At 40.2% G+C, this 71618-nt stretch overlaps 4 protein-coding genes across 6 annotated transcripts; 1 reads left to right on the plus strand and 3 right to left on the minus strand.

Annotated features, from left to right (window-relative positions):
- Positions 1-20293: 20293 nt before the first annotated feature.
- On the minus strand, positions 20294-20752 carry LOC130988316 (probable calcium-binding protein CML36). Its single transcript, XM_057912130.1, has one exon. The coding sequence runs from the start codon at positions 20729-20731 to the stop codon at positions 20309-20311; it is 423 nt and encodes a 140-aa protein (XP_057768113.1). The 5' UTR covers positions 20732-20752; the 3' UTR covers positions 20294-20308.
- A 12371-nt stretch (positions 20753-33123) lies between these two features.
- LOC130988318 (nudix hydrolase 20, chloroplastic-like) lies at positions 33124-37163 on the plus strand. Its single transcript, XM_057912135.1, has 9 exons — positions 33124-33403; positions 33473-33537; positions 34521-34707; positions 34852-34932; positions 35296-35421; positions 35743-35822; positions 35943-36058; positions 36132-36252; positions 36845-37163. Exons 1-9 carry the CDS (start codon positions 33167-33169, stop codon positions 36912-36914), a joined length of 1083 nt encoding a protein of 360 aa, XP_057768118.1. The 5' UTR covers positions 33124-33166; the 3' UTR covers positions 36915-37163.
- A 292-nt stretch (positions 37164-37455) lies between these two features.
- LOC130988317 (3-hydroxyisobutyryl-CoA hydrolase-like protein 3, mitochondrial) lies at positions 37456-42275 on the minus strand. 3 transcript variants are annotated; one of them, XM_057912134.1, is made up of 11 exons: positions 41983-42275; positions 41639-41740; positions 41378-41423; positions 41088-41139; positions 40419-40553; positions 40234-40330; positions 39824-39953; positions 39283-39461; positions 39006-39133; positions 38763-38864; positions 37456-37747 (listed from the first exon to the last, which is right to left on the minus strand). In XM_057912134.1, exons 1-11 carry the CDS (start codon positions 42188-42190, stop codon positions 37646-37648), a joined length of 1281 nt encoding a protein of 426 aa, XP_057768117.1. In that variant the 5' UTR covers positions 42191-42275; the 3' UTR covers positions 37456-37645. The 3 variants fall into 3 exon arrangements, with proteins under 3 accessions (XP_057768117.1, XP_057768115.1, XP_057768116.1); XM_057912132.1 differs by lacking the exon at positions 41088-41139 and having other exon boundaries at positions 41359-41423; XM_057912133.1 differs by lacking the exon at positions 41378-41423 and having other exon boundaries at positions 41088-41140; positions 41983-42238.
- A 5067-nt stretch (positions 42276-47342) lies between these two features.
- Positions 47343-59788, minus strand: LOC130988319 (ABC transporter G family member 32). Its single transcript, XM_057912136.1, has 24 exons — positions 59002-59788; positions 56034-56154; positions 55874-55962; positions 55709-55793; positions 55445-55604; positions 55303-55379; positions 54470-54523; positions 53810-53900; positions 53427-53728; positions 53062-53343; positions 52563-52879; positions 52324-52484; positions 52128-52231; positions 51202-51355; positions 50968-51090; positions 50748-50839; positions 50332-50664; positions 49970-50260; positions 49498-49581; positions 49293-49426; positions 48969-49196; positions 48365-48536; positions 48034-48288; positions 47343-47946 (listed from the first exon to the last, which is right to left on the minus strand). The coding sequence occupies exons 1-24, from the start codon at positions 59274-59276 to the stop codon at positions 47674-47676; spliced, it is 4257 nt and encodes a 1418-aa protein (XP_057768119.1). The 5' UTR covers positions 59277-59788; the 3' UTR covers positions 47343-47673.
- Between the last annotated feature and the right edge of the window lie 11830 nt (positions 59789-71618).

Consider the following 71618-nt stretch of genomic DNA (forward strand, 5'->3'; position numbering starts at 1 on the left):
TCACCAAGAAAAAGTATAATTTTACATGCTTTAAGATGTAGTATAGAAAAAATGACATGAGTAAAATTGGAAGTTTAGCTTACTTTTACTCTTAAAATTTCACATTATGACATTTATAAAGGAACAAGAAAAATTCTATAATACGACACTTATTTTAAAATGGAGGGAATATAAAAAAATAATTATAAATTGGCCCCCACTAAGGTGAAATCCTGGCTACGTCAATATGATATATAGAAAATTAATCAATATTATATTATATTCCACTCAGCATAATAGTTTAAGGTAGGTTGGTGGGCCAGCCTTAATAATTTTTGGACTTATCGATTCAGTTTAAACGTGTGAAAAGAAATGAAGTTAATCCAAAGAATTTTTAATCAATCAATGAGATTAGCGTTGAAGTTGTTGGCCCAAACCTAAGGCCAGTTTCTTGACGATCCATTATCATCCTTCAGTCCACTTGTTGCAGCCTATTTCTTGGCTTGAATAGTAATTTTTGCCATCGTGATTTTTTGAGATAAAATTGAGAATTTTAGCTGTTTTCTTCCTTCTAGTTACATTCTTCATTATCTCTACATTTTTTAGTTAAAAAATGAAAGAGAGAAGCTTTGCTTGTATCTTCACCTCACTTCTTTGTCTTCTCTATGTCTTTAGTCGATCAGTACTTGTACATCTTCTTCGTCCGATCTTTGCTATCATTACGTGGGTTAGTCGGAATGAGGTTGAAGGCGAACTTTAAAATGATTTTGTTTGCTTTCATTATGTTTGAAACCATTGATAATCATATACCTGCTTCTCTTTATGAAGCTAGACAATCGAAAAATTGGAACCATGGATTAAATGCTATGAGAAGTGAAATGAGATCTCTTCGTAGAAACGATACTTGGATTCTTGTGCCTATTGATGATTCTTACTTTGTTATTGATTGCAAGTTTTAAAATTAAAAATGAGAATGAATCTACTAGGTACAAAGTTATATTAGTTGCTAAAGGATTTACTCAAGAAAAAGGGATAGATTATACATAAATCTTTGCTCATGTTCTGAAATTTACCACCTTGCGTATTATGCTTGCTCTTATATTGCCCAATTAGCCAATTAGAATTTTTAAATCATCATTTGATCTGCTAGTCTACTAATCATTATTAAAATAGATTCTTTTCTAATTCAACATCTTAGGAACGTGATTAAGCTTTCAAACATTTTGGTGGTCCTTTTACTTTATTTCGACTTGAACGAGAGTAATATTTTTGTATTATTATTTTGGTGGTTGTTATTTGTTTCATCAAATTTGTCTTCAATTTTTTTTCTTTAAATTTAATTTAATTTATTAATTTTTAGAAGTAAATATATATATATATATATATATATATATAGGGGCGCGCTCCAGTGAGACCCCCTATTTTTCGTGTAACATGAGTACAATGAATAAGACATATAATACTAATGAACAAAACGTATATCTAATGAACAAGATGTATATACTAATGAAAAATAAAATTTAAAAAATTCGTAATGAATAAGACATATATACTGATGAACAGCGCTGTATATACTGGTGAACAATGCAGTATATACTGATGAATAACAAAATTTAAAATATTCTGCTCCTTCCAGGATTCGAACCCTGCGAAAAAAAATCAGCCTCCAAATACAATATCAGCCATATGATTAATAAAATAAACGCACCAGATCGCGCCCTAGATCTCACTAAAATTAGGGGGTCTCATTGGAGCGGCCCCCTATATATATATATATATATATATATATATATATATATATATATATATGGTGAGGAGCAATATATGCAGAGTAGGGAGAGAGTACAAATCAGAGGAACCACTCTCATCAGAGGAGCCGTATGGGTCAGAAGAACCATTTATACCAGAAGGATTTCATCCATCAGAGGAATGACTCTAGCCAGAGGAGTCATCCGCACCAGAGAAGTCATGCTTGACAGAGGAGCCCTCTCCTCCAGAGAAATCATCCGCGCCGGAAAAGTCACCATCGTCAGGGAGGTCATCGTCATCAGAAAAGTCAACTCCATCAGAGAAGCCACTACCGCCAGAGGAGACGCCCTTGCCAGAGAAGACGTGTTTACCAGAGGAGTCCCTCATGCCAGAGATGTCAATATCACCAGAGAAGACGCCTTCGCCAGAGAAGACATTTCCATCAGAGGAGCCAATAAACGCGCGGGAAGGTCTCCCGCGTATTATCGAAATTACCAACGTACCCTTCCACCACGCAGGACGCATGCACTGAAGATGTTTTTACTATTTTACCCCTCCGCTTGTAAATCTATAAATAGGGTCCGAGCTCGTGTATTATTTCTTACGCTATCTCATATTTTCGAATACTGCAGTTGTTTTCTCTCTTGAGCAAGGTTCCCGATCAACTCTTTTTACTCTTTCCAGCCTTCTCGACTAGGTAGAATTTTACGTTTCCTTTCATAGATTTAGGTGTTGGTTCCGTAAACACCAACTGGCGCCGTCTGTGGGAAAAAATGGGCTAAGGCGTGAGAATTCCACCCCCTGCGTATGCAGATCCGGAATCGTCGCCGGATTTGCATGCGTAGGTCCCAATTACGCCATCATTCGGAGGTTTCAAGTTATTGTAGATCAGTTTTTATGTTTTCGTGCAAATTTACTTACAAGTTCGGGAGATCTACGTTCAATTGTGTTTTTGTGCATGGGGAAAAGGTGGCGACGGTTATAAATTATGAATTAGGGAAAATTTACGTTTCTTCACTGTGGATCGGGGTAATTATGGGCAAATGTGAGTTTCCTTTGGAGAATGGAGAGATTATTCGTAGATCTAACGGTTTTATCGGTGAATTATGGAATTTTAGCTCTGTTTTTGCTTAATGATTGGCTCTGTGTTGGGGATTTGTGGGTTTGCAGCGATAGAGTGTTAGTTAGCACTCCATTTTGGTTATGATTGGGCTTGCGTGGTTGATCTGTGAGTGTTTGTCGTTCGCGGATGGTGCTTATCAGTATTTTCCATGTTTTTATGGTTAATCCTCGTGTTGTATCGGTGGATCGGGGAATGGTGTTTTGTTTCCGTTATGATGAGGCTGATACTGTTAATTTACTGGTATTTTTCATTTAAGAGGGATGTTTATCAATGTTTCCATGGTTTCTATGGTTAGTCTTCGTTGTGCTTGGGCTCGTGTGGTTAAATCTGTGGGTCTTCTTCGTTTAAGGTTGATAATTACCGTTACTTCATTTGCCTGAATGACAAATCTTCGTTCTATACCGTTGGATCGGAGTTGCTGCCCTGTTTTTGTTATGTTGGCTTTGTGCTGGGGGTTTATAGATGCTTTTCGTTTAAGGGAGGGGGTTTATGGGCGTTTTCCATGATTTTCGTGGTTAATCTTCGATTTCGGTGATTGAATTGGGAGGTTATGCTTTGATCCTGATGTATTGGAGTTCTTTGTTGTGGATTTATGGGTTTTTGTGGTTAATCGTCGATGTCGAGAGTGTTTATTGTCGTTGACACAAGAGTTTTACCTCAATAATATGATGATTAAACACTTTGTCTTAATTATGGTGAGATCCATATTGTTGTTTTATGAATGATCTTCACTTATGGGAAACGATTATTCATGCTTCTCCATGTTTTCCTTGACTAATCTTCGAAATTATTAGCTTCGTCTCTTACATAATTCCTTTTCTTATTATGTTTAATGCAATCGTGCTAACATATCTTCTGGTGGTAGCTCTGCTTGTATTTATCCCTGGGTATTTTGCGTCTGTGGAAGTTTTATTGAGGGCCCCGTTTCCTCAATCTATACTCTGGGTTTATTTCCCCGAGTGTAGAATTACTTGGAAGGGAATTTTTTTAACGGTCTCTGCACCGGAAGCCGGGATTTCTTATTGGATTTCTTACATTGGGACTCCAATCGGTAAATAGGGGTTTATTCTTTCGTCGTTAGAATGGTTTCTCACTCTGTTTATGTGTAGGTACCATGGGATCATCAGATGCACACCGCAACCTAGAAAGGGAGTTCGACTCCGCTGCTCTCACCACTGAGATGCCACCTTCATTGTTCCCGGGCCTCCAGGGCAATGCTACCTTCACTGCCCCACCAGGGTTTCAGGCTATCCCCGCCACTCCGTTGACTGGGTTGAATGCAAGCCTCCAGAGATCTGCTCTGGTGACTCCAGGATCTGACATGCCATGCTTAACTCCCGCGTCTGGAGCGGGACAAATCACGTTTGGATCGATGGAACAGATGATGGCGCTGCTTCACTACTCCGCTGTGCGTCAGGCACTAGGAACTCCCATGTTGTCCGCTGTTCCCACTGTAGCTCCACTGGGGGGAACGGCTACTCTGCAGGGCGTTGAGGCCCCACCTCCCGCTGCTCAGGAGGTAAACACTTTAGCAATCAACAAACAAGCTGCGATGCCTCTGGAAGTGCAAGGGGACCCTGCTGACAGGGAAGTGGAAAGAAGACCAGAGGGGAGCCGGGTCAGACTTAACAGTGTGGTGAGAAAGGAGAGGGTTGACGAGTCTGATAGTCAATCCGTCTCTTTGGTGTTCGAGGAAGAGAGACCGAGGGAGAAAGCTCGGCTAAAAAACCAAGTGTCTCAGCTAAAACATCAACTCCAGGATCTGGAGGAATCACTGAGGGAGAAATCCCGAAGGGAGGACAGGGAACAAAGGTCAGGAAAATCGCACCGGATGGAGAAGTCCCATCGATCGGAAAAATCGCGCTACACAGAGAGATCAGAGGAAAGAGAGCCGGAGTATTCCTCTGGTAGACCTGAATATAGAGTCCACAAGCGCCACGCTCATGAAGTACCCAGGGACAGAAGGGAACAGGGGAGGCATAAGGGGGACAAGAGAGCTAAGACATCGAGGTTCCACCCGATCCACAACCGCAGTCCTTTCTCGGACGATATTTTGGCAGATGCCTTACCTAGAAGCTACAAGCCCATCTCACTGGATTACGATGGCACTACCGATCCGGAGGTACACCTCAATCGGTTTGAAGGGTTGGTTACGTTGCACATGTACACGGAGGGCATCAAGTGCCGGATCTTCTCCACTACCCTTACTGGACCAGCCCAGTTATGGTTTGGGACGCTGCCCCCAAATTCCATTCACTCTTTCGAAGAATTACAGACTCGTTTTTTGCGTCAGTTCGCGAGCTCACGGAGGGTAGGGAAATCAGCCCTTTCGCTGATGGATATTAAGCAGGAGCAAGGAGAAACGCTTCGGGAGTACACAGCAAGGTTTAATCTTGCTGCTCTGGAGGTGCCAGAGGCAGAATCGCAAATTAAAAACTGCGCCTATGTCAGAGGACTCAGGCCAGGAATCTTTTTTGACGAATTACAAATTCGACCAGCAAGGGATTTTGATGACATCATGGCAAGGCTGCCGGGGTATTTACAGTTGGAGGATGCCAAAATGGCGAGGAAGGTGGAAAATGAGAAACACAGAGTCAAGAAAGCTGAGGAAGCACCCGAACGACAAAGACAGCAGGATAGGGCCCCATTCAGAGGGTTGCCTCCTAGGGTACTCCCACCCCAGGGAGGAATGCCATCTAATCAACAGCGCACAGTGAATGAAGTAACACGGTTTACCGAATACACGCCCCTGATTAAACCACAAGAAGAAATTTTTCATCTAATAAAGGATCAGCCGTTCTTTAGGGCACCGGGGACTTACCGGACTGGGCCGCCGCAGGAAGGGCCTAACAATAAGTTGTGTGAATATCACAACTCCTTCGGGCATTACACGAAATATTGTGGACATCTTAAGCACCAATTGGAGTTATTGGTGCGCCAGGGATGTCTCGACCACTTCATTGACAGGGGAAACGAAGGTCAGAGGAGGACTGATCAGAGGGATCAGCGGGATCAGAGAGATCAGTGAGATCAGAGGGATCAAAGAAATAACCGGGATCAGCGACGAGAGCAAGGGAACAACAACAGAGATCGCAGGCCCGATGATAACCAGGATAATCGCAGAGAAGGGGCAGATAGACAAAATCTTCCTCCCCCCCCATATAGGAGGGAAGTTCACATGATTTGTGGGGAAAACGGGATGCCCACATCAAATAGGGCTAAAAAGCAAGTCGTCAGAGCAGTCAAAGCAGGGTATTATCCTAAAAGGGTCATGGAAGTCACCAGCGCGGCAGAGGAGCCGGCAATCACTTTTGGATCAGAGGATATACGCACATTAATGTATCCACATGATGATGCGTTGGTCATCACGGCAGACATTGCTGGTTGCATTATTCACCGTATTTTCGTGGATTCGGGCAGCGCCGTAAACATCTTGTACAAGGAATGTCTCCAAAATATGGGAATTAACGCTCATGTTGAGCCGACAAATGCTCCTCTGTTTGGGTTTGGAGGAGAGATGGTCATGCCCTTGGGGTATGTAGAGCTGCCGTTGATTCTTGGCAGTACAGCGGCGGGCAACAAAACAAGGATGGTACGTTTCTTAGTGGTGGATATGCCTAAACCTTCGTACAATGTCATACTCGGCCGGCCCGCCTTGACGGCGTTCAAGGCGGTTATCTCTTTGTTTCACCTAAAAATGAAGTTTCCAATCGAGGGTGGAAGAGTGGGAGAAGTTTGTGGCGATCAGACGACATCAAAAGCATGCCACGTGCAAATGCTCACACAGTCAGCGGGGCAGAAAAGGGAAAGATGGACAGAGGGGTCGAACGCCCGGAAGAGGGGGAAAGTGGGCGAGGTGCATGCCCCAGCAGAAGAACGCCAAGAGTTGGCGGATTTATTAAAAGACAGAGACTCCACAGAGAAAACCGCGCTGGTGTCCACTAGCGATGTTTGCAATATGATAGAGTTATTTCCAGGGAAAGAGGGCTTCCAGACTAAGATCGGATCGGCCATGAGTGATCAAGTCAGAGAAGAGCTCATTGGTTGTCTCCGGCGAAATGCGGATGTGTTCGCTTTCAGCACCGCAGATTTGAAGGGAATCGATAGAGGGTTGGCGGAGCATTGCCTCAACGTGGACCCTAAGGTCAAGCCAGTAAAACAACGGACAAGGAATTTTGGGGCTGAAAAGGACGCTGCCATCAGAGAGCAGGTCTATGAACTATTGAAAGCTGGGCATATTGTGGAAGTGCAATACCCAGAGTGGATCTCAAACGCAGTGATGGTACCCAAGAAGACAAACACCTGGAGGATGTGTGTGGACTTCCGAGATTTAAACGCCGCTTGTCCGAAGGACCACTATCCTCTGCCGAGGATTGACCAATTGGTGGACTCCACTTCAGGATGTGCCTTATTATCCATGATGGATGCGTACCAAGGGTATCATCAGGTAAAGATGAACAGGGGAGACATCGCCAAAACGGCCTTTGCCGTCTGTTGTGGCGTATATGGGTGGAAGAGTATGCCGTTCGGTCTGAAGAATGCAGGAGCCACATATCAGCGGATGATGGAGAAAATTTTCAAAGAACAGCTTGCTAAGAATATCTCAGTATACGTAGACGATATGCTCGTACGGAGTAATAGGGCAGAGGACCATGTGGCGGATCTGGAAGAAATTTTCACAGTAGTCAGAGATCACAGACTCATGTTGAACCCAGCCAAGTGCACTTTTGGGGTCACAACAGGGAAATTCTTGGGGTATAAAGTCACACCAGCAGGGATTGAGGTCAACGCCGACAAGGTCAAAGCTATTTTGGAAATGACACCGCCTAGAGGAATCAAGGAGGTGCAGACTCTGAACGGGCATATCACTGCCCTAAGCAGGTTTATATCGAGATCGGCAGAACGGAGCATGCCGTTTTTCAAAGTACTGAGGAAGGGAACAAAGTTTTTGTGGACAGAAGAATGCCGCGCGGCATTTGAGGATCTTAAAGTATACCTAGCGAAACTCCCAACCCTGACCAAGCCGGTTCTGGGAGAAACGTTGTATTTATACATAGCTATGGGGGAGGAGTCAATCAGCTCTGTGCTAATCAGAGAGGAAGGAAGTCATCAGAGACCTATTTATTTTGTCAGCAGAATTATTCAGGGCCCTGAGCTCAACTACACAGAGATCGAGAAGGCGGCTCTGGCGGTCATGATCACGGCAAGAAAGCTGAGGCCTTATTTCCTTTCACATCGAGTGGTGGTACGCACGTCTTTACCTTTTAAACAAGTTTTGGGGCGCGCGGATTTGTCGGGAAGAATGGTCAAATGGGCTGTGGAACTAGGGGAATATGATGTAGAGTACGAGCCACGAACGGCGATCAAGGCGCAGGCATTGGCAGACTTCATACAAGAAACAACTCGTCATCCCATACCAGAGTTCTGGGTGGCTTATGTGGATGGGTCAGTGACAAAAGAGGGGTGCGGAATTGGGGTTTATATTACTTCGCCAGGTTATGGAACATACCAGTTCGCCATCAAATTCACCTGTCGGTTATCTAACAATGAGGCGGAGTATGAGGCCGTGGTCAGAGGGGCTCATATCCTATCAGAGCTTAAAGCTGAGTGCGTTATTATAAAGACAGACTCCCAGCTGGTTGCACAACAGTTTTCGGGAGGTTACAGTGTCAAGGATCAGAGGATGAAGGCGTACCATACCAAAATTAGCGAAATGAAAGAAAAATTCATGGAGTTCAAGCTCGAACAGATTTCTCGGGAAGAAAACACGAAGGCCGACCTACTGGCGCGCATGGCTAGCGCAGTTGAGCAAACTTGGAACGACGAGATCATTCTACTTTGTGACACCAGAGAGATGGAAACTTCGCAGGTATTCTCGGTAGAGATCAGAGATGATTGGCGGGCTCCGATTATACACTTTCTGAAGACAGGGGAACGACTAAGCAGAGAGTCCAACCAGAGGGCTCGCTATGAAAATTACTGCCTAATCAATGATCAACTCTTCAAAAGATCTTTTACTCAACCTCTGCTAAAATGTTTATCGCCAGAGGAAGCTAACTTTGCTCTGAAAGAGATTCATGCAGGTTGCTGCGGCGGGCATACCGGATTTCGAGACCTTGTACGCAAGATAATTCGGGCAGGTTTTTATTGGCCTCACATCAACCAGGAAGCCAGAGAGTTTGTCCGCAAGTGTGAAGCTTGCCAGCGGCATGCCGGGAAAATCAACATACCAGGGGAGCCCATGGGTGTAATGTACGCTGCTTGTCCGTTTGATAAATGGGGCATTGATATAGTCGGGAAGCTACCTACAGCACCTGGAGGGAAATGCTTTCTCATTGTGGCAGTGGACTATTTTTCCAAATGGGTCGAAGCTGAGGCCGTGAACAAGATCGATGAAGTTACAGTGGAACGTTTTATCTGGAGGAATATCTGTTGCAGATTCGGAGTGCCACGCATTATCGTGTCTGATAACGGGACTCAGTTCACGGGGCAAAGGATCGCGGATTTCTGCGACCGAATGGATATCACACAGCGTTTTGTCTCGGTGGCTCATCCACAGGCAAATGGACAAGTAGAATTGGCTAATAGGACCATATGTGAGGGAATCAAGAAGAGGCTAACTCAGAGCAGAGGGAAGTGGGTAGAAGAGCTGGACACCGTCCTCTGGGCTCATCGAACCAGTCCAAAAACGGCGACAGGGGAGGCACCATTCACGCTGGTGTATGGATCCAATGCGGTGATACCAGCAGAGGCACGACTAGAATCATACCGGATTACCACGTATGACACTGAGCACAATGAGGAGCTCCGCCGAGCAGAGCTGGACTTGGTGGAAGCACAGAGGGAGGAAGCCCGTATCAGAGCGGCCAGGTACAAAGGCATCATCAAGGCGGGATATGACAAACGGGTCAGAGTGAGGAAATTGTCGAAGGGAGATTTGGTTCTCAAGCGAGCTGATGCATTAAAGGCGGTGGGTAAGTTCGAAGTCAATTGGGAAGGGCCATACATCGTCACAGAGGTTTTGGGAGGCGGTGCGTACATATTGTCGGATTCAGACGGCAGAGCTCTACCCAGACCATGGAATATAAACACACTCAAAAAGTTCTATGTATAACTGCTTCTTAGCAGGAGTAATCACTTGTAGACCGGATACTCTTTTTCCCCACAGGGGTTTTAACGAGGTCCGGGGCCATAATATCAATAAAACAGATATGTGGTTCTAGGGAATTCCCTGGTGTTGTGTTTGTTTATTTCAATTTTTGTTTTCTTACATTACATATGCTACCTAACATGTTCGTGCAGAGCACTGCACATGTCACCAGAGGGGGGAGTAGGGTGTATACCCATAATCCTCAATTTTTAAATTCAAAATGCAAACTGCTTCTTAGCAGGACAAGGGAGAAATAAATACAAAAACTGCTTCTTAGCAGGCCAAAGGGAAAACAAGCATCAGGGATGGACGTCTCTCTTTCCACGATCCAACACTACGAGTTCTTCTTCGTGGCTGGGACACGCTCACCTTTCAGATCTACTCCAACTCTACCCTGTGTATGCAGAATACCAAGAAAAACAACAAGTCAAAATGCCAAAAAGAAAGAATACGGAGGAGGAACAAACCAAAGGCCAGATCTGAGGAACCAACGCTCAGATCCGGAAACCCAACGCCCAGATCTGGGAAATCAACGTCTAGATCTGAGGAGCCTGGTTACAAAACACTCAAGCAAGGGAACTCCACTCGTTACAACCACAAAGTTAGAGATCTACACCAGAAGCACAGGGGAAAAGGCGGAAGCCCTCAGGGATGTGAGTGTTTAGAGGGGAAATTCCCTTACTTGAGTGCCTTACAACTGATCTAGGGAGGCGAAACATCAGCAGATCCAGGGTTTAAAGGATCGGAAGAGGATATATATAGAGGCGATACCGGGCTTAAGAAATGGGCTAAGGGGTAATGGGCCCGCATGAGCTTATGGGCCGGAGAAGGGAGTAAGAAATAATTGGGCCAACATGTTCATAACAGAGTATTGCACATGTCACCAGAGGGGGGAGTAGGGTGTATACCCGTAGGTCCCAATTTTTAAATTCAAAAATTGCTTCTCAGCAAGACTTGGGCAAACCAGAGGAATTATGCTTCATCAGAGCAGAGGGGTCACGCTCAACCAGAACAGAGGGGTTCCCGACAATCGTAAGCCGCGAAAGTTGGTTGCGCCACCCGGGCCCTCCATGCTCCGCGCAGAGATAGCACTTAATCATAAGCCGCGAAAGTTGGTTGCACCCCCCGGGTTTTCCATGCTCCGCGCAGAGGTTGCTTTAACCGTAAGCCACGAAAGTTGGTCGCACCCCCCGAGTTTTCCATGCTCCGTGCAGGGTGTTCCTGTCAATCGTAAGCCGCGAAAGTTGGTTGTGCCGCCCGGGCCCTCCATGCTCCGCGCAGAGATAGCACTTAATCATAAGCCGCGAAAGTTGGTTGCACCCTCCGGGTTTTCCATGCTCCGCGCAGAGGTTGCTTTAACCGTAAGCCACGAAAGTTGGTGGCACCCCCCGGGTCCTCCATGCTCCGTGCAGGGTGTTCTTTCAATCGTAAGCCGCGAAAGTTGGTCGTGCCAACCGGGCCTTCCATGCTCCGCGCAGAGGTGGCACATAATCGTAAGCCGCGAAAGTTGGTTACACCCCCCGGGTCTTCCATGCTCCGCGCAGAGGTTGTCCTTAACCGTAAGTCACGAGAGGTGGTGTGCACCCCCCGGGTCTGCCAAGCCTCGTGCAGGGTGATCACTTAACCATAAGCCACGGAAAAAGGTGTGCACCCCTCGGGTTTACCAAGCTCCGTGCAGGGTGATCCTTTAACCGTAAGCCACGAAAGTTGGTCGCACCCCCCGGGTCTTCCATGCTCCGTGCAGGGGGTTACTATTCAATCGTAAGCCGCGAAAGTTGGTCGTGCCAACCGGGCCTTCCATGCTCCGCGCAGAGGTGGCACATAATCGTAAGCCGCGAAAGTTGGTTACACCCCCCGGGTCTTCCATGCTCCGCGCAGAGGTTGTCCTTAACCGTAAGTCACGAGAGGTGGTGTGCACCCCCCGGGTCTGCCAAGCCTCGTGCAGGGTGATCACTTAACCATAAGCCACGGAAAAAGGTGTGCACCCCTCGGGTTTACCAAGCTCCGTGCAGGGTGATCCTTTAACCGTAAGCCACGAAAGTTGGTCGCACCCCCCGGGTCTTCCATGCTCCGTGCAGGGGGTTACTATTCAATCGTAAGCCGCAAAAGTTGGTCGCGCCATCCGGGCCTTCCATGCTCCGCGCAGAGGTGGCACATAATCATAAGCCGCGAAAGTTGGTTACACCCCCCGGGTCCTCCATGCTCCGCGCAGAGGTTGTCCTTAACCGTAAGTCACGAGAGATGGTGTGCACCCCCCGGGTCTACCAAGCCTCGTGCAGGGTGTTCATTTAATCGTAAGCCGTGAAAGTTGGTCGTGCCACCCGGGCCTTCCATGCTCCACGCAGAGGGTTACTATTTAATCGTAAGCCGTGAAAGTTGGTCGTGCCACCCGGGCCTTCCATGCTCCACGCAGAGGGTTACTATTTAATCGTAAGCCGTGAAAGTTGGTCGCACCACCCGGGCCTTCCATGCTCCACGCAGAGGGTTACTATTTAATCGTAAGCCGCGAAAGTTGGTTGCACCCTCCGGGTCTTCCATGCTCCGCGCAGAGTGCTCAAGCATGGATGGGAAGCAGCATGGATGGGAAGCACGAAATCGCCAGCAAAGAAATCAACCAAATCCTCGTCAGAGGAGGCGGTGAAATCCTTCCTAGAGGAGTCATCTCAATCCTCGCCAGAGGAGTCGTCACGATCCTCGCCAGAGGAGTCGTCTCAATCCGCAGAAGAGGAGTCATCACAAGAAATTAAAGCAATTCCAAGGGAGGGGATTAGAGAAGCATCAACAACAATCATAATAAACCAATTCAAATCAACAGGGGAAAGACGGAAATATAAACCCCACCTCAACAGGCAGCGAAAACAACACAAATAACAGAGATAAAAGAAGCAAGGAGGTGAACGAAATTTCATTAAAGCACGCTCAAGAAGCAAAGCTGTACATCAAAAACCGGCGGTAAGTGTTTAATTGGTACAAATTAAAGAGTTACAAAATTCTCTTTTGGTAAAGTCAGGAGAGAAAGGGGAAACATCAAGAGGGAGGAACAGGGGCAGCTTGGGCAACAGCAGAGGAGACGGGAGCAGAGGCAGAGGGAGCCCGGGAAGGAACACCACTTGCAGAAGCATGACCCGAAATAGTTTTCTCTGAGAACACGGGCAACAGGCCAGTCTCCTTCGCTTGGGGAAGACGAACTCCCAAATCCAACAACGGTGCAGCCTCCTGCACATACAGATCCTCATTCTGGTACAGATTGAACAGCTGTTCCACCGCGGCAGAGGAAGAGGCAGAGTCGGTGAAGGCAGAAGCCGCTAAGTCAGAGGGCAGGGGAGGCTCCAGGCCGAACTGAGAAAATGTTCGAGAACTCTCGCCAGAGGGATCCCGCAGCCGGTTCACAAAGCGCGCCAGGGTAGCAGAGAACGCAGGCGTATATATGGGAGCAGAAGGTAGCAAGTCAGATCCAATCCCAAGAGAAAAATAGGGAATGGCTTTCTCTAGCACCGGGTACCACCACTCTGGCTTCTCTGGAGAATGCGCAGGGATCCCCATCCGCTTATTTATCTCCTCATCCTGGAGATTATCCATCAGGGCTTTGAAATTCAAAGTGGCAAGTTGCTCCGGGGTGGCCCCCGCCATCTCCAATGCCTTGGAAGCTGTTTGCTCTATCACATAAGCGAAGAGGGGTCCAAAATCCGCCAAATACTCGGGAGTCTTTTTGAAAGCATCCAGAGTACCTTCCAGCATCAACCCCAGGAAATGTTGACCCCGTGGAGACAAGAAATATTCCAGGCGTTGATCTCGAGCCCCCAGAACGAACGCGCGGTTCTGAGCTTCCACAAGTATCCTCTTCCAACCCCGCCTGGCTTCCCTGTAGTCTCTTTCATAACCAGCTTTGAACTTGACTAAGCTTTCGTGGCTCTCCTTTGTGGCTCTCAACAACTCGGAGGCCAAGGATGCTCTCTCCACCTCCACCTGAGCTAATTTATCTTTCAGATCAGCGATCTCCGCTTCAGCTTTACTCAGACGCTCTACTACCCCGGCGACATCATCATCACGCTTGGCGATGTCCGCCTGTTCCTTCTCCCGTTCTTTCTCAGCCATTTCGTAGTCATGGATGCATTTAACAGCCCCCCACATCCCTGACTCCATCTGCAAGAAGATAAAATGGGTTCCAACAAAACCATAAAAAGGTTAGTAATTTAAAAAATTCTTAATAAAGAGCATAACACGCAGGATACCTGAAGAGCCAACCGGCAGAGCTGAGTAGCTAAAGCCGGTCGGGTCAGCTTCCCCATCTTCTCTTGGTCCTTTGAATGGACACGAGCTATCAAGGCGTCAATCAATTCCTGCCCCGATAAGCTCGAAATCGGTCCAGGAACAAGATCCTCTGGTTCGTCAGCCGAGGGCATTGCAGCTTTGCCCTTACCCTTTCCACCGACAGAGGGGAGAACCTTGGAACCACCAGCTGACTTCTTCGCTGGCCCTTTGCCCTTGTCCCCAGCAGGAGTGAGAATCTTCACACCACCAGCAGACCTCCTCGCTGGCTCTGAGGACTTGCCAGTCTTTTTCAGGCTTTCCTGTCTTTCCTTCTCACCCATAGAGATCAGGGAACCTCTCTTCCGCTTCTTCGTAAGATCAGCAAGGGTGGTATCTGGAGCCGAATCAGGCGAAGGAACCTCATCGGTAATATCCACGACTTGGATATCTTCTTCGCGGGAGCCAGCGGCATCACCAGCACTGGAGTGCCCACTTCTGTGAACAAGAGCCCCCACATCAACTTCCTCCGCATCAAAGGAGTGCGAGGCTTCCACATTTCCCTCTGGGATTTCAACTACAGGGGGAATGGGGATCAGTTGGGAACCAGCAGGCTGCTCTGAGGGACTTGTTCTGGAAGCAGAACCGCTTGGGCCATGTGCTCCGCTGCCAGCAAGAGAAGGGGTGTCAGGCAAATTGTCCCCACATTTCGATCTCCAAGACATATCTGCAAACCAAAAGTTCACATCATTAAAAGCAGGGTAACAAAAGCTAATGTGTTTTCTAATGTATATTTTTTACCTATTGATCTCGCTGGATACAGGGGAAACAGACCATTATATGCCAGAGAGGAATTGTTCTCGGCCAGGTACTTACAGTCTAAAGTTTGGGCTTTATTCATAGCATTAAGGTGAGTTATAATACTCTGGTCACGGGTAGAAGGGACTTCGGGAGAGGCTGGCTTATAAGTAGTGCGACTTGTATGCCATTCCAGCTCCGAAGCACCATAATCGCGCCAGTTGCCGAAAGGGGTGCGCACATAACAATAGTATTCCAGGAAGCCCTTATCGAAAGAATTCAGAGAGGAAAGGAAGGTGACAGGATATTTCGGGTGGGCAGCAAAGCTATACAAGGGATTGCCCTGCATACGAAGGGTCTGGGTCTGACAGAACAATTTGGCGGTGTCCCCAACACCGTGAGCCCGACACAAAACATGAAAGGCATATAATCTCCGAATAGCAGAAGGAGCGACTTGAAAAAAGGGGATGTGAAAATAGTTACAAACATCAACCAGCAGAGTAGGAGGAGGGAGTCTCAAACCAGCATCTATTTGAGCTTTCCAAACAACTATCACCTTGGGATGACGAAGGCTTTCAGGAGGCGTTGAATCCTTACAAAAGGTCTCGAATTTTAAACCATCAGGACGCCTACATTTGCTTTTCAATTTTTCCACCTCCGCGACACTAAGGCGGGATGGAGGAATACGTTTGGGGGGTAGGCGGGGCTTTTTCCCTTTTTTCTTAGGTGGAGAAGGAGGGGGTGTAGTTTGAGATTCATCAGAAACAGAAGGGGAGGGAAGATTTTCAAGATCTTGCTGCGACGGGGAGGAAGATGAAGGGTCTTGGGCAGAAGGAGAGGGCGAACGAGAGGGTTGAGGGGCGGAGGTGCAGGCCATGATGGGAGATGTTAATCCTAGGGTTTCTAGCACGCTCAATCAGAGCACCAACAGTTATACCACTACACTACGATTAAACACAAAATGGCAGTGAAGAGGATACGCGAGTTACCTAGACCGGAGAAAGATGGACGGTAAAACCTGGAGCGGAAAGGTCGCGGGAGAATGCCGGAACAGTGAGGAAATCGCCGGAAAATGCAGAAAATTCGCTCGGAAAACTTGGAGAAGAAGAATAGGGAAAAAAGGGGAGTTCGAATCGGCTAAGTAAGATTGTACGCGGGTAACCACCAGCACGCGGGATGAACGGCACGTGGCATACGGAAGAAATCAACGGATGAGAATTTTTACGGAAAGGCGAAAGGACGCGAAGGTTAAAAAGTAACCTCGGGGTACGGGGAAAATACTGTAGACTGGGCAGACATTTAATGCGGATGACGTCATCCACGCGGGCGAATCCTCTGACTAGTTGCATCTCTCCAGAGTGAACTAGCCAGACCAGGGGGTGGGAGTAACAAAAACGACAGAGAACAATTTACAGGGCTTCTTTTTATTCTCTCATAATGTCAAAATGCTTATGTCTTTATGATTTACAGGGGCCAAGGAAAATAACAAAGCTTTGATGCTGATAACACACCACTGGTTGAACACGAAGAATACCCGGTTCAACCAGACTAGAGGGGGGAGTGGTTGGTGAGGAGCAATATATGCAGAGTAGGGAGAGAGTACAAATCAGAGGAACCACTCTCATCAGAGGAGCCGTATGGGTCAGAAGAACCATTTATACCAGAAGGATTTCATCCATCAGAGGAATGACTCTAGCCAGAGGAGTCATCCGCACCAGAGAAGTCATGCTTGACAGAGGAGCCCTCTCCTCCAGAGAAATCATCCGCGCCGGAAAAGTCACCATCGTCAGGGAGGTCATCGTCATCAGAAAAGTCAACTCCATCAGAGAAGCCACTACCGCCAGAGGAGACGCCCTTGCCAGAGAAGACGTGTTTACCAGAGGAGTCCCTCATGCCAGAGATGTCAATATCACCAGAGAAGACGCCTTCGCCAGAGAAGACATTTCCATCAGAGGAGCCAATAAACGCGCGGGAAGGTCTCCCGCGTATTATCGAAATTACCAACGTACCCTTCCACCACGCAGGACGCATGCACTGAAGATGTTTTTACTATTTTACCCCTCCGCTTGTAAATCTATAAATAGGGTCCGAGCTCGTGTATTATTTCTTACGCTATCTCATATTTTCGAATACTGCAGTTGTTTTCTCTCTTGAGCAAGGTTCCCGATCAACTCTTTTTACTCTTTCCAGCCTTCTCGACTAGGTAGAATTTTACGTTTCCTTTCATAGATTTAGGTGTTGGTTCCGTAAACACCAATATATATATATATAGGGAGAGGTTCAAGAAAGAACTATAAATAAAAGAAGACCGGAGAACCATTTTCAGCCATTCGATCATTAAGATCTACGGTGGATGCATGATCTTGTTGGATGAATGCAGATCCTGGGTTCGAATCCTGAAGGGAGCATTTTTTTTTAATTTTTTTAGTGCATTAATTTTAACAGCGAATGCATTAATTTTTACAGTGGATGCATTAAATTTGATGGTTCTCCCGTTCTCACAAATAATGTAGTTCTCTCTAGAACCACACCCTATATATATATATATATATATATATATTTACTAATTTATCAATTTTTTGACCCATTTTGGCCCGACCCGCCCGGCGGTCCGTATAGGGCTAGGATGGGCTTCATTTTTCGAGGCCCGCTGAAATTTTGGGCCTGCCCGACCCGGTCCAAAAAATTACCTAGGCTCGTTGGGTCGTAAAATTTGACAGCCCTATCGATAATATGGAACCCGGGTAGTCGATCATCCAACAAAAGTATGACGACGTGAAAAAAGGATCCATATGTAGCTCCTCATATGCTTCACTGCTAGATGATTCACTGGTAGATGCTTTACTGCTTCTACCCGAAACCATCCAAGGCAGGGTATATTTCAATTCCCTTTTCGTGGCAGCTGAAGACAACAATTTTTCAAACAAAACAACTAATGAGAGATCTACATAGGTTACATAGCTTTTGGAGGCACACAAATTCCATGAAACAATTTTTATACTCTCTCTGTCCCACGAAGCATGACACAGTTTTTTTTTTGGTTTGTCCCACGAAGCTTGACCTGTTTCTAAAAAGGGAAAAGGTGCAGATTGGCCCCCGAAGTAGTAGCCCCTATAGCGTATAACCCCTCTTACTCACTGTGTGTGCAACTAAACCCCTGAACTCCGAGAAAAGGGTGCTGTAAACACAAATTTTTGTATTTCAATTTGATAAAATACAAAATGCGTTACAAGGATAATTTGATAGAATTTGATAGAGTTTATGCGGGTTGTAATCTCTAGTTAATCCTCTGATTCTTCTCTTCCATTTGATTCTTGAACAAACTCGAAGGTTCTTGAAATACTTGTTTTGATTACGCCAATCCAAAAGACTTAAGTCATGATTTTGGATTGAACGTTGAACTTGATTTGATTTGGAGAAGAACGTCCTTAGAATTTTTGTAAGAACGCCTTGAACCTTTCGAACTTGATTTGATTTGATTTGAAGAACGTCCTTAGAATTTGTAAGAACGCCTTGAAGCTTTGGTACTTGGTTGATTTGATTTGAGGAAGATCGTTCTTGGAATTTGTAAGAACGCCTTGATCACTTGAAGATTTGAAGGTTTGATCACTTGAAGATACTTGAAGAATACTTGAAGATTTGAATGCTCAAATACTTGAAGATTCGAAGAAGACTTGAACGCTTGAAGATTTCGAAGGATACTTGAAGATTTGAATGCTCAAATACTTGAAGATTCGAAGAAGACTTGAACGCTAGATAGAATTCTTCAAGATACTTGAATACTTGGAAGAATACTTGAACTCTCCAATTCTTCGCCTCTTTCAACTTGCGATACTAGAGAGAATTCTTTATGCTCTTCGATCTTCCGCTCCTTCGAGTTCTGATAATGAGCACCCCAACACCTCTATTTATAGATTTTAGAGATGGGCTTCGTGGGCTTTATGGGCTTTGGGCCTTCATGCATGGGCCTTAGGGCCTTAAGTGGCCAATAAGCCCATTAATTCATTATATTAAATATTAATCATATATATCTATTTAATTTAGGAATAAAATCCCATTTAATAAAATAGAAAATATAATTGAATATTTAATTCATGAATTTACACGTGGCACGATTTAATTCGACGACAATTTAATTGTCTACAAATTGCCCCATCGAGACTTGTTTATGGACGAAATGTCTTTGGTAATAGACGAGTCTCGAAATATATCTTGATAGTTTAAACTCTTATCGTGGAGTTCTTGATTTTGAATTTTGTAAATAGTTTATACTCGTATTTAGGAGTTCTTCATTTTCTTTGAATTTATAAATAGTTTATACTCGTATTTAGGAGTTCTTCATTTGATTTTGAAATTTTAAATAGTTTATACTCGTATTTAGGAGTTCTTCAATTTGAATTTGTAATTTTAAATAGTTTATACTCGTATTTAGGAGTTCTTCAATTTGAATTTGTAAATAGTTTATACTCGTATTTAGGAGTTTTTCAATTTGAATTTGTAAATAGTTTATACTCGTATTTAGGAGTTCTTGAATTTCTTTGAATTTTGTAAATAGTTTATACTCGTATTTAGGAGTTCTTGAATTTCTTTGGATTTATAAATAGTTTATACTCGTATTTAGGAGTTCTTGAATTTCTTTGGATTTATAAATAGTTTATACTCGTATTTAGGAGTGCTTCATTTTGGATTTTGAATTTGCTCTTTTTTTTTTTTTTTTTTTAACTTTGCTTTAGCATCCATAATTATTAACCTATTTGTGGTCAATCATTTGGGGCTATTTTCTATATGTTGAAGCGAATGAAAATATTAGCTGCAACTCCAACCCAAGTCATTTGCTTAACCAAAGGCATCAAAGGTTTAATTTGAAGATATCAACCACAAGCCCAATTCTCGCTTAACTGCTCGACCAAATCAACTTAATTGTTTGGCCCATGCGATTTTGCTATCTCTTTTAAAACCACAACAAAATATTCCCAATTAACTTTGTCTAACTGTTGGCTTTATCTACAGCTGTATCAGCAGGACTTGCATTATCTTTACTTTATCTACAGCTGTACCTCGCTGTAAGGCATTACTCTTTGAGCAAGAGGAATACTTGTAGTTTATTTAATGCTCTGGGTATTTGGCAGTGAGTAGCAGCAGTCGAAAATCAATCTCTGTTTCTTGGTGATTTTAGGCTCCTCGGCATCTCCAGATGGCTGTGACCACTGCTGCAGTGCTGCTTCTCTTCGGCGAGCAACGGAGCCGCCTGTTCTCTCCTTTTATCCGTCCCCGTTTCTATCTACACCTCTTATCATGCGCCGGCAGTCCTCTAACGTGCACCGCGCGTCGCCGATCGTCTTGAATACGCTGAAGAGCTCCTCCGCCGTGATCCTCCCGTCGCGGTCGGAGTCAAAGAAATCGAACGTGTGCCTCAGCTCCGAGCTGTCGGTCGACGGCGCGAAAGCCGATCCGATCGCGTGGAACTCCTCCAGCGTGATGCAGCCGTCTCCGTCGCGGTCGACTTCGCTGAGCATCTGCCGCAGCTCCTCCTTGCTCGGAGGTTCGGCGCCGAGCCGGCTCAGGAGCGACTCGAGCTCCTCCTTGGTGATCTTCCCGTCGCCATCGCGGTCGATCATCTCGAACGCCTGCTTCAGCTCGAAGTAGACGGCGGCGGGTATCTCTGTCCACTCCTCCGTCGACATGCCGGCGGAGGTCGAGGGGAGGACGCTTCACGACCTTCCACTAAGATTGGTCATCCGAGCTTCCAGTAGAGGCACAACTCCACAGAAAACTCGATTGCAATGTGTCTAATTATGTTATGAAAGAGGGGTGTCATAATTTAACCATAAAATGTGCTCTCACGATATGATCTACAGCTTCCAAACCAACAGTGGCACGTTGTTCAACTTGGGCCAACCAAACTCAACTCAACTGATACCTTTCATCTTGGGTTGCTATATACAGTGAAAGAGTAGTGACAGAAGCAGCTGTGAATTCACCCCAAAAGCGAAGGGAGAGGAGAGAGAGGGGAGAAAAGGAGGAGGATTGGGCCGATTTTGTGAGAAGAAAATGGGGATTTCCTTGGGAGAAGTATGGGGATTGGTTTTGGGAGAGTGCACACAATATTGAGAGAAGAGGTGTTTGGTTTTAGTGAGAGAAAGAAGAGCCCATTTCAATTAAATCAAATAAATCGGGTCCAATTTTGGAAACAAAGTATGGGCCCAAATTTTAATTGATTTTTTTTTTTTTTTTATGCAAGTAGATTTTCAATATGATTTTTTTTTTTTTTTTTTTTTTTTTTACAGCTGGCAGCAGTGAAAGCTTGGTGATGGTGATCTTGGAGGGTTATGTTCAAGATTGGCGCAGTCTTATCAACCAACTTCATGGCGGATTTTGCCCCAAACGAGATGCTTTGAGTATTTGCAAAGTTTGGAATCTATTGTTATTTTTCTTCCAGTCTTGACATCTCCATCAGCTCGACTAAAGACCATCCTCAGAGAGTTCATCCAAAAATCTGACAGCAGCCTATCTAAGACTTTATTTGAGTGATGTTTACTTTGCACTTCAGGTGGCTCAATTGGCTTTTAATCAGATTTCGGGTGCGCTCGGATCTGGGCCATTGTGAGTCCAACCTTTGAAGATTGCTGGTTACATTTTCTCTTTGCGCGCATTCGAGCAGGCTAGATGACTCAATGGTGTTCTATTATGTTTGGCGAACATGTGTTTCAACTCCACGAGCGCATTCAACTTTAGCTTGGAGAGAAGTGAATTTGTCGATGCATAGCCGACCTCAATGCCAGATGACTCAATTCTTTGACAGGTCTTGGGTGCGCTCAGGCCTGGGATTGTTTGAATCTGGTTTGAGTGAGGTTGTTGTTATGTTTGGCATCTCACGAAGTTGGGAGAATTCTGCACAACGGCTCGAGAAGATTGAGTATTTTCTTCTTGATGCTTAAGCCAATGAGAATGAAGCCATCGTCCGAATTGCTTTGATCAAGGAAGTGCTTGCTATGATAGAGAGGTGGAAGACAGAGATGATGTTGTCCTTCAAGCAAGATAGTGCCTCCTTTCATATTGTCCGAGGTGCAATCCCAGAATTCAAAAGAGAGTTTGACAAACATAAAGTTGCACATGTTGATGAGGAAATGCTGCGGAATTTTGAAGACTTCAGAGTCACTTTTGATCTCTGCTCAGAGAACTTTGGAGGATCAAGACCCATTTGCTTAGTATTGGTGCAAACCGCAGTTTCTATCATTTCTCTCTTGATGATTCTTATTTGGTTTGTGATGGATATTTTGACATCTTCTCCAAATGCTTGTGCTTCTTTTGATGGCTTGATTTTCTTCCCAATTTGAGACATATTCGGCTTCACATAATCAACTTAAATCATAACTTTGATGATATAAATTGAAAAGAGTCAAACACAACTTATGACTGAACTTAGAAATTATCTAAGCTGCCTACGTACCCTTTTGAAAGGGATCAAGTCAAAACGTAGTTCATATGATCAACGGGTGTTTGAGACTGGGTGCCGTGCACAGTTTATACTCATGCGGGCCAGGAGTAACATGCAGTTTAGGCTCGTGCGTCAAGGAGCTGTCTTCATACACTCCATTTTGTTGCTTTTCTTCATCTGACTCATTTTTTTTTTTTTTTTTGGCTTTTCTGCTTTTCTATTTTTTTTTGGCTTTTTATGCTTTCCATTTTTTTTTGGCTTTTCTATTTTTTTTTTTTATTAAACTATATACATATGTACATGCTTCAACTTCTACCACCCTTCAAGGATAGTAGTACTTCAAGAACTTTCCGTTGAGAGTGATAACAATTGGCCTCCTTGCAGCGAGGGCCATGTCTCCAATTTGAAAAGAGGGCGCTCGCACTGCTTTGTTGAAGGATCTTGAAGGAAGAGCTTGATAGTATTCCAATTTTTGCTGGACTTCTAGTCTCTCTTCATCCAGAGTTTCCAGTTCTTTGGGGCTCAAGTGCGAATTCTCTTCTCCAACGACCATTTTCTCGCAGGAGGTGATATGGTTTGCTGTGACATCGTCTTCATCTTTTCGGCGAGGATCTTTGCAATCAAAACACATCATTATGCTTTCATTTCTCTGGCGTATGAAGGCTATATTCTCTGCAACGCTTGTTGTGATAACGCCACTTCTAACGAGACTTGCAATTTCACGACGCACTTGACTTTGAGTAGTATGAGGAAGAGGAACTGGATTACTAGCACTATTAGTAGTGTAGTAAGAGGAAGCCACACTTTCTCTATCTTCTTGATCTATGGCATCTCGTGTGAAGATGGTGGTCTTCATTTGAGCTTTCATTTCTTTCCCACATGACATAAGCAAAGTGGTGTATCTTTTCATTCGAGGAGGGATCAAACTTCTCCATTTCTCTGTTATGTGCAGTTCATCACTCCCTTTTGTCTTGCTTCGTTTCCATGATTTGCCTTTGCCAAGTCTTTTAAAGACAGATACTTGTTGAGCTTCTCTTCTACCCATCCTATTGAAAATAGAAACCCTTTGGGTTCTCCGATTGCTTGAAGATTCCAGGATTTGCTTGGTGCTAGCATAGTTAGCAGTGGCTCTCTTGATGGCAATTCGAATGGGGCTTTGCACTGTATATCCCAAACTTGCTTTGGAGTTTTGGCTTGCGTTATCAGTCTTTTCCAAATGAGACCTTGACATAGAGCTTTCTTGAGGATTGTATCCAGCATTCACGAGGAGTTTATATGCCTTCGGACCAAAGTGCTTTGAGAGTTCTTTGTCTGAGAGATCTTCATGCTCTGTGATGCTACTTTGCTTTGGTCGGACAAACCCTTCAAATGGTTGGTGAATTGGCTTCTTGGCATCAATCTTCGTTAAAGGCATGGTGAATCCTTCCATCTTCAGAAAAGATTCTTCTTTCTTTTTCTCCTGGCAAGATCTCAACTCGTCATGTGATGTATCATCTTTCACCATTGAGACTTTGGTTCTTTCCAAATAGAACTTAGCATCAGCAAAATGTGATTCTGCTTCCGTAAACGGCTTTTGATCACCAACCACTTTTCTTATGGCACCATTTTGATAGTACTTGAAGCATTGGTGCAATGTAGAAGGAACAACACCATTTTCATGAAGCCATGGTCGACCCAGAAGCATATTATAGGACGTCTTGGCATCGATAACATGAAGCAACGCTGTCGAATCCATGTCCTGCATCAGCAATCGCAACCTTATAGTTCCAAGAGCTCTTTGCCCTTCATGATTGAAACCTTGGATCATCAATCGACTGTTTGACAGCTCATCTACTTGGATTCCCAATTGCTTCAAAGTCCTTAGTGGCAAAATATTGACCGCCGAGCCTCCATCGATGAGAATTCGATTGACCTTTTGCTCCTGTGTATAACAACTCACGAACAATGGCCTGTTATGAGGTTCAGATCCAAGCTGCAAGTCTTCATTGGAGAATGTGATTGCCAATGCATCATCGTCTTCATCCATATTTAGCTCAGGTTCTTCATCTACTTGATTGAATGTATCATACAGAGCTCCAATACCTTCTATTATGTCATTCAAGTCGGTGGAGACCATATTTACAGCAGTAGCGTCTTCTTCAAGAGATATTTTCCCTTCTCGAGCTAACCGCATGACCCTGTCTTTGAAGATGAAGCAATCATGTATGGGGTGCCCAACCAGACGATGGTATTTGCAGTAACTTGGATCATTTGTCCTCCCTGCTTCATTTGGTCGCTTCATTTCTGGCAACTCGATAAGCTTTTCTTTGAGCAGGTCATCAAAAATTCCTGAAACATCAGAGTCTAAGAAAGGGTATTGCTTTTGTTGCATTTCTTTCAAGGTAGATCTTCTTTGCCCCATGTCTCGGGAAGAGTTCTGATTGTCTCGTGGAGTGTTCTGGTTGTCTTCTTGTCTAGCTTCCTTTTTTAGAAATTTCACGGAAGTTGCTTTCACTGCCATGGATTCCTTCTTTGGTGCTTTGTCATATGGTTTTCCTTCTTTCTTGAATTCTGGCTTGAATTTGCTAGACTCCTGGATTGGTGGTCCTTCGATCCCGCTTGCCATCATGCTCAACTCCATATCATGAGCTCTAGTGGCTAGTTCCTCGAATGTTCTTGGCTGGATTCCTCGCAAGATGTATTGCAAGCCCCAATGCATCCCTTGAATACACATTTCGATGGCAGATGATTCAGACAATCGGTCCTTGCAGTTGAGACAAAGGTTTCTCCATCGGTTGATGTAATCAATGACTGGCTCTTCTTTGAATTGACGCGAACTTGTGAGCTCCACCATGCTGACAGTTCTTCTAGTGCTATAGAAGCGGTTGAGGAACTCATGCTCCAGTTGTTCCCAACTATCAATTGAGTTTGATTCTAAATCGGTGTACCAATCAAAGGCATTACCTTTCAATGAGCGAACAAACTGTTTGACCAAATGATCTCCATAAGTACCAGCGTTGTTGCATGTTTCAATGAAATGAGCCACATGTTGTCTCGGATTTCCTTGGCCATCAAATTGTTGGAATTTGGGGGGCTGATAACCAAGAGGCATCCTCATACTGTCAATTCGCCGAGTATATGGCTTGGAGTAAGTTAACGATGACTTGGAGCTTCCATCGGAGTTATTCTTCATTGTTGCTTCGATGAACTCTTTGAGTTGGTCAATGGGAATGAGGCCACCAGACGAGAAGAGAATGTCTTTTCCTGAAGGCCTTTTTCCATCACTCTTTGATTTGTCTTTGGAGATTTCTTCATCGTTATTCTCTCCATCTTCTTCGCTTTCTTCGCCTTCCCTATCGTTGTTGGCGTGGCTTGAATCTCCTTTTTCTCCTTTGAGCTTTGCAATCTGGGCATCTTGCTCTTGGATGTGCTTGGTTAGAGATTCAACCATCTTTGTCAAGTTCAAGAGTTGTTCCTCCATGGTGGAAGTGTTTGTCATCATGACACTTGCATGGAGTTGATAATTTTCAGTGGGAAATGTGAAGCTTCTCTCAAAGTTGTCATCTTCTTCATGGATAGATGGAAGATGAAAGATCGGCTTGGACACTCCTTGCAATGATTTCGATTTGCTTCGCGTGATCATACCAACGTTTGCCGAAGAAGCTTTGGATGAAGCTGGAGCAGCTGCATTTGATTGAGTAGACATAGTTCAAGATTTTTGGTGAAGAGTAGAGATGAGAGGTAGAGATGTCCCACCGGGCGTGCCAAAATTTGTAAACACAAATTTTTGTATTTCAATTTGATAAAATACAAAATGCGTTACAAGGATAATTTGATAGAATTTGATAGAGTTTATGCGGGTTGTAATCTCTAGTTAATCCTCTGATTCTTCTCTTCCATTTGATTCTTGAACAAACTCGAAGGTTCTTGAAATACTTGTTTTGATTACGCCAATCCAAAAGACTTAAGTCATGATTTTGGATTGAACGTTGAACTTGATTTGATTTGGAGAAGAACGTCCTTAGAATTTTTGTAAGAACGCCTTGAACCTTTCGAACTTGATTTGATTTGATTTGAAGAACGTCCTTAGAATTTGTAAGAACGCCTTGAAGCTTTGGTACTTGGTTGATTTGATTTGAGGAAGATCGTTCTTGGAATTTGTAAGAACGCCTTGATCACTTGAAGATTTGAAGGTTTGATCACTTGAAGATACTTGAAGATTTGAATGCTCAAATACTTGAAGATTCGAAGAAGACTTGAACGCTTGAAGATTTCGAAGGATACTTGAAGATTTGAATGCTCAAATACTTGAAGATTCGAAGAAGACTTGAACGCTAGATAGAATTCTTCAAGATACTTGAATACTTGGAAGAATACTTGAACTCTCCAATTCTTCGCCTCTTTCAACTTGCGATACTAGAGAGAATTCTTTATGCTCTTCGATCTTCCGCTCCTTCGAGTTCTGATAATGAGCACCCCAACACCTCTATTTATAGATTTTAGAGATGGGCTTCGTGGGCTTTATGGGCTTTGGGCCTTCATGCATGGGCCTTAGGGCCTTAAGTGGCCAATAAGCCCATTAATTCATTATATTAAATATTAATCATATATATCTATTTAATTTAGGAATAAAATCCCATTTAATAAAATAGAAAATATAATTGAATATTTAATTCATGAATTTACACGTGGCACGATTTAATTCGACGACAATTTAATTGTCTACAGGTGCAAATTCCCCCCTCTGACTAACGGCTGTTAACGACGTTAGGTCAGAGGGGGGAATTTGCACAATTTTCTCGGAGTTCAGGGGTTTAGTTGCACACACAGTGACTAAGGGGGGTTTTACGCTACAGGGGCTACTACTTCAAGAGCTAATCTGCACATTTTCCTTTTTTTTTTTAAATTATCTCTCATCTCTCTTTTCTCTCAAAAAGTCACGCACAAAAAAACAGGGAGCCCTCCTCCCCCAAAATCTGATCGCCACCGCCGCTGATTTAAGCTCCGGCAAGGCTGGCCGAGGGCGCTGCCCCTTTCCCTCTCTCCTGGGCCCTAAACCCCAGAGCTCTCTCGGCTGCACACGCTCAACGTCAAGGGCGAGCCCTAATTCCCCCCTTCCGTCCGAAATCGCCGCCGCGATATCCGACAAACCGGCCGCCTACTGCCAATGACACCCACCACATGCTCTCTATCTCAATCTGTGACAGTTCGCGAAGCCTAGCTTTTCTCGATGAGGAGTCGCCTCTTTCTCTCAAATACAGCGAAATCGCCGCCACCGCTGCTAAATGGCCGGCAAGCAGCCAATCCATGGCTCCAGTGCAGCCACACCCAGCCGGAGAGCCGTCTCCTGCTCGATTCTCCTCTGAAGAGGACGAAGGATTGAACCTTAGCATCGGCCTGCCTCCACCGCTCGAATTTCGAACGAAGAGCGCCGCGCACGCTCTCCATCACCACTGGCTACTCTCTAGCAAACTTGCGGTCGTCCTCTGTGCTTTGCTTCAATAAAAGACAGCGCGAAGGTCGCCCCCAAATCACGCCGCAGAAGCAAGCTTGCCGCCTCGAAGCTTCACGAGTTTGTGATGTTTGGCAAGGCGTCGGCGCCATCGCCAAATTTGACGCCTCTCACAATGTAACGATCATAACCTCCTCATTTTCGCTATTTCTATATAATGTCGATTTGATGGATTAATCGTTTGTGTTGCTGATAAAAGATGATCCTACAACTTGGTGATTCAACCACCGTTAGCGGCGGTGTAGTGGCCGAGAGAGAAAGAGGGCTGAGTGAGAGAGATGAGAGTTAATTAAAAAAGGGAAAAGGTGCAGATTAGCCCTTGAAGTAGTAGCCCCTATAGCGTAAAACCCCCTTTAGTCACTGTGTGTGCAACTAAACCCCTGAACTCCGAGAAAAGGGTGCAAAATCCCCCCTCTGACCTAACGTCGTTAACAACCGTTAGTCAGAGGGGGGAATTTGCACCCTTTTCTCGGAGTTCAGGGGTTTAGTTGCACACACAGTGAGTAAGAGGGGTTATACGCTATAGGGGCTACTACTTCGGGGGCCAATTTGCACCTTTTCCCTTCTAAAAATGGCAAAAAAATTACCCTTTATTCACATTTTTACTTTTTCACCTACCACACTTAACACACAAAATATTAATTTCTTAATTTTCGTACCGAAAAGAACTTTGTCATGCTTCATGGGACGGAGGGAGTACCCTAGGGCACACAAATAAGAAGATAGTATGAAATAAACAAGCGGATCATTGTTTTTAGGGAAAAGTATCAAATAAGCCCCTATCGTGGTAGCCCTTTTCACGTCTGCCCCCCTATAGTCGAAGGGGTATCAACTAAACCCCTGAACTAATTAAAATCGAATAGTTTCCCCCCTCTGACCTAACGCCGTTAAGTGTCCATTAACGTTTGGGTTTAATTGCACCCTCTACTTCAGGGGTGGATCTGCACCTTTTTTTTGTTTTTTTGTTTTTTTTTTTATAATTTCAGCAACCCACCTCCGACATCAACTTAACCGCCCCCGTACTCATCGTCTCCAACTTACACTTTGTCAGCTCGCACGCGCTCAATCTCTTGATCGTCGACTGCTTACCGCCGACATGCAGCAGCATCACCAACTCCAGATGTGGACCTGGATCGAATCCTGCTTGGTCCAAATCCATATCCGTATTTTTTTACTTATGTCAGGATCCGGTCCAAATCCATTAGGTCCAAAAAAATGAGATTCATGTCCAGATCCATTAGATTCACAGGTTCTCGAGTCCTGAACCGAAAAAGAGAAAAAAGAATGGATTCGGGTCAGGACTCGAGAACTTGTGAATCTAATGGATCTGGACATGAATCTCATTTTTTTGGACCTAATGGATTTGGACCGGATCCTGACCTAAGTAAAAAAATACGGATATGGATTTGGACCAAGCAGGATTCGATCCAGGTCCACATCTGGAGTTGGTGATGCTGCTGCATGTCGGCGGTAAGCACTCGACGATCAAGAGATTGAGCGCGTGCGAGCTGACAAAGTGTAAGTTGGAGCCGATGAGTACGGGGGGCGGTTAAGCTGATGCCGGTGGTGGGTTGCTGAAATTATAAAAAAAATAAAATAAGGTACAGATCCACCCCTGAAGTAGTGGGTGCAATTAAACCCAAACGTTAACGGACACTTAACGGTGTTAGGTCAGAAGGGGGGAAATTATTCGATTTTAATTAGTTTAGGGGTTTAGTTGATACCCCTTCGACTATAGGGGGGCAGACGTGAAAAGGGCCACCACGACGGGGGCTAATTTGATACTTTTCCCTTGTTTTTATATGCTCCAATCGAACTCAAAACCATGTCATTCTTAACAGAGTCCACATTTTCTAATCAGACTTCTTTGCTTATCTACCAAACTATGATTTAAGATTACACACTCTCGGCTAATACCCCATTTTAACTTTTATTAATCAATTGCACATTATCTGTGCAACAATACCAAACGTGCCCCTAGTCTACTAACATAACCTAATTACAATTGAGACATGTTAGCATTTTTTAGTCGAATATATGAGACGACATTTTACAATTGTGAATTTGATACGATCCGTATCAATGGTGGAGCAATTCGAGTAGCTCAAACTCCAGAAATCAAGAGAGAATAGAGAGATTTGATAACTATCAACCAAAATATTCATTCCATGTTGAGTGAACTAAGAGATTACAATATTTATATCATTGATAATGATAACCTAATGAGCTATGGGCTGAGCATAAGTGGACTAAACTAGAGCTTGAGCTGAGTGTATCATTCCCCATTCCTTCACAATCACCTTGTCCTCAAGGTGAAGTTGTAAAGAAAAAAAAAACGGCTATGGGAGATGATTTGGCCCGCTAATTGCAAAAACAAAACTAAATAGTGCCAAAATACAACTGCCCGACACATGCTTGATAAAAGCTCCGACTGAAAATCAACTAAGAAGCTTGATAAAACTACGACCACCATGTGCTCGACAAAAGTACCAGCTGAAGACCTGCACAAAAATAATCCAAACAATACTCAACAACTGATACGGCGTGGTATGGAATCGACTAGGTATTCCCAAGAGATCCGACGGCGGTTCACCGCATAGCTGAACTTCTTGACCGACGAAAACACCCATGAGAGGGTAAAAGCTAGAGACGACGTCCACAAAAACAACTGCAGCAGATCTGGGTCTAAAAGTATCAGACACACTCTCATCCTCAGGATGAACGAGCAACCAAAATGGATTGCCAAGTCCACGATCATTCTTCTATGCGCTTGGGCTGCCCACAACAGCAATTAAACGTGTTGGGCCACTCGTTTTGGACCCAAATATAACAGTTGGGCTGGGCTTTTTATTTTTAGACATGGGCCAAATATGGATGTCAAACAGCTGATTAAACAAGACATGGTAAACCTTAGCTCGCCATAGGTTAATTGCAATTATCGGCAACGTTGACGGCGGTGTTTCACCCTCAATAACTGCATTGTCGTATGCCAGAATAGGAATTGGCAGAGGACTCACCGAAGGGGTTATTGGTGGTGGTGGTATTGCAGGTGAAGGTAGTAAGTCTAGGGATGGCTCGGTGGGTGGAGGTTGTATTGGCGGTGGAGGTGTTGGCGGCGGCAGCGGTTGGAGAACTATCGATGTTAGCGAAGTGGACGAATGCAGAATAGAGTGAGGTGGGATAGCTTTGGACGGCAAATGGGGTGGAGCATCAAAAAAGGGCAGATCTGTTGGAGTAACGGTGGTGGTGGAGGGTGCCGACGGCGAAAAAATCGGAGAGGGGCTGTGAGTGGTTGGGAATGGTGAAGGACTTGAGACATCCTCCACCGTAGCTTCAACTCCAGCTATGAAATCTGGAGATTTAGGATCGCCGAAGTCATACTCGTCGTCAGTGCCGAACAAAATCAAGAATTTGCTGCGGCATCGATGGGTATCGAACCAGGTTTGGTCACAATTGTAACAAAGCCCGCGATCGTTTTTCTCTTCGATTTCGGATGGGCTAAGATGGCGAATGGGAAGAAGAGATGTGGAGTGGGTTGTATGTAGAATTGGGGAAAATGATGGTGGTAGGTATTGGGCTGGAGTAATGGGTGGTGGTGAAGAGGATGGAAACCAACAGAGATCTGGAGCAGTAGTCAGAGGGAACGTGTTTGTGGTCGGAGCGTCGATAGAGGCTTGCAGGCTGTAGATGGAGGTTCGAAGCTCTTCAATGGCGGCGAGAATTTCAGATTTTGACATTTTTTTTTTGAATATTCAAAGAGAAATTCTCTCAGTGAAAGCACCAATTGATACGATCCGCATCAATGGTGGAGCAATTCGAGTAGCTCAAATTTTTGAAATCAAGAGAGAAGATAGAGATTTGATAACTATCAACCAAAATATTCATTCTATGTTGAGTGAACTAAGAGATTATAATATTTATATATCATTGATAATGATAACTTAATGAGCTATGGACTGAGCATAAGTGGACCAAACTAGAGCTTGGGTTGAGTGTATCAAAATTACTACTCCCTCCGTCCCAATATTCAAGTCTCCTATTCCTTTTTGGGCCGTCCCAATATTCAAGTCTCCTTTCCTTTTTTGGCATAAATTACAATACAATTACTTCAATTAATTAGGCATTCTCTCTCTCTTTCTAACTTTAATCTCTCTCTCTCTCACTCTCTTTCTGACACTCTCTCTCTCTCTCTTCGCCACTTCTCTCTCGGACGCCTCACCACCGCCGCCTCACCACCGCCGTTCCTCTTCTCTCCCGGTGACCGCAGCGACAAGGCCTCTGCCTCGCCGTCCGTTTTCCGGCGACCAGGGCTCTGCCCTCTCCTGGCGTCGACGAGGCGCCGCCGCCTCCTATCTCTCCACCGCCTCAACCGTCTGCATCCACCGCCTCAACCCTCTGATCTCCTCCGCCTCCACCGACTCCCTCTCCCAGACACATCCGCGCAGGCGCAGCCAGCCGCCGCCCATTTTTCAAGCGGCGGCGCCGCCCTCTGCAAAAGGCGACTCTCTGTATGTACTCTGCCTTCCACCGCCTCTCTCTCTCTACTCTCTTCCTCGAAGGCGGTGCGGCGGCACGACGGCCCCTCAGAGGTGGTAGGGTTGCGCGGTGGTGCGGTGGATTTCTGAGCTTGATTTTGCAGATTTGGGGGAAAATGGTGGTGGCTCCGGCGGCGTCTCTGAGATGAGACGAAGGGAGTTTAGGGAAGCTTCTGATGGTGGTGGTGACCGGTGGAATTGGAGGAGGAGCTTCTGATTTCTGGCGGCCGGTGGAATTTGGGGAAGAAGGTGACTGCCGGCTGGTCCACTAAATTTGGGCTCGATTTTGAGAAATTGAGTATGAGGAAGAAGGAATAAGGGCGGCGACTCGGTGGAACTTGAGTGTATGTTTGCGGCCGGTGGAACTTGCATGTTTGCGGCCGGTGGAACTCGGTGGAAGAAGAAATTGAGTGTATGTTTGCGGCCGGTGGAACTTGCATGTTTTGGGGCGGATTCAGATGGAAGAGGAAGAAGGAATTAGTTGCTTTAATTAAGAAATAAAATAACATTAATTAAAACACTAATTATGTGGTCCCTACTAATTTAACATCAACTTTACCTCTCCTAAATACCCGTGCCCAAAACAAAGGAGACTTCATTATTGGGACGGAGGGAGTATAAAATTCGAATAGATTTTGTTGTTTGAGTTTGAAAAATGGCAATCACACTCTTTCCTTCATTTGTTTGTTCATCTTCTTCTATTAGAAGGTGGGGTGCGAATTTACCAATTCGCCCTCCTTTTCAGTCGGTCGGTTCCGCCGCCGCCTTCCAGCACACTCTCGCCGGGAGCAGCAACTTCACGTGGAACGACGTCGTCGGCTTATTCCCCAATCATGACTCTTCCGACCTCCGCGGCTTCTTCGGCAAAGTTGCTCTATGCAATCGCAATTCTGTACTCGTCAAACTCTATCTCTCACTCACTCTCTCCCTCACTCCTTTTGATTGTGGAATTTCATTGCAGGAGAAGATGTGTGAATTTATGCCGTTTGTGATCGAAGAGCAGGTCGTTGGATACGTTCATAACGGGTAAATCGCGCATTCTTCATCTTCACACCTTTTTTAGGTCGAATTTGACATGTTTAGTTTAGTATACGTTTGACGGTTTGGACACGATCCTCGGTCTTTGATTGTGCTGAATCCCTTGAGACGATGATACTTCGAATCGTCTACTGTCTGCGCCGTTTTCTTCTTATGATCTTCCTTTTCGAGGACTAGCTTGAAAATGCTTTCCTGTCACGTTTTTATTTCGATGAAAATCAACATGCTGCACGGCGAGTCGTACATCCTTATACTACTACATTTTTGGGGTAAAATCTAGTAGATTGGAGCCGAAGATGCAGAATGTGATAGCAGAATCTGTGCTGAAGCTGAGTTCCCAGCAGCTTACCTTTGCCTAAAGTGAATGGATAAGGAACTGCTAGAAGATTAATATCATTCATTCCATGGATAAGATGAGTTTACTATGATATAGAGATGTAAAAAGTCTTTTTATCAGGGAGAAACCTGACAACAAATAAATCGAGCTATGTATGCTCAATGAGCAATCAAGTTAAAGATGGTCTCACAAAGGAATTGCATAAAAGAAAGAAAATTCGAATTTAGGTGTCAAGTATAGAGAATGCAAAAAGAAAGGGAATCAAGTTAATCTCTTAATTATTGGTTTTATGGTGTAAAGGAGCTTATTTCTTCAGTACATGCTACGGATCACTGAAATGGAGAAAAAATTATATCACAAAGCTCTCAAGTATTGCAGTAATAATGTTTATATGCTTTCCGCAATGTTTTCTCCCAATCTATGATATAGAGATGAATTGGACCATATCTTACTGGGGCTTCTGAACTGGTGCTTTGAATTAGGCCTACAAGGCATTAACCCTGAAGAAGGGGCATATGATGCAAGACTCGTTCGTCAAACTCATAACTAAGCATGAGAGAATCCTGAAGAATGATACTTCTTTGTTCCCTAGTGGTATTAGTTATCTATTCATTTTTATCTTGTCCCTAAGCAGGTTTGCTGACCATCTGAGGACTTTTAAAGATGTATTCACTTACCCAGAAGACTCATCTTATGGCGGCAATTTCGGATGCCATTTAGCATTACATCCATTGCTGAGGACACCTGAGGACAGGACAAAAGCTGTTGCAGATGTGGTCAAGTGCTTTGCTGACAGACTTATTCCAGGAATTCGAAATGAGGTACATGCGATCACAAATATGTTTAGTTTTTAATCATACAAATTATTATCAGAGAATTTGTGTTGGATGTCTCATATATTTTGCAAAACATTTATCTTCTTCCTTTTTAAGTATAATAAGTTGCACATATCTTACTGTTTACAGCTATATCCTGTTACGTCGTCTTTTGGGACACCAGAATATTTCTCTCTGGAGCGTGCAGCAGCACCATATTTTGGAATAAAGGTGCACAATTTTTTCCCACATAATCCACAGTTATGTGATTTTTTTTTCCTTTTTCTTGTTATCATGCATTTCTTTTCTAGTTGGTCACTGGTGTGTAAAATAAGAGCTTTAAATGATGTCATCAACAACCATTATAATTATTGATGTTGTAAGCTAAGATAGGGCATGTGATTTTTTTAACACAATTTAGTAATTCTTACTCTTCCTTCTTAGCTTAAGACATAGCATTCAATTTTGTTAAGTGAAGCATGTGTTATCTCCAATATTGATTATACTAGCAACAAAATGCAGTTAGGAAGCTCTTATATATTTGTTGAAGGAATAATATAATCATCTTCTCTGTATGATATGCTGTCATGCTAGGCTTATGGGATTCATTTGAATGGCTATGTTGAAAGAGAGGACCAAGACTATCTATGGGTAGGGAAGAGAAGTAATACAAAGTCCAAATATCCTGGCCAGCTTGATCATTTGGTTGCTGGAGGCCTGGTACGACTTTTTTTTTTGAGTCATGTGTAAAAACTGGTTCTAATGCCTACTTGGTTTCTTAATTAGTTACTTGATAATGTTTCTGGAGTTGCATCTATCAGCCTTCCAGATAAAAATTCCGACTCATTTGTGGGTTGGGTTTGTTTTTCTTGTTCTCATCTTTTTCCTTTTAACAAATCCGGAGTGAATTCGTTCATGCAGGAAAATCCTTTTCTCCAAGGAGCAACTAGATTTATTTATTCAAAATAGTAAAAGTCTGCTGGTAATATCAAAGTCTTTTCCCCCTCTTTTCATAGAAATAATATGCATGCACATGGACAGCCTCATGGAATATCCTGTGTGGAGAATGTTGTGAAGGAATGCAAAGAAGAAGCTGGGATACCACGTTTTATTTCCAGCAAGTAAGTTTTTCAAAACAAAATATCTCATTTTCCAAGTCTGAAACACATGTATGCTTTGTTCAAGAAAGTTCTGTAAACATCCTTAAAAAGATGAAGGAATAAATACTTCCGTTTACTCAGGGCCAAAGCTGTTGGAGCCGTAACTTACTCGGACATTAATGGATATAGATTCAACAGAGATGTTCTTTTCTGTTATGATCTGAAGCTTCCTGAGGATTTTCTTCCTACAAATGAGGGTAAGGTTCTTAAATTGTCTGCCCCATGATAAGCAAACAAGCTTCATTTCACATATTTTGCTTTACCTGGCAGACGGAGAGGTGGAAAGCTTTAGACTACTCCCTGTTGAACATGTTGCAAATATCATAAGAAGCACAGAGTATTACAAGGCAAACTGCAATCTTGTTATTATAGATTTCCTGTTTCGCCATGGGTATGATCTCTTTCCAATCCCTATCTTATGCTAAATTTTGACTGATGCTTTAATTGATATAAGCCATTTGGACTACACATTAATCATTGAAAGTCTAGGTATTTGGGCAATGCTGTTTTTTTTTTTTTTTTTTTGAAGAGGCAGTAAGAGATGCTGTTAATTATCTTCGATAAATTCTACTGATTAATAAAAAGTTCAGTTATTTCAGTTGGGATATAACTGAGACCTCATTCACTTTAGGGTTAATTGCATATAGATTACTAAACTTTTAACAATTTTAAAATCTTTATTAAAATTATTCAATTATTAATTTTTTCTCATTTTGCATACTCGTCCATTTTTTGGTTTGGAACGACGTCGTTTCCATCCAACTATACAGCGCGAGCATATTTATACCAACCGGAGTATATTTGTGTCATGTCACCACCACAAAAAATGTGCGAGTATGCAAAATGAGAAAAAAAAATCATAGTAAAAAATTTATAGTTGAGTAATTTTAATGAAGATTTTAAAACTTGTGTGCTAAATAAAAAATTATATGCAATTAACTATTCATTTTATAATGTGTATTTGCTTTTGGATATTTCTGCAGGTATATCAAACCTGAAGCGCCTGGCTATTTGAAGCTATTGCAGAGTCTGAGAAGTGGAGAATGTACATAAATTTTATCCTTCACGTCAAAAAAGATAAAAAATAAAAGATGAAATCATCCTTCACGTCAAATGCTGGAACGGTTTTCTAGGTCCGATTCACAAGTGGAGTTAATGAGAAGGAATTTATAATATTTCATTTGCAACAGAGTTTAATGTTTCTTTATCGAGTGTAACTCAGTTTTCTCTTGAACATCAGAGCTCTGTATTTGTGAAGTTTGATCAATTATCTAATAAAGACCTCTACTTCTACATTTAAAATCATGAAATATGTTATAATTGTATCGCAACATGTTACCGCACATACAATTTAAGCTTTGTACCAAAACAAAGCGAGACGAGACGGTGACGATCATACGACGTAGACCCTGTAAAGTCATGTCTGTGCTTGTGAACCCTATTCCATTAATTACTTAAATTGAGATAAAAGAAAACATATAAAAAAAAAAATCAGTACTTTTTATTTTAGAAAATTTCTAGTCAGACCAAATTTTTAGGAGACGGGCAACGCGCACGAATCTAACTAATCTACTTAAAGTATCAAGTCCGGATCTTCAGCTTTATTTTAATAACATATTGAATTAAACAGCAAGAGTCCACCACAATCCAATGTAAGAATAGCTTGATAAGCATTTACCTAAGCACTGTTTATCCACTGATAAATCGAATTCTCATCTTGTTCCATAATAGCAGAGGATATCTACTAGTAAAGCTGGGAAAGTGACGGTCACCAGACTCACCACTCACACATTCAATTCCCCGGTTTCTGGTCCCAAGGGTTCAAAAAGAGCTTCTACTTCAGCAGGATTCACTTCGTCTAGGCTTGGCGGATCCCACTTGGGATTCTGATAGCAGACAAAGATAACAGAGATTAACTACATTGCCACAAAACTCACTCAATAGTTAAACGATTCAGTTTGGTTCACGACACGTGTTTGATGTACTAGTGCAACAAATCAATAATATAACATATTGCTAAATATGTTGAATTAGCATGCTGAGTGCTACTGTTAATTCTTCAATGATATAAGGAAGTGAAGCTTTCAAGCAACGATCAATAAAGCATTGCACATTGAGTGTATAATCTCAGTGTCCTGTGATTAATTTGCTAATCTGTATATAGATAATTAAGCATGGGAGTCATCTCTTAAGATGGGAATGAGGTCAGTGATAGCGTTACAGATCAAGGACAATTATTCAGATATAGAGACGTGACAACATCCGATGTATAGGAAAGAGATCTTCTTTGTAGCTCATGAAAGGTGTGCAAAATCCTAGCCGTTCTTCATGTGCTAGTTCTGCTTTCACTAAAGATAAACTAGCAGAATAATCATAGATAAAATATTGCCAAAACTATTGGCACACCTAAGAAAAAAATAAGGGGTTTTGTTTATAGGCTCAATTCGTTGTGTGTAAACTAGACAAGCTTAATTAACAAAGAAATTTAAGGATTTGCAAACCTAATCGCAAAGCTTGAATAAAACCAGTTAATTTTCAACTTAATGAGGCCAATGGAGAAGTTAGACTTCATTATAACATAAGTATTTCAGCAACCTATAAAGGTGAGGAATACTACTAAGCTACAAGGGTGGTAAGGAGGCAGACAGTTGGATATATGTGTAAGATGGCATGTGTACTGGAGATGAATATAATTGAAACCCAAGGGAGTACAAAGGGATTGACACCAATCAGAAGAGAGTTTCTATAATAATTACTACAAAATCAGAACACAGAGATAAGCATTCACACAAGATATCTTCCCAATTTATACAAGATAAACAATAGCTGGCAGGCCAAAAAAGGATGTAAATTAACACAACCAGGAGCAATTCTTATTCAAGATAATTTGGCATCATTCACCTGATCTTTGTCCACTAAGACAGCCCGGACACCTTCTGAGAAATCATTTCGAAGAGACGACCTTAGTGCGATTCGGTATTCAGTTTTCATAACACCAGTCAGCTGGAAAGAGAATGTTACAAGACAAAAGCAATGGGGGAATATGTTATATAAACTTGAAGATCAATGTCAGAGTAAGCAAAAGGTTTTTCTTTTCTCCCGTGGAGAGAGAGCTGATGGGGGTAAGAAAAGTAAGGCCACTACCTTCGATAACTCGTCATTACTATTGCCTTGAGCAGAAGAAACTCTTGAAAAATGCTTATCCGTGAGGCAAAGAGAAAAGGGGCCTCCTTTCTTGAGCCCTTGCAAGGCATCCTTTGCCCACTCTGCCACTGGCAAAAAGAAAAAGAATGAAAATGCACATTAAACTATTTCCCAGAAAGAGCAGGGAGGAAAAAGAAAATAAAAAATTGAGAGGAAAACAGAAAATTGCATGTTTAATATTCAAAGATGGGAAAAGAACATCTGGATTGGTGCTCACCCAGTGAATCACCACTTAGTTGATGATTTTCCAGCTCCTTTATGACCTCCTTCACAGATTTGTTACTTCCAAAGGTTGAAATTATCCGAGGTAAAAGCAACTTCAGACGAGGTTCAGACTCCGGGTTTCTGCTATATTTTTCCAACAGTGTTCTGATGTCCTGATCAGGGTCCTCAGAACTACATTGTGTAACAGATAAATTAGAGAATTTATTTGATGAATGGCACTCAAAAAAGTATTTTATTTTCTAGAACAATCTGTCCTATAGAGTATAGATGCAAAACCACATAGATATCAAATGAGCAACATGGCAACATTTAACAAACCTATTGCATTTTGATAGTGTTAAATGATCTAGAAGGTTCCTGAATTGAACTAGAAAATGGGATTACACACTTCTTAAATACAAGACCCTAAAGGCAAAACAACAGAAGTATAAATTCCAATTAGATGCAGAACATAAACCTATTGAACATTGCTAGAAGTAGTAAATTAAAAGCAAATTTTCAGCATAACATTTATCTTATCGAGACAAACATACAAGGTAGTTGCCAGGAGATCGTCCTTTAGTGCAGCCAAGCTCCCAGAAGGCACATAATGAGTTCCCAGACCAACATATAGAGCATCAGCTGGCGTTGATATTCTATTTCCAGTCAATCCAAGATAGGCCCCTGAAAAATGGAAAGGGATAAGAAACACAATGGGTAAAAGGACAGATCATGAACAGAATTCCTAGTTTGTATCATGGTAAATTAGATTGTTGCTTAGTGTTGCTTAGTAAACCTATATACTCCTATGTGCCCTAAAAATTTTTATAACAGCCAAGCCCACAGTATAAGTTTTATTGTAAAATATGCATTCTGGCCTTAAAAAAATCAATCAAAGCTTTGAATAGAAAGGAGTCAGGCTGGAGATTCCCAAGTGTAACCAACTAAACAGCAAAGGACTGACCTACTGCTCCTTCTCCAGGACTTTTTGCTGCTATATACGCAAAACCAACATCTGGAAACAAGCCAATACCATTTTCTGGCATAGCAAGAACAGTTTTCTGAAACAAATGATACACAAGAATAGGTACTTTAGATCTTTATCTAATATGCAGCGGCATCAGCAATGATGTGCTAGAAAAAAATTACCTCAGTTATGAGCCTGTATCGACCATGACCAGATAGTCCAATGCCAAATCCCATTGTAATGCCATCCATGAAGCAGATATATGGCTTTTTGTATTCAAAAATCTTGCATATCAGGGAATATTCCGCAGTGAAGACCTAACAATTAGCTCAAAAGGATGAGTGACTTTTTTGAGAAGCACATATGAAGAAAAGAATTTAATGGATATATGCAACTTAACAAAATGCGGAATATCATAACACATCGCATGGCCCAAGAGTTTATCCATATTGGACTGCATACAATCAGTACATTATGTGAATTTATAAGTGCACACCAATCAAAGAAATTCTTAACAGGGCAAGAAACTTATACATTGACCCTATAAGGAAAGTTCATTAACTATTTAAACTGCTTTGTTTTACGAGATAAACCAATGCTTTAGAATTTGCGGTACAAAGATATAAGTGTCTGAATGTGTGGCATACAGGTAAAACCTGTCTATAAATAACTAATTTATTAGTACTACTTGACAAGTATTACAAGTAGCATGCAATTTGTTATAAGTTATTTAGATGGTGCAGTTATCAAGAATCGGAATATGCTTTCATAACATGCAAAATGATTCGATAGACCTAGAATGTCTCTATGGTTATTATTTATCAATTTTCCACTTTTGGATGCTACAAGACCTCAATCATGTCTGACAGTTGATTTTTGGTTGTAATCTGCTTCACATCACCACCTGCACACAAAGTAGTTAACTAGAGTCTCAGCTGCCACATCAAGATTCCAGCCAAAGGTTTTCCAGTAAAGTGTTCACCACTTATTCAACCACAATCAAGAGGAAAAAGATAAGGATAGGTTCTAACTTCTAAGACAGCCATATTTCCATGTCGCTTTCACACAATAAAACTACCAGTCAGTGTCGCGAAAAAATATATTCCGTGACAATAAAGGAACCTTTTGGACAAGAGGAGTGGATTTGTCCTTTTGAATTTCAGCAGCAACACCCTTAATATCCATTCCTGCATTGATCATGAATGTTTACCCTCAAAACCTTTCCAAACTCATGAAGCTGTAAAACCCCTAAAGAAATATCATTAACCACCAAGCTCGGAGTGTTAACAACAAGTATGTAAGACAATACAACTAGCATTGAAAGTTAACAGAATCACAATAAGGCAGTCCAGAAACTAGACGGCAATAATAAATAATTATCGATCAGCAACGGCTATGTGACCTGCTGAGAATGCGCGAGATGAGCTGCTTTCAACCAAAACACACTTCACTCTCGGGTCCGATTCCCATTCATCAAGGTAACTCTTATACTTGACGTCCATATCTACATAGAATTCAAATTAACCCCACAGTTAGCAACTCGAGTTTAACACACTAAATAAGTAGACAAATTCCTAGAGCATAACAAAATGATGTATTCATTCAAATTAAGCTCCCATAATAATTACTATATGCAAATCAAAATGTTAGGGATCGCTAGTTTCCCCTTTTCTTTTCTCACGATGCTCCAGATCTCGGAGACGAAAAGGAAACCAGCCGCGAAATAGAAGTTTAAGGAGGTGAAACCTAAGTTCATGGCATTAAGGGCTTTGGGGCGATCGAGAGTGATGAGAGCGACGCCGTTTTGGAGCACATTTCCTCTGACGAGCTCATCGGCCATAACTGCAAAGCTTCGGACGGTTGAGTGGCGGAAATTGTAGGATTTTGCAGAAGATCGAAATGAGGAGAGAGTGGGTAAAGGGGAGTGATTTAGAAGATGAAGCAAAGTTCGCATGATTTCCACAACAGAGAAAACCGAGTTTGATTGCCCATTTACGATCTCACTATCACTTTTTACTGTGAGTTTGTGACCAATTATTATTATTATTATTATTATTATTATTATTATTATTATTATTAGGGTTAAGTATCATATTAGCCCCTAAGGTGGAGGCCCCTATGGCATTGGGCCCCTTATGGCAAGGGGTGTGTCAAATAAGCCCCTATGATAATTAAAATCGAACAAAATCACCTTAGCCCTAACGGTGAGTTAACAGCCGTTAACTATTTTAAAAAAAAACCTTTGTCTACCATGTGTTCGACGAAATGACTGAGACTCGTCAACTCGCCGCAGCTTAGCCTCCTTAATCCGAAGCCGCCGCTACCGCCACCACCGCTGCCGTCGTAGCCCCCGCTTCCTCCACCACCACTTCCACCACCAACGACGGCGTCGTCACCAGCTCTATACATCGACGTGAGCACTCAACTCAGTTTCGGCGAAGAAAGCTGCTCCGGATCCCAACCTGATAACAACCTTGAGTTTCTCTCCAATGTCGTGATTCGGGACGTGAATGATGAAAGCGTGCTCAAATGCTCTCCTAATCTTCGCGAGCTCAAATGCAAATGCTTCCCCCTTGTGGCGGAGGAGACGGGGGAGCTTCGGTATCCGGATTTCGCCTTCTTTACGCAGCTGGAATCGCTGCACTTGGAAGGTGGCTTCGTCAACGCCATCGCGGATATTAGCCTCCCCTCGAATGTGAAGGAGCTCACGCTGTCCGGATTGTACTTGCCTTGGGAGAAGATCTCGGTGATTGGGAGACTGCAGAGGCTTCAGAAGCTCAAACTTTTGTTCGGAGCCTTCGACGGCGAAGTGTGGGAGACGAGGGAAGGAGATTTCCAGGAGCTGAGGCTGCTGATGCTCAAGACAGTGTATGATCTGAGAGAGTGGGAGGTTGAGAGCTGGGAGCATTTTCCGAGGCTGCGATGGTTGGTCTTGGATGATTGCCAGCATCTGCAGAAGATTCCGGCGGCGGTCGGGGATATAGCGACGCTGGAGGTGGTTGAGATCAAAGGCTACTGCCAGGAGACATTGATGGAGTCTGCGCAGGAGATTGAGAAACAACAGAGAGAAGAGGGAAATGAGGAGCTGAAGTTCAATCTCCACAAAATTATTGGCTTGACATCTGAAACGGCTTCAAGCCTCTTTTGAGCTGGTGACGACGCCGTCGTTGGTGGCGGAAGTGGTGGTGGAGGAAGCGGGGGCTACGACGGCAGCGGTGGTGGCGGTAACGGCGGCTCCGGATTAAGGAGGCTGAGCTGCGGCGAGTTGACGAGTCTCAGTCATTTCGTCGAACACATGGTAGACAAAGAATCCGTATTTTTTTTTAAATAGTTAACGGCTGTTAACTCACCGTTAGGGCTAAGGGTGATTTTGTTCGATTTTAATTACCATAGGGGCTTATTTGACACACCCCTTGCCATAAGGGGCCCAATGCCATAGGGGCCTCCACCTTAGGGGCTAATCTGATACTTAACCCTTATTATTATTATTATTATTATTATTATTATTATTATTATTATTATTATTTATTTATTTTTTCTTCTTCTCTCATTTTTACTGAAAAAGCAATATATATCAGTATTGATTATGTATCTAAAAAAATACAGTATTGATTATATCTACTATTTTATAGTATTAAAAATATTATCAACCCTTTTTTATATAAATTAACTATTACAAAAAAATTACAAGACACGATAAACTCTAATTCAAGATGTTTGTCAACATGGGAGGAATACATGTAGTCATGTTCATGTACGATGTATTTAAGAAGTGGGTCAGTTTTGTACCATTATGAATTTGTGATACAATAAATTTGCTTTATACGAATGGTACATGAAATTTATTGAGCTTTATACCATTAAATTTATTGAAATATACTAGTGACTAAAAAACTTTGTTATAATATTCTAAATAGAATTCATCCTAAAAGATTAAATTATTAAGAAGAGAGTGTTTAAAATGCTATAAACCACACCGCTCTCACATACTTAATCAATATGACATGAATCATGACAAATTATTTAACATTGAAAGAAACACTGGTGTTGAATAGAGTGGATTTTAGCATGTCATTAGAAAAGGGGGAAAAAAAAAACTTTAAATGATACATTTGCAAAGATAGATCTTCATAACTTTTTATGTAGACATATTTGAAATTTGAAAGTGTTACATTATTTATAAACTATATATTTCTTTTTAAAATATAAAATTCAACTAATTATAAAATATTTTATATGCATATTAAATTAAATATCACGATAAAAGCTTTAATTTGATATATTTTATGTAAATATTTGATTTAAAATGTAAAAGTTATACTTTATTTAAAGATTAAAATTTTAAATAAATATCTCTCATCTTTTTTGAATAAATCTATTTTCAATTATTTTATATATATATATATATATATATATATATATATTAGAGGAAAGACGTGCCATATTACTACTCAACATCTTTGTTTACAATATCCCTTAACCAACGAGGGTAATCTTCCTTCCACACCTGCCTATTCTCGATACTACGCGCGGACTGCGCCAAAGCATGCGCGACCTCATTAGCCATGCGAAACATATGATAAACTCCAAGCATACCATTCTCCCTAGCCACCATGAGAATCTCCTGGATATCTTGAGGTAGAAAATCCCGATCATCCGCCAGACCTGCCATAACCCTCGCCGCCAACATGGATTCGGTGAAGACGCTAAAGGGCGCAAGGTCCAGTTCCACGCAAAGGGTAATGCCCTGCACAACAGCCATAACCTCGACCAGCAGCGGGTTAGACGTGGGTCTCGTACGCTTAGACATAGCAGCACAAATCTGGCCATTGCTGTCCCGAACAATGACAGCCACACCGAAAGCACTCGTATGGTCATCAAAGAGTGCGTCCACGTCGACGCGAAGAGTGCCGCGCTGCGGACAAAGCCATCTCCTATCTCCCAACGTCATTCCCATAATTGAGTTCATGGCAAAAGTGGGTTTTGCCTTCTGAAAAGTTTCCCACATAATGAAGCATTGCATTTCTGACACCATTCCTTTCTCGCCCTTATCTTCATGCTTGGCTCTACACCTCTCCACCCAGACCTGCCAAGCCATAAGAACCCAGATCTCATAATCAGTTTTCGAGAACTCTGCCCTCATCGCATCAGCTATGCCATGCATATCGAGGTGTACGGCTTTGGCAAGGGTTCGCCAGAACCGTGACCCACGTTATATCTGCCGCAAAGTTGAGCAGAAAAAAAGGCCATGCCCTGTAGAATCCCATTGACTATGACAAAGAGTGCAAATCCCTTCCACTGGAACGTGATGCTCCCGCAGGTTAGCTTCAGTTGGGATCAGATGATTCAGGGCTCTCCACCAAAATATTTTTGCTTTCGGTGGTATAGACAAGTTCCAAACATTGCTGCTCCACCACTTCTCCTCCCTCCTGCTACTAAAGGCATGTTGAACATAGAAGCCAACGGCTAAGAGATACGCCAACTTCACCGAGAAAGCCCCTTTAGGATCATAACGCCAAATCACCACATCGTTATTGCCGTGTTCAGCGATTGGGGTCTTGCAAACCACTTCCACATCAGGAGGCCACAGAAGGGCCTCCAGCTTTTCCTTATTCCATGTTTTTCCCCTGGTTATAAGCTCCGCCACCCTATCATCTTCCGAAGCAGTGGCCTCTCTCTTCAAAAGCGTTCCCCTTTGCGCCTTTGGAACCCAAACATCCTTAAAAATTATGATATTGCATCCGTCTCCCACTTTCCAGAACATACCCCTATCAATGAGTTCACGGCTCCAAGCTAAGGATCGCCAAATGTACGATGCACCAGGTCGAACATCGGCATGCAAAATGTCCCCATTTTTAAAATATCGTGCTTTGAATACACGTGCCATAAGCGAGCTCAGATTCTTGATCATTTTCCAGACTTGTTTCGCAAGAAGCGCTCTATTAAAACTCCGAAGGTCCCGAAAGCCCATTCCACCCCATTCTTTTAGGATACACAACATCTCCCATTTTCTCCAGTGCATATGCCGTCTGTCCTCCTTATCACCCCACCAAAACCCGACACTCAGTCGATTAATATCATCAAGAATAGATTCCGGTAGCCTGAAACACTGCATCGCATACGTGGGGATAGCTTGAATTACCGCCTTCAATAGAACCTCTTTTCCAGCCCCCGAAAACTCACGCTGGTTCCAACCTTCTAAGTTCTAACTTCCTCTGGACTTTTTCCACAATATAGCTGAATTGTAGTCTTTTTTGGCGTAGGAGAAAGCTGGCAAGCCAAGATAACGTTGAATGCCTTCTCCTGCTCTAACGTTCAAAACTTGCAGGACCTCAGCTTGAGCTGAATTATTTTATATTTTTATTTTCATTTTTAACTTCTTCTTCTTTTTTTTGCTTTTTTCATAACAATAATTTTTATTATTGTGAATTCTTCTTTATTTTTTAATTTTTTTCAATATTCAACTTAAATATATTCAGTTAAAATTAAATTTTTATTATATTTATAAATATGATAATTAAGTTGGTATCAATTTTATACAAATGTAAAATTAAAAAAATGTTACCAGTACGATGTATGTGATGCAAATGTTAGTTATTTAGAAAATTGATCAAATCGAATCGAATTGGATTCAATAATCAAATTGATTTAACTTTAGTTAATTTTTTAAAAAATAATAATAAAATTGATCATTACTAATAATATTAGCATTTGCATCCGTGCAATGCACCCTTTCAATTTTATTATAACTATAAAATTGTCACTCAAATTTTTAAAGTGATTTGAAATTGATTTTCAATTGAAAACTGCATTTTTAATATAAAATAGATTTTTATTAGTATTAATTGTTTTTTATTCTATTAAATATATTATATTAGTTATATTTCAATTTTTTCAGTTGGAAAAATGCGTGACCAACCGAAAATTAAATTGCTTTTTCTATTAAAACTTCAACCAAATCGAACTGAAAGTCAAACTCTATTCGGCCGTAGTAGTAGTAGTAGTATGATGGGACTTGGTGTACTTGTCATAAATATTTATTTTCAGCCGTTAATTACTAATTAGGGCTCTTCCAAGCTTGCTCTGAGGTACATATACAACTCGAATAAACCTCTCAACCAGGTTTGAAATATTTATAGTTTATTATCAAAATTACAATAATCCTCTCAAAAATCAATAAAAAAAAAATTACAATAATAACAAGTAAGCGATGTATGATTATACAAAAAAGTCTGCACTTGAATTTTGAGTCTATATCACCTGTCTATTCTACTATGTTTATTGGATGCTACTCCAACACAAACAATAAGTATATATATATGCTCAACCTTTTGCAAATTATCTAATGTTTGATATAACTTTATTGGAGATGCATGCAAATGAAATGAATGATACACCAAAATTTACAATTATGGTAATGACATGATCAACTGCAAATCACCTCCTCTGGAAATTGAAGGATTTGATGGCGAAGGCGAAAATGACTGCAAATAAGAGGCAAAAACCGGCCACCATAACTCCTGAAATGCCGATGAAATCATGCCTGAACCCGAAAACATGCTTGATCAACACCCTTGTTGGCAGCGTTCTAACTCCATCGGAGAGTTTCACCGGTGCTTCAATGTCAGCGTACTGGGAAGCAACGAGACCGTATAAACTCCAAGCCACGGGGTTTGCCCAATAATACCATCTCCACCACACTGGAATTCTCTGCAGTGGTTGCATGTTTCAGAGTTATAAAATTTACTCAAGAATGCAAGTTGGGATTGAATGAGCAAAAGGATCTGAGTTTGTTACCTTATGAGGAATCATGAATCCGCTGAAGAGATTCCACAGCATGTAGAAAGGGGCAGCAATGATGGCAGCCACGTTGTGGTTGGGTGTCACGGCAGTAGTCATCATGCCGTAGAAGGTGAAATACAACATGGTGAAGTACATAAAAAAGATGTACCACATAAATTTTGAGACTGCCCACTCGAACGAAGCCATTGAGTAAAAAATCGTGCTGTAAATTAGCGATTGAGACAGTACATAGGGAAACTCGATGGCAACCTGCAGCGGAGAAGCCGGTGTTCATCATGGACTGGCTGAAAATCAAGCAAACTGAGATGAGTTTGAGTAGTAATACCTGAGCAAATGCAAATGGCAAAGCTGAATATGTCCCTGCTGCTCTCTCTCTATACGAAACGAATCTTTCAACAGAAACAACTGGTTGAACTGCAGTGGCGTTTGTAATTCCAATGAACAGCACTGCGGCATACATTGATCCCATAGCATTAAAGATGTCCTGCTGTGTTTCCCTATCATGCATTAAAAAGCATAAATCTGTTAGAACATGGTGGAAGTGTATAAGAAAGAAGCAATAAAGCTAGATTACATTAATTTTCAATAAAGAATCCTGTACACAGGAATTTCTGTGGTTCATCAATTAATGACTGCATGGTTGAACTGCAGAGAAATAAAGTATGGCATTCAGATTTTAGATCAGTTAGTTGAGGATTATATGTTAAAAATCACAATGGGATGGACTCGTCTAAGATGCTAGAGATCCTTAATCATTGTTATATTCTGAGAGCAATATTTGATGGCATGATGAAGTGTAGAAAGAAAGCCTCACTAGCAGATTGCCTTATGTGGCAGAAGTAAAACAACTTATTTCATTAATTAAAAGCACATATTAACGAAGTGTCATCTTCTAATAAAAATGATAATAATAAGAGTAAAAGGTAAACCTTTGGGAACCGAAGTCCCAACAAATAGTTCCGAGCATCAGTGATATTATGACTGTGTAGAAGAACCGAACTGCAGTGTATTGTGGGTTTCGCCAGTAAGAGAGGTGCTGCTTCCAGAGGCAAGCCACAAATTGATCAAAATTTGACCGACAATACTTTGTAGGAAAATCAAGATCTTTTGAGTCAACGGTTGGCTTGCTTAACCTCTCAACCAAACGTTTATTAAACCTGAGACAAACAAGAGGTACACAATTTGGTGAGAATTATATGAATCCCACAAAACATGAAGCACTCTAGGCAAAACTGTATCCCCTGTGCACATACTGATATAGGTCCGATTTTCTATAAACTTCAGCAAAATCAATTCCCAGACGGTTTTCCTCTACTGTTGATGTAACCTCTAACATCCATGTGGAAGGATTATATCCAGGCCTGATCCTTGGAACTCCATCAATCGCCTAAACAAGAGGAAATTTGCAAAGATTAAGTCGATGACCGCATCACCAGATTGAAATAACAAATGTCAAACCTCAAAATACTCTGTCAGTTTGGTAGACTTTGGACCGAGTGGACCAGCATAAATGAGCTCTCCTCCCCGCTTCATTAACAAAAGCTGCAGCATAAAGTGAGATCACTAGATTATCAGAAACAAATTGACATCTGAGAGGAAGACAATAATATACTACAAGCAACTATTTAGAACCAAATGAGCTTAAAGAATCCTACTACTATATATTACAACTACTCTTCTAAATGCAAAATTGGTGCGTTATCTGCTTCATGCCAACAACTAGTGCAACTTAAACAATATAATTGATTTTGTTTTTTACTTTTTTCCTTTTCTGGAACTAATTGAAGATACTGATTAATATTACTCATAGCAGTTTCCTGTAAAGCACCAATATGTTAACTGAGCAATAAACAGTATGATTTTGTACACTGACTATCATAAAAAAGCTGATATACTGATGTGGATATCCAGATATTAAGATAAGAAGAACCTCATCAAAGGATTCGAATATGTCAATGCTGGGTTGATGAATCGTGCAAACTATTGTTCTTCCTGTATTAACGATATTCCTGACAGTCCTCATGACAATTGCTGCAGCTCGTGCATCCAACCCTGACGTGGGCTCATCCATAAACACTATAGAAGGGTTGGCTACAAGTTCAATGGCAATGGTAAGGCGTTTTCTTTGCTCGGTTGATAATCCATCAATCCCTGGTAGACCTACCAAGGCTCCTTTCAGAGGAACGAGCTCCACAAGTTGCATAACCTCATCAACAAATGCCTGAGAATGTGCATATGCATGAGTAATCTGATGTCGAGAATATATGAATAGCAGTAACCATGATGCTATACCTTTTGGGTTTCCAAGTCAATATCAGATGGCAACCGCAGCCAAGCAGAGAACAAAAGTGATTCGTGAACGGTTAAGCAGGGAGAATGAATATCATTTTGCTCACAGTACCCTGATATTCTAGCAAATGTATCTTGCTTCTTAGGATACCCAGATATACTGATGTTTCCTTCTACAATTCCACCTGTCTTCCTACCAGCTAATACATCCATAAGGGTGGTTTTTCCAGCACCACTAACCCCAACCAGTGCAGTTAGCACACCTGGCCTGAATGCACCTGTAATGTTATTCAATAATTGCAATTTTTCTTCTGATATGCCCTGCTGTTTCAGTTCCTGAAATCATTATTGCATAATGTTATATGAGGAAACACATATTCAAGAAATGTTAACTGCAAATAAATGAAGGGCAGACTCACTATGGGCACATCCACATAGTAACTGATATTGCTGAACGACATAGAGAGTGGCTCAAACGGAAGCACCATGCCTTTTGATTTAAAGCTCTTCTCTGAGTAATACAGTAAAACAAAAGTTAGTACATCCAGATAATGAAGTCTAGCTACATGCAGGAGAGCGTGAACAAAATTGTATCTTCATCGTTCATACTATAGCAAACAGACAACCAAGTTTTCTTACTAGCAAAAGACCCCGAGTATTGTAGAAAGTCTCTGAGCTGGACAACAACAGGTTCGCCTTTCCGCATCTTCTCCCTGTCATCGAGCTCTTCCTTAGATACAATAGCTTGCCGTTTCCCCAGAGCTTAAGGTTAACCAATTACGGAATAGAAAATGAAAAAGTTAGTACCCCATTATACAGTACAATGTTTCTAAACTGCAGAAGTGGGAAAATTCATAAGGATGTTAGACTTACGATTTAGTTTTGAGAGGAAAAAGGTGAAAAGGACATTGAATAAGATGGTATAGACGATCAAAGCACCAATCCCAATCCAATACCAGTAACTTTCTGGGAACAAACTGCGGGATTTTAGCAGTGCAAGGCCTATTGTTGAACTATTCCCACTTTTCTACAAAGACAAGAAGTTCAACTTCAGTATTTTTGTTTGATGCAGAGCTGACTTCCTTATAATTATTACTAAGATGTAGTCTAAAAACCTCCATTATTCAATATAAGATATGAAGATTCAGTTCCAAAGGTCGAAACTAATTTATTTGTATTCTTGTTTCAGAACATATTGTAAGACCCAAATCCCAATACATAATTCTTTCCTTTCTTCATTTTATTCTTCCCTCCATTTTTCATGAGAAACCACACATGTAAAAGGGTACAGAGGTTTCCAAAACATTAGAAATTGGTTTTCTGCACAAGGTTTACATAATTAGCAATTGACTTCAAACTATGCTTTTTGAAGTTATTTAAAACTTGGCACTGTGTGCAACTATTTAATTAATGTTTTTGTGTAAGACATTAACTGAAAATGCTCAACTAATCAGCTATATGTCCTTCTTCTTTGAAGGTCGGTACAATCTTTTACAATTTACAAGGACTGAAACAGTTCGAAAGTTGTTTATACAGTGCTAAAATTATTTTCAATTCTTAATTGTGGAGGCAGTTCTAAGACCTAAAGGATTCAATTTATTTCCCAACAACATGGCAGAGTCATCCAATCAAACAATTTCTCATATAAACTGCTCGCTCAGCATTTTTTCCAATATGCAGATCTATGTTACAACTGCTGATCAAATTAATTAACATATTCTCCTCAAAAAATAAATTATTAATTAACACATGTCCAGAGTTATCAGAAAAGCTCAAGGTACCAATTATATAATATGTACCTTATTCCAGGAATGCCCTAGGAATTCATTCACACTAGCAGCATCTTGAGCATACATTAATGGAGAAACCCAAAATCCCCAGATCCACCATTTAGGAATCCTATCTGTCAAACACACAGTTGAGACTGAATCTATTGATTTTCAAAGGAACGATAGGCAACATTATCCAATGAAGGAGCCATAGGAGATCATTTACCTCTTGAAATGATGTAGCCCCCAAGAACCATGACTATCAGCATAGCAAAGGATCCAAAAGTATTTGCTACAATCATGCTACGGCCCAAGGAACCCATCAGACGGAAAAGAGATAGAGACATTTGATGGAGAAAGAAGTAAAGAAGAAATTGCCGTAGGAATCTGCATTGTCAAATATTAGTTCAAATTCTTCATACATCAAGCATCATTATCTAGAAAAATCTTTAAAAATGGGTTCACCTGGTAATGTTTGGATCAAATCCAACCACATAGTATGTTACTGCCACCCAGAAACCAGATTCTATCAGTGATGTTGGAATGCTCAGGAGCCATGCAGGCATTGTATATGCCCAACAAGGGTAGAAGTGCAAGTCTCTGTGCTTGTAAAGAATTGGAAGCTTGGCCACCAACATGGAAACCTCAGTGAAGCCATTGAAAAGAATTATCACCATCGAAAAATACAATTCTCCCAAATAAAGTCCTCCATCATCTATTGTATCATGACTCATTGTAGTCCGGCAGAAGACACTCATGGTAATCAGAGCAACCAAAAGCAGCTGGAAAGAACAAGTTCCACGTGCGCATCAGCATATGATTCATAAATGATAAATATTTTAAGCAAATTGATGTAGTTAGCAGAATACATAATAATTGCTTATCAATCAAATCAAATGTTCAACAACCCTATTAATCATCTGAATTCATAATTCTTAAGGTTGGGATTTTATGATGATATTACCTGTATAAATTTGAAAACATAGATAAACAAATTGCGCTTCATAAGCAGCAACTGCCAATGAAAGTTGGTTCTCAGAAGATCCATCTTCTTTGTTCCATATCTAGAAGACGATAAGGCTGCAGGGTGGCTATAGCGCTTATCATATGGGATATCCATCTCATCAGATAAACTCTTCCCGAGGTTGTACGAGCTAAAAGATTCAGCAAATCTTACAACAGGTATGAATCTGTAAGGCTGATCAGGTAAAGCCCAATACTGCTCTTGATCCTTCCTCGAAACAACCTACAAAAAAATAAAATCAACTTGAGCAAAAATGAAAAATTAAAAAATTACAGAGATCAACTCAAAGGTTGTTTTCGTCATACTTCTTGAAGGAAGTCTGCTACATTTTTCCTCTCGGGACAATGGAAACCCATGTATGCAAAGAATTGAAGGACGGCTGTACGAGGTCCCTGGTATACAATTTTCCCCTCGGACAAGAGAACAACATCATCAAATAACTCGTACGTCTCAGGTGCTGGTTGAAGCAGAGAAATCACAGTGGTTCCTTCAAGTGCACGGGTTGAATGCCTAAGATACTTGACAATTTGGTAAGTTGTTGAACTATCAAGACCATTTGATATCTCATCCATGAATAGCACTCTTGATGGACCCACTAAAATTTCACCTGAAAATATATCAGCTAAGTGAGCTTACAATTACATAATTTACTTGCTTTAACCCAAAATCAAAATTTTAGCCCAGGTACCTGTTGTCAGGCGCTTTTTCTGACCACCAGAGATACCTTTAATCATTTCATCTCCAACAAGGGTATCAGCACAAATGTCCAATCCTAAAATCTTTAAGAACTACATGTTAATACAATGACTCAACTGGTGTAAAGAGGCTCTGGTGGCAAACTGACCAGCTATTATTTCTCATTGCATGAGAAGTTATAGTCCACAAACTCATTCGATTGTACCAAACATTCTCAATAGACATTTAAGAGCTTGAAATTATGACTCAATAGGAGATTCGTTTACTGCACATAAGAATATAGTATTGATTGTAGACACTAAGTTAAAACTCTACAATCTCAGTACATTATGGAATATCAAAGCTTGATAGATTCACCGTGATGGAATTTTAAGTAGTACTAACAAGCCTAGTTCAGTTAAGCCATTGTTAAGTGTACTGTGTTATAGATTTTGACGACAACTGTTAAACATATGCACTGGAGCATTGTCAAGTGTCAACTGTAATAAGAGCTTTTTAAACCTACTGTTTCCAAGATCACCATACAGCCAATAGAGGTAGCTTCATTCACAAATAATATGATTAAGATTAATTAATTTATTTCCAAATAATATTATAAGATTGTCCCAAAGTCAGCAAGATATATTGCAGCATATTTAGTATCAAAAAATACCTTCAAAATGTACTCCACCGAAATGTTTGTATCATTCCCCACCAACGATAATGCCTGTGGAACAAAACAAATTCAATTATTTTATCTAAAAAAACCATAAAGGGTAAAAATACAATCACATATCCAGAAAATTTAGGAAAATATTACTGAAAATATTACTTTGTTTCAGTGTAACACTTTCTACTTGACGGAATCAAGGTGTTGTCCAAATAAAGAACAAATATTTTTTAAGAAAACATCCAGGTTTCTGGATTAATATTGTTAACCATGTTGAGAATTAGAAACAGATGACAAAAACCTACATCTTATCAAGTGGTAACCACAAAGATTCATAAGCCAGCATTATGCTTGGACCTATCACTAAGACAGGGCATGATGCGAAGAGGATTTTATTAGATATATCTGTTTTTCAACTTCTTGAATACTTCAAATGTGGTTTTTGGCATGTGGAGCTATGTTCAAGAACTGCAAGTGTACAACAGCCAGGTTTCTAATTTCACTATTTCAGAGGAACGAAGGGAATCAACTGATACTAATGAAGAGGTCCCTGTGGTATGGAGGATAACAGATGAAAATTAGAATCTGCTGAGTGATGTTATTAGAACTCCGTGTGCAGTGCAACAGTAAAGGAAGCTTACAGACTGTTTTGGTATTGTAATATGTAATTGATGTGTCTATTTAGATCAAGAAGACTGACATCCAATTAGGTTTATTCACTTGAACATAGTTGATTTTTGAGTAATATTTGGAGCAATACTTGTTAGGATTTAGGAAAGCTAAGAGAATCAAGAATTTACATTACATAGACTAAAAGTCCCTCAATATTCATGCACCTTCATGAAAATGTCAAGATCTTCATCAGGCTTAGTTCCAGAAATCTTCTCTCTTCTTGAAAGTTCCATAAGCATATCTGGAACAAGTTGAAGGGTCAGTCCAGTAAACCTACATATGCTGAAGGACCTATATCTCTCTTACCATATTTAGAACCAACACCCTGACAACGTGCTGAAAAGTCAAGTGTTTCTCTTACTGTCATCTCCGCAGCATGCCAATCTTGCTGACTGACATAAGCAGATGTCGTTTGGGGCACAAACTCATTAAGGCCATGCCCATTATAGGTTACTTTACCGGACACCTAATATCAAAGCTTCAGCATGTTAAACCTTTTGAGTAGCATTCAGTCATATGCATGTATATTCATTTTAAAGAAAAAGTAACATTCTTAAGAAACTTTAGTACCTTGAGATCAGATTTGAGTTGTCCAGCTAAGGCTAAGAGCAGAGTACTCTTTCCAGAGCTTGGCGGACCTAATAATAATGTTAATCTACACAATAAACAAGCACAGAATAAGATATATGAACAAACTGCACCATGTAGACTAGTGAGGAGAAACTAAATTCATGCCTTCCTGGTCGAATTATTCCACTAATGTCATCTAAAATTGTCAGCTTCATTCTGTCACCAGCGTATATTTTTAGCTGCCTGAGTAAAGCCTGAGATAATAAAAACAGAAGTCAGATACTATAACAGAATCAATGAACTAGTAAGTCAAGACAGTCCGTACCTCAGCCATGTTGATGACAAAATTTGAAATTGTAGGCAAAGCTCTACTACCAATGTGAACAGATGATTCAACTGTCAAATGGCGAAATCTAACTTCAACCTTTGGGAAGTCCAGATCAACTCTGCAATAATATGTTATATTAGAATTAAAGATCCACAAACTCGGATATTGCATGCTTATCTTTGGACAAAACAGGAATTAAGGTTGAGATATGGAGTCGAATAACTTTAGTGATACAAGAGCTAGAATAACTTCCGCATCATAAGTTTTTTAAATATACTTCTCCTACAAATTTGAGGAAAGCCAATTGATAGAAAAATATAGTGGTTGCTTCCAGATATAAACTGAAAAACGAAAGAAGGATGGTGGAAGATGAAACAAATATATAAATTAAACGACACGAACATCTAATATTTGCAAAAAACAGTCAACATGGCCTCTATTATGGTATCTGTATCAATGATTTAGGTATATTGGCTTCTTACTTAAGGCCATCAGATACATTTGTGATGACAGGTTAACAATAAAAACTGCTATAAAATATTTGAAAAATTGGAAAATAAATTTTAAAACTTAATTTGAAAGGCAGGTGTATGATTTTACCTAGAACAAAAGGTTAGGGGTCAGATTGTTACTTAGTAGTTAGTACTAATATTAATAAAAAAATGATTTAGAATGAAATTTTCTCCTTATAATCTAATTATGTGTGGTGTCGAGCTAATGTTCAATCAAAGGCCGAATCCACTATTTTTATGCATCTTTTCCTTTAATTGTACTTATTTCCTTAGACTACTGAACCAATCAATTCATTCTCTCTATGTCTCACTCGCCATCAGCTCCTCCTCTCCTTACAGTTCGGAAAATCCAAGACTATTTCTAGTTCTATTGATACTCTCTACAGAAGATCTACTTCATCTCAAGGGAATACTACTAAGACCTTTGTAATATACCTCAATGAAACTTGTATAGCACATAGAATCTCATGCATTATGCAAACTTCCACTGCTACACATCCAAATAAAGTAATGAGTCTATCAACTATCATGTCATATGATATCAGCTGGCATTTGGCAATACTAAGTAATGAAGAGGTAAAAGCCATGTATGTTCTCCAAAATTAGTTGCTAATTTGCTATGTGTCATGCCACTTTATGAAGTATTAACAGAGGCCAGTGGTTAAATAACTTAACAAATTGCTGGAAAGCTAAGTTCTTTACTAGGAGTGACAAATAACTTACCAAAGTTGTTTGCATGTTCCATTTCTTATCTAAGCATAACTTTATCAGCATGACAAGGCCGGTGTCTGTGGATGACAACTCTAGTCATATTGGGAAAATTAGTTGCAACCATCCAGGATAATTTTCCTAATATTCTTAATCTTCTTTGGGTCAAGGGTGTTTGGACCATTCAACAATCCCACTGTTCCTTCTTGATTGATAGTTGATACTAGAGCATTGCTGCAGAGTAAATGACACTCCCCACAATTTACCACAATGGTTATTGCTGCCACACAGGCCCAACATGGCCGAACAAGTTTAGGATACAGCAAACTTGTAATAACATGTGAAGCTGTGATGTTATCCAGAATTTGTTGCAATAAGTAAGAATTTTGGGTGATCAATGTAATTTGATCTTATAGTTAGGAATTTATCCTAATAACTGGTATGAATCGTCCAAAGGTTGCGGGAGGATCTTCTTTTCCTATATCATCAACGCAGTTGATGTAGGTGGTGGGTCAGTGTCATATCTCCTTTCTTAAAAAAATGCTCCATCCGTCCACGATATCGTTTCCATTTTGTGGGCGGCATAAATTTTAGAAAATGATGTACTATAATAGTGAGTACTATTGTGAATGGAGTTTGGGTCTCACTATTGTTGTGAATGAGTTTGTGAACCCTACTACGATAAAAGTGGAAATAATATTGTGGATGGATCGAAATGACAAAAGTGAAAACGATATCGTGGACGAATGAAGTATACTTTATATGCCCAAGGGATGTCGAAGCAATGCGAGCTTTTGTCCGTAAACGACGAAACCTTAGTTCAAACCGCACCATTCCCCACCCCAAAAGTAAAGAAAAAAAAATATGAACAACTCAAAGAAAAGAAATAATCAAGAAATTTATGAACAATCCCATTTTGGAACTTACAAGTTACAAGCAAGGCTTAAAATCAAGGCATATCTGACTTAGCCAAAAGATAGAAATTCAACATCGTGGATTAAATACGCACATCTGCATCATATAACGTGATATTTTGTATGCTAGTATTTAGGGATCTTTGTCGTAGCTTCTTAATTGATAAATTAATAATTGTAATTCAGATGATTAAAATTCCTTTTCATAATCATATGAATAGTCAGCATGTTGGAGAATTGTCAATTGTCATAATCAGTCCACATATTTCATAATTGGGCCTAGGGTCCGTGTCTTGTGAAGACATCAAAGATAGTGCTAAAACAAACAACATCCACTAAAACCAATACTTATTATATCTAATAACCATCATAAATCAGTGTGACAACTGACAAGCTATGTATAAATTTTTATTTTTTTGGACAAATAATGACATGGTATAGTTTAATACTTTATTAATCCCAACATATACCTATCTTAGAATGTGTGATTCATCTTTCATGACGCCAAATTGTCACATATATAGCAGTAGAGTCTACTATTATGAGACTTTTTTTTTACTAGATTCATGGTTTAGGCATAGAATTTCATGTTTTCATGAGACGAAATACTCATGTCCACAATTAATATGTCATTCTATACTGTGAATTTAATTATTATACAGATTTTAAATATTTTTTGTTAATTATTCAAGAATTTTCAAAATGACATGAAAACAGAAGGCAATTGTCCAACTCCAAATGCTGAGTTAAACAAGAAAAATTAACTAAAAAATAATAACGAAATCATGAAACCAAATGAATTAGAATTAAAGGCCTAAAAGAAGAAGAAACCTGTCAAAGCGACGCCGTACGCGTGTGAAGAACTTCTCCCAATCATCGTCAACCGAGTTAACCAGCCGATCCAGAACGATCCTCTGCTCCTCAGCGAGCATCTCTTCGACGTCGATCTCCTTCGAGTCGCCCACCATGTTCCGGAAAATCCCGCGCCGCACGCGGCGGTAGGTCGGCAGCCGCTCCAGCGCCGCCCACCGCAGCGCCTCCTCGTCGTCCCCATCCTCCCTAAACGACTCCGAACGCGCCGACAAATTCTCCGCCGAACTCCACATCCACCCTCACAGTACCCTAAACACACACACACGAAAAAAACAACAAAACCGCAGCAATGTAAATAGGAATGTTTGAGCATCAAAATACGGCGGTGGAGATAAAGTAAGGGCGACTTTGGGCTGGCATTGTTAGTTGGCGGCATTAATGGCGATGAGTGTTAATACGGTTGAGCTTTCGCATTTATGGCGACTGCATTTCACCCCAACTGCATGTGTTTGTTGAATTTGTGTCTCGTTTGCTAATTTTCGCAACGCATATCTTTGTTCCTCAAATTTCAACGTTTTGCCGTAAAATCATTCCCCATCATAGATCTCCATCGCCACATGCATTTCGCAACTGGGGAATGACATGATCCACGTAGGCGTAGCACAAAGTACTGCTTACTAATAGTAAGTGTGGGGCGCATTAATTGCTTCTCCGGTTACGACACAAACGGCGGGCCTCTGTAAAGGAGAGGTTGGTGCGTGTGCCCCACGCTCCATGCCATCTCACTTTCCTTCTGCCACCTACACTGTATCCTTCTAATTAAATGCTAATGTATATTTAAATGTAGACAAAATTTTAGTGCTTCATTTCCCATATATAAACCTATATTAAGGAATCGCTGAGGGCCTTTGGTATAGATTCTGTTCTACAAACATAATTTAATTTTAAAATATTATTTATATACATATTATATATATATATATATAATATTATTTTATAAAATACAAATTAAAAGTTTATTTAGTAAGTATTTCGCATTGTATTATTTAATTGATTAATTAATTAATAACTTATGCTAATTAAGCAAATCATAATTTAATTCTTAGAACTATGAATCATACTTTATTATTATTATTATTATTATTATTATTATTATTATTATTATTATTATTATTATTATTAATTTTAAAATTATAAATAATAAAATCAACCTTAATAATGTACATTGTTGTTACTAAAAAATTGATTAGAGAAATTTTTTTATGCATGTTAAATTAAAATTCTTATATATATATATATATATATATATTGATTAATTATATTTATTTAGTAATACAAATTCAAAATCCTAATAAGTATTTTTTTGTGTTTTTAAACACAAGAAAATGAATCTATTAAAAATTATTTTCCTAGAAATAACATTCTCAGTTAACATTACTATCATGCCAATCAAACATGCCCTCTGAGTTAGGTCAAATAGGAATATCAACCCAATCAATTCACTTTTGGGTCAATTTTCAATTCGGACTAATTGAGTTAATTTTTTTTTAGCTATAAATTTTTATATTTAATCTTAAATCTTCAATTTTCGGGTTAGTCTGTCAAATCAAAAAAAATAGTATAGTATAATTTTTTTTGATAATTTTAATTTTATAATAAAAATATTTCTAATTCGTTTGATCGAGAGAATGACTAGAAGTTTGAAATGACGATGAAACACATGTTAATTGATAAGACGTTTCTCTTTGAATTAGTAAATCGAGAGTTTGAGTTATAACGAAAACAAAAAGTTTCAAATGAAGATAAGATTTAATAGTATTTGTAATACTATTATAATATTTTATTGAGTATGTTATAATAAAAAAAATATTGCCTAATGAAGCAGAAGCATCACAACATGAGACATTTTGTTATACTCCTACGATCGATTCAACAAAGAAAAAATAAATCAATATTAAAATATTGAACAAATGCAATATATATAACTTAAGCTAGAAATGTTTTGTGAAAGGTATATTTACAATAAACTATAAATATGACTAATAATCAATTATTATTTTTTTGGATAAATTAGTATTAAATAAGAAAATTTAAAGGCCGCGTCACAGGGGACTAGAAGTCAAGACCTTTTACCTTAGGCATTAACTCATTACCGCTTGACCAACACACGCACACACTAATAATCAATTATTGATAACTAATGCGCTTCTCTATTATGCATTAATACTCACATCTACATAATTAAATGCATTTCAATAATTTAATACACTTACAATAAGTGGAAGCATAAATCTAACGAAATAAAATTAATTTAATTTGATAACATGTAATAGTTTTGATGTTATATATAAATTCTCAATTATTATAGAGATAGTTTGATAAATTAAATTTATTAACATTTAAAATTTATTAGATCTATTTAATTTTAAGATATAATTATCTTTTTGAAGTCCCAATGACAATGAGGCCCAACCCCTCTCCCTCTGTCACTGTCACTAACCTTCTAAATTTCTATCGATAATTTTTCGTTGAGGAAAATTTCCCTTCGGAAGCACAAGATATATCAAATGCATGCAGTCAAAATTTATATATTTAGACTTTAAAATGAAGAAAAAAAATGAAAAAAAAGCAATATTCAAACCCATTTATAGTGTATAATATAATTCAAATATGTTTCCAATAAATACATATACATAGTATATGAATATATATGATGATCAGTAGTAAATGTTTTCAAAATTATTTATCATCGTATCGAAATAATAGTATCGTGCATTACTTCATCAATTGCCATTATATGATATATAAATGTTGTCACTAAAGTCAAAATGACACATGATGTTTGTAAATGCTCTTAATTGATATATAATTGCAGCAATAATAGGACTAAATGTGTGCATGATACAAGTTAAACTGTGGCTAGCTGGTGAAGGGTTACAGACTTAAGTAAATAAATACGAAGACGGAGGGTGATTCAAATAAGTTCAGAAATATATAATATTCTCTCCGTCTATAATATCGTTGTCACTTTGTGAATGATACAAGTTTTAAGAAAGTGATGGATAATAATTAATAGTAATGAGTGAGTGGAGTTTTGTACGTGGACCCTACTGCTATAAATGGAAGTGGCAAAAATATTGTGGATGGACCAAAATGGCAAAAGTGACGATGATACTATGGATGAAGGGAGTATAATTTTTTTTTTTTTTTTTTTTTTGATCGGGCAAAGTCATGTTAGATGTTAGTAATTAGTTCTCCATCCACTCCAAGAACCACCTTATCTCTCCATTCACCAAATCCACCTTATATCTCCAATCTCCAATTCGCTCCCAAGAGGGATCGAACCCGGGTCACTTCACTTAAGTGAGGACCCGGTGGCCAGTGGGCTAAGCCCCCTGGTTTGAAGGGAGTATAAAATATACCATATGAATTGTTGACCAGTCATTAAATTATGAAGATCTATAGTGAATTTATTATTTTGTTGAATGAATTCGTGATTATAGGTGGCGAAAATTCATTTTTTTGAATTCAGCATTTTTTTATGCTAAAACGTAATGTTTCAGAGTACACCTATTATATAAGATAAATATGGTTTGTATAATAATTACTCCCTACTAAGATACATATATAAATAAATATATATTGTTCATATAGATTTTGACGTAGCTCAAAGTAGATTATAGGATGTCAAAAGCTTGTACAATTATAGAGTTACTTAAGAAGAAATTATTTTAAAAGCATGCAAGAAAAAAGAAAAAGAAAAGGAAAAGGTTCAACATCAATTAAATTGATCGAGTATCAAGTACTTGTGATTTAAGAAGATTCACATGGGACTATGGGAGAACAAGAGCATGATTTAAATGAAAACGTGCAATTCGACTTTTTTCAAATAATTTTATAGCATCTTGAGTCTAATTATACAAATGGAGAGCATATTAATTTAGAGCCGTGGATTGTATGCATTCGACTTCTTGTGTATTTTTTATTTTTTCTTTTAGAACCAAACTTATTGAGTATTTCAACAGTCAGCTTTCACTCTGTGGGTGTTATCATGATCCAAATCCTCATTTTATTTTACCTTTGCTAGTTGATCCCATAAAAATATAGGACGGCACCTTAATGTTTCCAAAACATTTTAGTCGTAAAAAATTATAGTTATAAATAAAAATATAGAAATAATAATATTTTTGACTAAAATACTTTTTTAGTATATAATAGCATAAAAATACATTGTTACACAATTTTTAATTGCAAAAAGTGTGTAATAGTGTATTTTAAAATGTTACACACTTTTTCGCAACAACACATTTTTACTACAAAAATGTATAACAGTGTAAAAAAATTGTTACATGATTTTTTCGCGATTATTACACACTTTTGCAAAAGTGCGTGTGAGTTGCAATTTTGGAGACGGCAGCGACGTGCAAGTTGTAGCGACGACGACACAGGAGGCGGCGACGGTGAGAAAATCAAGAGAGAGAGAGAGAAGACGGAGGAGGAGGGGTGGCAGCGACAACTCATGGCGGAGGGTGGCGCAAAAGGCAGCAGAGAGGGTAGATGGCGGCGGGGAATTTGAGTTTGGGGGAGAGGGGTGCAAATGAGATGGGGGGAAAGAGGTGGCGGCGGCACCGTGAAGGAATAGAGAGAGAATATGCAGCGACGGGGGACGGGGGATGGGGCACAATGGGTGGCCATGGCGATGGTGGTTTGCAGTGGTCCGAGATAGAAGGGATGAGGAAAAAAGGTGACGGCGCCGTAGAGGAGGAAAGGGGGAAAGAGATAGCGGATAGAGAGATACAAGAACCTCGAAGCGTAGTGGAGGGGAGATGGCAGGAGTGATGGTGCTTCGCAGGGGAGATGGTGGCGGCAGCGCCTCGCAGGGGATGATCTAGCAGCGACGGCGATGGGGTGGGGGGAAAATTAGGGTTTTGGGAAAGAGGGAGTGGAAGGTCGGCAGATTTGGGGGGAAGGGGGAAATTTTTTTGTTTTTTAAATCATTAAGGATATATTCGTACATGTACATTAAAAAGGGTTAATTGCTTGTAAATTTTTTTGTTAGCGAAAATTCATTTTTAACACGTTCTTTCAAAATTCCAATTTAATACACCAACTTTAAACCCGTTGTTCAATTTTAACACCGATCAAATCTCCGGCGAATTAAAAACACACGTGGCTATGACGTGGCTTCTAGTTTCGGAGTCCAGATCTGGTGCGCCTCTCGCTTCATACACGAGCCACAGAGGGGGGGTTTCAGGGAAGGCGCACGGCGGAGAAGGATGAAGGAGAGGAGGGTTTGAAGAGAAACATAGGAGAAGAAGAATTTCAGAGAGGGAGAAGAAGGGTCGCGGGGCGGTGGATGAAGAATGAGGGCTGCAAGCCTAGATCTGCAAATCGTGGAGGAAGAGGGAGGGCGACGGACGGCGAAAATCATGGAAGATGAGGGAGTGTGGCCGGAGGAAGAGAGAGTGCGGCAGGGTGGCAGGGCGGCAGAATAAGAGGGAGGGCCACGAGCCTAGATTTGCAAATCATGGAGGAAGAAAGAGGGCGGCGGGCAGCGAAAATCATGGAGGAAGAGAGAGGGCCGCAAGCTTAGATCTGCAAATCGTGGAGGAAGAGGAAGGGCCGCGGGGCGACAGAAAACGTGGAGGAAAAGGAAGTGTGGCGGAAGGAAGAAGGAGTGTGGCGGGGCGGCGGAGGAAGAGGAAGGGTCGACTGGGCGGTGAAAAAAGACGACGTTTTAAGCTTCTCTAAAATGCTGCGTATTACTCATCGGCGAACAATTACAAAAGCGTGTGCCGGGAAGCCACGTCAACGCCACGTGTGTTTTTAAGTCGTCGGAGATTTAATGGTTGTTAAAATTGAACAACGGGTCAAAGTTGGTGTATTAAATTGAAAATTTGAAAAAACGTGTTAAAAATGAATTTTCGCTAAAGTTCGTGAATTTACAAGCAATTAACCCCATTAAAAAAGGTTAATTTTTTCAGTTTTTTATTCTCATGGGTATTTTTTACTCTTACTAAGTGAGAATTTATTAATTAAATATGGCTTATATTAAAAAGAAAACGAAAAAAAGAACCTAAAAAACCCTTGAAAGTACAACAGAAGCAGACTAAGGGCCGAATCTCGTTAAAACCTACTCAAGGTAAACCCCCAAGAGAGAAAACCCCTGAGGAGGAAAAAGAGTACTCATCTACAAAAAAGGCAGAAGTAAGAAAAAGTCTGAAGAGCGGGAAGAACTGTCTCAAGAACTCCGGCCTAACCATTGCCCTTAGACGGTTCCGGCTGAATCCAACAGAAAACACAAAAAAGAAAAAATCGGCCAAGCACAGCAAGACAAACCAACCTAACGAAGGAAGGAACGAGAATATACCAAACCCCAAAACAAAACCGCAAGGCAAACAGCAAGAGCAGCAAATAAAGCACCTTAACGCCGATATCAGGGAGGCCGAAAACTCCCTTCCATCACGGAGCAACCATCGGGACCCGACCCCCCAGGCCCCAACCTCGAGCGCACCTAGAAGCTATAAAAAGACCAAGGGGACGCCCCATCTCAAATGCCATACCTCCAGCTAAACACCCAAAGCGTCTATTCCTTAAAACCAAAGCAGAACGGGACTCACACTGAACAAACGGCAAAAATGAGCCAAGGTGAAGCCCATACCACGAAGAATCATTAATAGTTATCGAAATGTAACTGCTGATCCACCAGGATAGACAGCAAACAGAGATGGAACTGCTGGAAAATAGCCCACAAATATGCACGCCAACTGTTCGAAATAAGATCCGAGCCAACGAGCTCACTTCACCCCATCCCTAAAGCCACCAACACGAGCCACTCCACGAAACCTCACAGAAAATCCAATTGTGACAGTTGAACCACCACAGCAGCCACCAAACAAGCACGACGCCGCTACTGGAAAGACTCCCACCAACTGTTCGAGACAAGGACCAAGCCAGCGAGCTCAGATTACACATAACAAAACGCAATTAAGCTTTAATACGCACAAAATTGTGCGTAGCCACATCAAGAGCAACCACCTCCTTAATTTCTGCAATCACATAGGTCCACCACCCATCAGTTCTACTAAGTGAGAATGTATAATTCACCCTATTAACTCTGACAATATAACTACTTAATTTTGACTCGCATATCGACTTTAAGAAAACGATTATATATAAAACAAATCATAATATGCGAACTAAACATTAATTTGAATAATTTACGACGTCATGAAATGAAGTATATTTCATACTTCCTTCGTCCCCCAAATAACTTTCTAGGAGGAAGGGGCACGAGTTTTAAGACAAAAATGTGAAAATTAAGGGTAAACGGAGTATTGAAAGTGATGAAAATATGAAAAGTAAGGATAATAGTAGATAATAGGAAATATTAGTAGTGAGGTATAGTCCAAAAATATAAAAAGAAATATTTATAGGTACGAACCGAAAAGAAAAATTAGAAAATTATTTGGGGGACGAAGAAAATAATACATAAAAACAAATATTATGTAATATATAAAAAGCATAGCACTTAGTTTATACTGGAGGGAAATTTTCTGTCATATATAATATTTGTAGGCATGAATAAACAACTTAATTATCTTAAATTACAATTTTAAAAATTAGAGAACCATGAAACTTAATAATGTGATGATATACAAACCAATTGTGGACCAATTATAATTATGATCTATAACAATTGAAAAATTCTAACAATGCATCACATAATCATTTTATAAGATGATTGTCACATGTATAATGTTGGTGAAAATTATAAAGTTTTGATTTGATACCAAAACTCCTAAAAAATTGATGATATATATCAAGGTTGTACCTTGTAGACCGCAACTCAAGTGTTAGGAAGTGTGCCTCTTATGTTTACAGATCGCATAATGAAGAATGAGACTGAAGGATCATCTGATCAACATACTGAAATCAGTCTGCAATATTGATAAAGATTTCACTAAGCATAAATCGCGAACTAATGAAACAATTAGTTTCAGCAAACTGACTGAAGGACTCAGCCTGACTCGAGCTCAAATACACACATATCACGTCAGCCCGAAAGACAGATATTTAAAAACGAAGTCATCTTTAGAAACGTGTGTAGCAAAAAGAAGACATTTAATGCTGAGGATTCTGCATTCAATGAAAATCTTGCTTTTTCAGAGGAAGATACAACATCGTACAAGGATATCATGAGAATGTTAATATTCACCTTATATAGACTTGCAGACGACTGATTACATCTCTCCGTGGAATACAATGGGAAATTTTTTGAAGCCAACCACCACATTTTGAAGATGCTATCTCCAACAAAACTATTCAGAGATCAGTCTATAAATACCCAGAGGTACTCAAGCGAGAAGACTACCGAAAATGCTACCAATTTGAGATCTCTTAAGCTTTCAAGTTTTCCACATCTTTCTGCAAACACCCAGCGTATTTCAAATACAAGAGTTCTAAAGTTCACAAGGTGAGTCTAAATTTACACGAGCACGCTATCATACCGCACCCTTAGTCTAGGCAAATATTGTTGCATTTAAAGCCTAGATCCAAGCACACTATCATACCACTATTCTTATTGTAACAATGTGCTCATAGTTGGAAACTCTACCTTGAAACCTTTCACTCTTGTAAAATTTAGGTGCTAGAGTTAAAAAGTTTTCAACAAGTAAGCTTCAAGTTCGAAGTCTGAAACTTCAAGAAGCAACAAGTGCTATCGAAAAATAGCATACAATATTGCCAACAACGTAAATTACTGTCTGCGTTCACGGCCGCGTAATTCGTGTGATCAGTCTAAGCAAAATTAACTAGTCAAGCTGACTTGCAGCTATAAAAACAAGGAATCCAGGGTTAAGGAATTCCCCTGTTTATCAGGGTTGTGGACTGGTGGACGTTGCCAACCACCAAATAATTCCTGCGGAATTACCAAAATAAATTAGTACAATGGTAAGCAGGGTCGATCCCACAGAGAGCAGGTAAAATCATTCAATTCCCTAAAATCTATAATTTTGGTGATGCCACCACGCCTTAATTTTGAGAAAATTAATTATACTAAGAAAGCAATAATCAAATAAAAGACTCAAGAAAAATATCATTAGAAAGGTAATTCGGCTCAAATAAATCCACACTAATTCAAAGCTCTGATCATCGACGCAAAGATTAATTAATCCTTATCAACCAACTAGTTATAGGATACCGTGAAACGCAACGGACGTACCCCAATTCCTACTTACTGTGTCGATAAACAGCTGGAGACGCCAGACCTGCTTATTTCTCTTATTAAAATATAACCTAGCTGGAGACGTCAGTCATAGATTTAATATTCTAATAGCATTAAGATGAAGGAACCCAATTTATATCAATTATCCTAAAGACGCTAGTAATAATTAATATATCAATTAATTCTTACTACGAACATGGTAGTTTTATCACTAATCAGCCCTATTCCAACAATTACGGATTGGAGGTGCTAATTGACTGTAATCCAATTAAACTTAAGTTGGCCAGACTTAAATAAAATCGAAATTATCCTTAAATCCTAGGAATTAATCGGAATCAATTTTAAAACCAATTAGGTCTCACAGATTAATAAATTAATGCTTCATTATTCTCGCCGAATTAAAAGTTTAGCTACTCATAACGAAAATAAGAACAATCAGATGAATAAAAGCAATCATAATTAATAATCAAATAAACTGAAATATATAAATTAAAATAATGTTACCAGAACACTTGATCCAAATACTGAAACCTTAGAATAAGTCTAAACTAGAAAAAGAAAATAGAACCAGGAACAAGTTTTCAGCCGCCAAGATGATCTGCACGTCCAAGATTGGGGTTGATTGCCAAAAATCCAAGTCCAGCCGCAAAGTACCAAATTAAAAGCAAGAAAATTTAAATCTTAACCTAGGGAATTAAAATCGTGCAGTGCAAAGGTAATTAACAAAACTTAAATCCTATCCTATCACTAATTTGCATGCGGCTGATATGTTGTGTGTCCAAGTATGCGCCTGTTCCTAATATATATATATATATATATATATATAAGGACTAAAGAAAGGTAAACAATTAACCTAATCTAATAACAAATAGAATAATATGGCGCATAGGCCCAAATAAATAATTAATAAATATTTAAAGCTTAACAAATAAATCCAGCCCATCTTTTCTATCATCTTCATTAATTAACAATCACTTCATCGAAATCCATGCAAACTCGATAAATTCCATTTTCTTCATCCACACGAGTTCTTCTTAATTTTCCGCTCAATTCCTACATTCAAAAGATCACAAATCATGTAAACTCATATAAAACCATAGCAAAACACACACTAAACTAAGTAACTAAAATACACACATCATGGACTCAGGAGATTGCTTCGAATCACCTTAAACTACTTGTATCATTTATTTAATAACTTACATTTCAGTCTGCATATACTACTTATTCCACTCTGCGTATTGTCTTACACTCAGCACAAACATCTTGATTAAACACTGATAAGTTGAAAAAAGTAACTTAAAAGATTTTTTAAAATCGTGTTAAAACTCACCACCGCATTCTCATGCACTTCAGTTATTAGTCCAAACTGATCAGCTTACTAGAAGTCAGTAGGATTGTCAACTGAACACTCTGTTAGGCAGGACTTATCTTGTCATCAGTCAGCAAATAACAGTTTGATTACTTGCATTATTTGGCTGACTCATTATCAACCTATATATCTTACAACACTCAAGTTGATAAAGATTGAAAAATGTTAATTGGTGTATCCCCTCATACACCAGTATATACTCACCCCAGGACCAACAATTAGTATCAGAGCATAAGCTCAAAAGACCTTTGCATCTGAATATCAGAGGACCAACAACCATGAATATTCAACCTATGGACAACCTTTAAATATTCAACCTCTGGACCATTATACATGAGATGTTCATCACAACATGTTCTCAGAACCACCCCCCATTTAAAACCAAACATCTGACCCTTATTTAGGTGTGATAAGAATTCTAGCACACAAATTAATTCAATCGATTTTTCCTTCTTTTAGTTGCATGTCGTTAGATTTGTATTATTTGATGGATAAAATTTACTAAAGAACTAACACTAAGGATTATTTTCATGGAATCAATCCATACATATATAAGTGGAGGGGTTAGGATAAAAACAACTCTTAACATATAAAATACGAACTAGCTAAAATGTATGAATATTATGTAGAACACGTATGAATTCGCTGTGTAACTGTATGAATTGCGAAAAATAATTTTTTTGCTACCTATGAGATTCGAACTCGGGATCATGAATTCATCCAACAAGGTGATGAATCAGCTGTAGATCAATAGTTCCTATTTTATATTTTAACAGGCATTTTTATTTTAGCCCACCCCTATATATATAGGGAAGACTTCAATAGAAAACACTAAATATGCAAAGAACAGAGAACAAATCTCAGCTGTTGATCTTATCTAATCTAACGGTCAACATTTATTCACGTCATGTTCAACGAATTTTTATGTTGAACATGTAGGGGGTCGAACCACAGAACCCCCAAAAATTCAGTATATTTTGATGAACGTTCAACGGAATGACTGATATGTTCAATATAATTTGATGAACATGGGCGTGTTAATGTTCTCCATTGAACGCGAGATCCTGTGAGAAGCACATCTTTTTGTGAAAACGGAGAACCATGAACAAATACATAAAATACATTAACAAAAGACAGTAAGACACGAATATCGTTGTTCATGTGTTTTTTTATTTATGAACAAATACATAAAATATGTGAACAAAAGACAGTAAGACATGAACATTTTGTTCATGTGTTTTTTATTTATGAACAAATACATAAAATACATGAACAAAAGAACATGAGTAAAACATGAACATCGTTGCTCATGTGTTTTTGTTCATGTATTTTATGTATTTATTCATGGTTCTCCGTTTCACAAAAAAATGAGTTCTCACAGGATTCTAACCCTGTGTATATATAAATATATATCATTATAATCCCTTGTATAAAATAATAATAAAAATATTTATAAATGTATAATATTACCCTTATTGGCTAATTAAATTTTCAGCAAATTAATAATTTCATTTAAGAACTTTATAACAATATAACATGCATAACTCCATCTCAATCCTTTCTCTCCATTTTTCCCTACCTTGTTCAGTTATGAGTTATCTACCATCAGCATACAATTGAACAAAATATGTAATGAGTCTTCCAAAACCTCATGACCAGTATAGTACTTTAGGGAGGCAATCGGTTTAGAGGATAAGGCATAATTGATAAAAATAATTTAATTTAATCAAGTATTTGATTTGCATAATATATTTTGTAATAAATAATTTTTCTTGCACTCTAATCATTCAATTGAATATAATTGAGTCATTATTTACCATTTTAAAGGAGTTATGGACGCAGAATAGAGCGGTGGGGGTACAATTTTTTTTACTTATATTATATATATGTGTTGAGTTGGATTTTAGGTTCAACAACAAATTTTTAAAAAGTGGGAAAAAATCGAGCTAAGAACTAACAAATTGAAATGGGGAGAAAACTTGGAGAAAAATATAGTATTTGGATGTTTTATTTCCTATTGTGAAATGAATTGCTTTA

This window comes from Salvia miltiorrhiza, chromosome 6 (genome assembly GCF_028751815.1).
Source record: "Salvia miltiorrhiza cultivar Shanhuang (shh) chromosome 6, IMPLAD_Smil_shh, whole genome shotgun sequence".
Lineage (NCBI taxonomy): Eukaryota > Viridiplantae > Streptophyta > Magnoliopsida > Lamiales > Lamiaceae > Salvia > Salvia miltiorrhiza.

What these genes read in the sequence shown, in the direction of transcription:
- LOC130988316 (XM_057912130.1), bottom strand. Translation starts at nt 20,731, where the DNA reads ATGTCGACGGAGGAGTGGACAGAGATACCCGCCGCCGTCTACTTCGAG.
- LOC130988318 (XM_057912135.1), top strand. Translation starts at nt 33,167, where the DNA reads ATGGCAATCACACTCTTTCCTTCATTTGTTTGTTCATCTTCTTCTATT. An exon ending in CTCTATGCAATCGCAATTCT is followed by an intron (nt 33,404 to 33,472) that starts GTACTCGTCAAA and finishes ATTTCATTGCAG; the next exon opens with GAGAAGATGTGTGAATTTAT. An exon ending in CCACGTTTTATTTCCAGCAA is followed by an intron (nt 35,823 to 35,942) that starts GTAAGTTTTTCA and finishes CCGTTTACTCAG; the next exon opens with GGCCAAAGCTGTTGGAGCCG.
- LOC130988317 (XM_057912134.1), bottom strand. Translation starts at nt 42,190, where the DNA reads ATGCGAACTTTGCTTCATCTTCTAAATCACTCCCCTTTACCCACTCTC. An exon ending in CCTTAATGCCATGAACTTAG is followed by an intron (nt 41,741 to 41,982) that starts GTTTCACCTCCT and finishes AATTCTATGTAG; the next exon opens with ATATGGACGTCAAGTATAAG. An exon ending in GATCTCCTGGCAACTACCTT is followed by an intron (nt 39,462 to 39,823) that starts GTATGTTTGTCT and finishes TACACAATGTAG; the next exon opens with TTCTGAGGACCCTGATCAGG.
- LOC130988319 (XM_057912136.1), bottom strand. Translation starts at nt 59,276, where the DNA reads ATGTGGAGTTCGGCGGAGAATTTGTCGGCGCGTTCGGAGTCGTTTAGG. An exon ending in TAGCAGACTTCCTTCAAGAA is followed by an intron (nt 53,344 to 53,426) that starts GTATGACGAAAA and finishes ATTTTTTTGTAG; the next exon opens with GTTGTTTCGAGGAAGGATCA. An exon ending in TTTCCTCTCAAAACTAAATC is followed by an intron (nt 51,091 to 51,201) that starts GTAAGTCTAACA and finishes GTTAACCTTAAG; the next exon opens with CTCTGGGGAAACGGCAAGCT.